This window comes from Panthera uncia, chromosome D1 (assembly GCF_023721935.1).
Source record: "Panthera uncia isolate 11264 chromosome D1, Puncia_PCG_1.0, whole genome shotgun sequence".
NCBI lineage: Eukaryota > Metazoa > Chordata > Mammalia > Carnivora > Felidae > Panthera > Panthera uncia.
Window position 1 is genome coordinate 84,828,395 of NC_064808.1, and position 72,089 is coordinate 84,900,483.

The 72,089-nt window shown below is 41.6% G+C and overlaps 2 long non-coding RNA genes and 1 other non-coding gene across 3 annotated transcripts; 1 reads left to right on the forward strand and 2 right to left on the reverse strand.

Moving 5' to 3' along the window:
* Positions 1 to 14,446: 14,446 nt before the first annotated feature.
* LOC125938853 (uncharacterized) lies at positions 14,447 to 43,421 on the reverse strand. Its single transcript, XR_007462837.1, has 3 exons — positions 43,242 to 43,421; positions 15,955 to 16,058; positions 14,447 to 15,866 (listed from the first exon to the last, which is right to left on the reverse strand). It is a non-coding gene; the product is annotated as an uncharacterized LOC125938853 (long non-coding RNA).
* LOC125917268 (U6 spliceosomal RNA) lies at positions 20,977 to 21,082 on the reverse strand. The gene has a single exon (XR_007456131.1). It is a non-coding gene; the product is annotated as a U6 spliceosomal RNA (small nuclear RNA).
* LOC125938859 (uncharacterized) lies at positions 36,137 to 39,830 on the forward strand. The gene is made up of 3 exons (XR_007462841.1): positions 36,137 to 36,380; positions 38,322 to 38,419; positions 39,518 to 39,830. It is a non-coding gene; the product is annotated as an uncharacterized LOC125938859 (long non-coding RNA).
* Positions 43,422 to 72,089: the final 28,668 nt, after the last annotated feature.

Consider the following 72,089-nt stretch of genomic DNA (forward strand, 5'->3'; position numbering starts at 1 on the left):
TAGTTTCTATTATGGTTTTGAGATTTAGAAATATAGTAAAACTTGGTTGCAAGTAACCTGTTCTATAAGTGTTCCACAAGACAGGCAAACATTTGTAATAAATGTTAACTTAATAAACAAGCAATTTTTTGCAATACAAGTAGTACCTGACATCAATACCACATTATCACATCGCAACTGAGCCAATTGTTGTCCTCTCTCTCTCTTTCTCTCTCTCGCTTTCTCTCTCTCGCTTTCTCTCTCTCTCTCTCTCACCCTGCAGGATTGTGGTAATCTCCTATGCTCAGATGCTCAGATGCTCAGTCTCACACCATGGTGTTGGCAGAAATTAGCGATTTTTCAGAACATTGGAAGGTGCCCACAACTGGCACTAGTGTATTTGTCACTTTAAAGCACCTAAGGAGAGTCCTTTGCTTTTCCACACAAGAGTAAGCTTAGGAATGCTTTGCTTCATTTTAGGTCAGGCTTCCTGTAGATATAGACCCTTTCCTCTGCTGCCTTATTGCCAGTTACTTTATATGCAGTATGCGACGAGAGTTTATTAATACTGTGCTGTAGTCAATATCCATTGGTGATAGTGAAAGTCATACTACACAATAACCCTCCTCTCTTGTCTCCCTTATACCAGCTACAAAGGTTTTCAAAGGTAAGTACAGGTTAATTTGTTTCTTTTTCCTTACATTTTGTATTTTCTTTGTTATTTTGTGTTATATTACAGTATTGTAATCATTTTTATGTGAATATTTTTGGGTTGTGGAATGAATCATCTGAGTTTCCATTATTTCTTAGGAGGAAATCCACTTTGATATACAAAGTGCTTTGAATTACAAGAATGTTCACAAAATGAATTATGCTCTGAAACCAAGGTTTTACTGTACTTAATTTATAAGTGCTTTTTTTTTTTTAAGCCTGTTAAGTGGGTCTGTTTACAAATTAATTTCGGCAACACCATCTGGAGGTAGAAAAATACCATATCTATAACATACATACAAAAGATATACATAAACATACTTATAAACATGGAAATCTTATAGCTTTCATTTAAAATTTTCAGCCATGAATCACGTATAAAAATATAAAACTTACTAGTTCAGAAATACTAGTTGAAGTAAGTTAAGTTTATCCACTCAGATGGCTAAAACTTTTTACTACAAATGGAGAATGATAAGGGAGCATAAGGCAAGCTGAGGACAAAGCACAGCTAACAAACCTATCCCACCCCTGGTGGGTATGTGTGATATTCCTCAGGTACTCCTTGCTGCCCAAGAACAAAGGAAAGGGGAAAACAAATGGTTAACCTAGAGATCACAGGACCTGAGTCTCCACCAGTTTACAAATATCTTAGTAAATTATAAGAAAAAAGCAATCTTATCAATAGCCTAATCTCCAGGAACTCCCTACTGTTCTTAATGATAATGCTTTGCTAGAGGGAAAAACAACCTTAGTTTGATAATATCTAGGCCTCCAGTAATCTGTGAGTCTTCTTTAGCATATGGAAATCCCTTTAAGAAACTTCCTCTTTATCTCCCCAAGCTCTATAGTATATAACCAGTCACTCTTCACAATCCCACTGTAGCTCTTTCTGCCCACAGGTCACTTTTTTACACAAAAAATGTCTCAAGAATTCTTTCTTGGCCATCTGCTCTGGACCCCCATCTATCCAAAATCCCATCAGAGAAGACTTTAAGATTTGTATTTGTTTTTGACAGGTGATCTTAAGGAGACTGTAGTATAGAATCTGGGCAAGAGAGACTTTTTAGCAGTTTGTATTTTTTGAAGGCCTCTTCTTCCCCACCCCCACCCCCAAAACTTTTTTTTTTCAGTCTGGACAGAGTTTTAATTACCTCCTACAGTGTTTACATTTCAAAGACAAGGTAAGATTTACATCTTTAAGAAACAGAAAGAATGCATACCTTGGGCCTAGAGATTAGGTTGGAGTGCTGGGTGTAAATCTTGTAGCAAAAGGGAAGCTAAGACAGGCAGTAGGCTGTGTAAGGAATTTTCTGGGGAAGGTGGAGGAATTTTGGAAGTTAAGGGAATTTGCTGAGGAGATGGAGCCAGACTTTAAGAAGGGGAATTTACATTGGATGTGGACTTCAATTTTGTTCAAGTTTAATTTCTGCTTTTCACCTTGTTAAGGGAGCCCCCAAGGCCAGCCACTATACTTGTTTGTATCCACTCTTTAATTTGGTCTTTCCATAGATACCAATAAAATGATTGTTTAAAATGAAAGCTGTCTAAAAAAAATTTTTTTTTTCAAATATACAAGCTTCCTCAATTCAAAAAGGTCCATTCTCTGGTCATTGGAAAGTGGAGTTTATTAATCTCAATAGCGACTCAAACCAATAAGTTTTTTGCAGCTTGACCAGGATGCAAGAGGTGTCCCCCAAAAGTGCAAGACATGTAGCCCTCATGAGATCCAGCAAGTTCACTCTCAAAGTTAGCCTAAGAGAGTGAAGGCCTTTGTTGTCACCGGTGGTAAGAACTCTGTAGTGAAAACAGTGTCTCTGGTCTCTCACAGGAATGTGAGAGTTCTTTAAAAACCGCTTAAAAGCATAAAGTTGAACAAAAATCAAAATGGCTGCACAAATGCTTCATTCAGCTAAGCTCGATTTAAAAATTTTTTATGTCTATTTATTTTTTAAAGGAGAGAGAGACAGCAAGCCAGGGCGGGACAGAGAGAGAGGGTGAGAGAAATCCATAGCAGGCTCCATGCTGTCAGCTCAGAGACCTCCCCACCCCCACCCCCATGCAGGGCTGGAACTCACCAACCAGGAGATCAGGACTGAACTGAAACTAAGAGTCGGATGCTTAACCAACTGAGCTGTCCAGGGGCCCCTAAGTTCAATTTTAGAGTAACCATTTCCTTCTCTTCCACAAACCTCCTCTCCTCCTTTCTCAGCCCTTTGTTTCAGGAAGTGGCACCACTCTAAAGCCATGACAAAGGAGGTAGGTAGCAAGGACACAATTCCTGTGAAAACTAGCTAGATCCTATATTTCCCTATAAGGTCCCCCAGCCCCTTCCTCTGGGAGGGCTTACAGTTTTTGAAGGCCACAGCCTGCTGCAGCCTCCTTTGCTCAGCAAAGCAATAAAGCTATTCTTCCTCTATCCCAAACTGTCTTCCTATTACATTTTGGCTCCAAAGCATGAAGGTTCATTTTCATCAACACCTTCAGTCACAGACTCACTAATCTGTGACACCAGACAGACACTTTGGGGGTAGGACACTACTAACAAGACAACAAAGGTTGAGACAACAAAGGCCATTATAGACTAAGACCCCTCATGACAAACTCCCCTGAGAGCTGACATGGCTGAACAACAAAAAGTGCTGCTTGTGGCTTCATGTCTCAGAATCCCAGTCTACTCAACTGGCCACAAGATGCCTACAAGTATATGCAGTTCCAGATGGCAGAGACCAGAGAATATTCTCACTGGTCACAAAGCCGATCTCTCAGGACATAGAACAAGACAAAAGGAAATATTCAACTGGTTTTTACACAGGGGACCCACAGCAACATTCATCTAAATAGATGCTGTTCTGGTGAGAACCAAAACTCACCAGTCTGTGAAGCTGGCTCAAACAACAGACTTATAGGACCTATGCCACTTGCGTTCTACCCTGTGATTTTTTCCTCCATATGACACAATAGACTAAGACAAAAGAAAACAATGATCATTTCTGGGAGGAACAGGATGAACGGAAATCAAGAGTATTCATAACAAATCTTTACCAAAGTTGTTATGCCCAAGGAACTAGCTCACAAATATTTTCTGCTAATCTAAATTTAGAAAAAGAAAAAGATTCACACATTTTTTGCTTCCAACAGACCCACAGACAGAGATCTAAGAGACTGATGTGGTAAGAATTCTTACCTTCTGCCAGCTTCTGTGAGAGGTCCCAGGATCTCTTACCTTCAGCAGCCCTGAAGTGAGCAGTGGCCAGCCACTGCACAGCCCGATGTTGGGCACCAAAACTGCAGGGGAGAAAAACTTTTCTTTCTTCCTTTCTAAGTTCTTTGGCTGATCTAATAATTAGCTTGACATAAAACAGATTAAAAGAGAAAAGGAAATTTAATTATGTACCAATGGGAGCCCCACAAAGACGAGAGGCTCTCCCTGACAGCCAAGTAACCAAGGATTACAAGCCATCCTGAGTTTAGGAGAAGGGAATAGGGGTCTGGAGCCAAAAGGGGAAGAAGACAATTCACAGGAAAATGGGAAGAGCAAATGTTTGGTAAACAAATGTTTGCAATGCCATATGGAGAAGTCTTTCATATGTAAAAAAATGTATATATAGTTATCTTTGGTAATAGCTCCCTTCCTATTTAAATTAATTTAGACAATTAAAGGGGAGGTAGGAGCGCCTGGGTGGCGCAGTCGGTTAAGCATCCGACTTCAGCCAGGTCACGATCTCGCGGTCCGTGAGTTCGAGCCCCGCGTCAGGCTCTGGGCTGATGGCTCGGAGCCTGGAGCCTGTTTCCGATTCTGTGTCTCCCTCTCTCTCTGCCCCTCCCCCGTTCATGCTCTGTCTCTCTCTGTCCCAAAAATAAATAAAAAACGTTGAAAAAATAAATAAAATAAAGGGGAGGTAAAAAAGCTCCTGAGTCTGCTGGGCTTTGGTTGTCTTCAGCTCAAAATAATCTGCATGCCAAAGTGACACATTCTGGGGCCACCTGCCCTGAACTCCATCAACTTCAGCTGAGGTCAGGGTTTGAATTGTGCAAACCCCTCAGGATCTTGGAACATTGGCCCAAGGCTGTGGCTGTAACATATCTTACAGCTTGTCCTTGATTTGCTGCTGTCATGAAATTCCTTGGAAATCTTAAATCTTAATCTTAATCTTGGTGGCTTAAGGAATATGAGGGGAAAGGGAACAGATATGGCTTTTGAGCCTTGCGGTTGTCTGGAAAGACTAGGTTTACACTAGAAAGTTTGGTCATCAAGGTACAGACATGAGGAAACTGGTCCATTGTTCAGAGAGCCAAGTAATAAAACCTTCAAAACCCTGGAAAGTAGCATACTGGAAGGATCCTGAACTTTGCAAACAGTACTAAAAATCTAGTCCTAGCTCTACCATTTATTAGCCATTTGGCCTTGAGAAATTTCAAACACCTTGAACTCAGCTTCCTCATTTGAATATAAGGATAAAAATAAACACTTGAAGGGGTGTTGGAGGACAAATGAAATAATGTATGTAAAGTGCTTGGCTCATAGCAGGTGCTCCCAAAATATTTGTTCTTTCTTCTAAACCTTAGGATTCCAGCAGTGTTATGTTTTAAAACATCCTTTTAAACAATGGAACCCTTTGTAAAATTGTCAAGCATTCTGCCTTAGAAGCTGTGAGATTTACAGGATGTAATCGGATATCGTTTTAATAACTATATGAATTGTGTGGTCCTACTGGTCAGGAAGAATATGGAAAAAAGATAGAATTACATCAATGTCAAAAGTCATTGGAGCTAGATGGAAAAGAAATTAATATATCCTAGACAAAGGAAAGCAAAATCAAGTCATGTAGCAGCCTGAGTTGGTTGCAGGCTTCCATGACTAGTCTCGTTGGAGAAGTGAATAAAATGCTGCACCAAAGATGGCCAATGGGGCTAAAACAAGCTCTGGTCTCTAGCTTAGAGACCCCTCCTCCGGGTTCTTCTTCCTTTGTCTGCTGTGCATGCAAAACCCCCCACAGATATGGAAGCTGGTGACTATAAATCACCCTCCCCACTTGCATTTGATGCTCAGATCTTTGGAGAAACGGTCTCCTCTGAGCCTGCCAGTGTTAAATAAATCTCTGATCCACCAAGATCTCCAAGTGCCACTTGGTTTTTCTGCCAGCATTCCAGCCTGGTTCTGTAACAAATTTGGTTCCCTGACCAAGAAACCCAACTGCACTGGCTCATTGTTGCCACCAGTTTGGGAGAATGGCAAGACAGTGACAGAATGAGGGATCGCAAGGTAAGGGGTGCACCCTGCCTGAATTTCGGCAGTCTCCTGCTCAGTTGCCTCAGACCGGCCCCCCTCCGCCATTCCCACTGGACTTGAGGAGACTTGGCAGATGAGGACCTGAACCAGATGTCAGAAGTGGTAAGGCTGGGGCCCAATCTAGTCAGGCCCACTCGCAAGAGTGGAAGGGGGACCTGATCACTCCCCGAGACCTCAGAAGTCTCACAGGTAAGGATTCTGTGGGAGGGAATGTAATAACCAATGGTGTGTAAGTGAGTGTGAATATTCAACTTGGTCTAGCTTGCCTGCTGAGTTCTAGTCTGTGGCTCCATGGGCAGGTGCCCTTGGGGTCCCCAGGGGCCCACGGAGTCTGAGTGGGCCTGTCTGTGATGCCATCATGGATGGCACTGTCTGTGGTGATGTCAGAGTGGTTTCTGATTATGGGTCACAGGGCTAGGACCTCTGGGGATGAGCGTTGCCTGGGTTCCTTTGGGACATGGCCAGGCAGGCATCTGGCTGGTCTCCTCATTGGAGGGGTGCCCTGTCCCTCTGTCTTTGTGACTCTGCCTCACGGGAGCATTGTGGGGTCGGGACAGAGCAAGGAGAGCCAGGCAAAGGTTTTAGCTGCTTTATCTGGAGACTCACCCAGGGAGCCAAAGAAGCGACCCACCACTCCCCTAATGTTCCACCTCTTCATGACTCATTAGGCTCCCTCCCCTCTCCCCTGAGCTTGAAACTCCTCCCCCCATCTGTCTGGCCGCCACCACAGCGCTGCTGCCACATCCGCCCATTTCTCCTCCCTTTCTGGGGAAGAGAACCCTCCCCCACAAGGACCTGCAGCCAGATTTTGCCCTCGGCCAGGTGCAGGCACCCTCCAGATGCCAGCATCCACCAGTACCAAGAGGCTTTCCTCCAGGGGGATCAGAGCAGAGGGCTGAGAAGGGCATAAATATGCACAACAGCAAGTGGGGAGACCCAGAACCTCCTTAGCAAGGGGTCAATGAACCTACTGCAAGGGGAAAGGACATTAAAAAGAGTAAATGTCCCAACCAGGGAAAATCCCAAAAACCCAGCTGAAATCAGGAGGAACCTCAAGAAGGGGACCTTATTGGTCTAGCCAAGATAGAACCCGACTGAAAAGGGACACTGACTCTCTCTCCCTGTTCCTCTGCTTAATAGATGTGAGGGATTTCCCCTCATTCCCAGGTTAATGGCTATAATTGGACACAACTGTGGTTAGTCTACCTCGGGACAGGGACTTTAAGGAATATTCCCAAGCAGTTGCTGCTTCTGCCTTCCCCTCCCCCTCAGGTTTCTGCTCCAACTTGGGTGTGGCCCTATAGCATCCTCAGTGTCTCAGGCACCATTGGTTCCTCCTCCCACCCTCCAAGTCAAAGGTGCAAAGTGCACCCCCCTTGGACCACCCATTTCAGATATCTCCACTGGTGCCCAAATGAAAATTGACAATGGGGAAAAACTGATTGACTTTTAGGTGGATGCAGGTGAAACATATTCAATGTTTAAACTAACTTAAGTTTATTGGCCCTGTCTTTAAAGTTATCAGCAAAGGTCAAATAAGCTCATGTTATCTCTGTTGCAATTTGTTAATGATAATTAATTTTGTCTGTCTCAAAGTTTTCATGGGTAATTGTTAAGGTAACTTTCAAGGTCCTTGGTAACCTGAAACTTTCCAAATAGGCTGGAATGCTTAAGCTTTGATTATTGAACATAGGTTTGTGTTTTTAACTTATTATTGCTGAGAAATTAAGGCTATTCAGACCTATTGGAAAACATGCTTTGTACTTAATTGGTTCATGAATTTACCATCTAAAAAAATTCTGATGTAAACACCTCTCAACTAGTTACTAAGTCCTCAGTTGGAGACTAATGTTTCCTAAGAGTTAAAATTCTGCTAAATGTACTTAAGACTGATGAGAATAAAGAAAGCAACCCTGTATGTAGGAAAGTAGGAGGTATATAAGAAAGATATAAGGAGTGGAAATACAGTTTTGTTGAGGGTAGAAGTAATTTCATCCTAAATGAGGCTGGTTATTTGGAAAGAAATGGCTTTGGGACAAAATTTAAAGGCAAAAGAAAATTGTAGGAGGTTGAGATGAATGGAATTTTAAAAGTACACTGGTATAAGGTTGAAATTCTGCTTTTCTCTCTGCTCAAATGACAGTTTTCTTGAACTGTTGATCTGCTCTTGATAAGACAATGCAAACAAAGGTTTATCCTCCAGGAAAATCAAAGTTTTAGGTTTCATCTTTAGTAGGTCTTTGACTACTTACTTAAAACTTCTCAATGTTAAAGAAGCTAGGTTTTGATAACAACTGTATAATGCTATACATTCACCTTTGGGACCTTTTATTGCCACTTTGGTTGAATAAATAAAATTGTAAGATTTATAAGGATCTGTAATCCTATTTAGGATGCACTTATGCCTTCTGGGGTTTTAACAAACTTCTCAGGATTTACATGGTAAATGAAGTCTTCTTGACCAATTAGGCCCTTTTATTTGGGATGCTAAATTACTTGGAAAAGCACTGTCATACAATGGTAAACCTTGGGTTGTATTGCACAGGTAAATGCTGTAACTGCCAAAATATATGCAATTCCTAAAATTTTAATGTTTTGATATAAGGTCATCTCTTAATATTCTGATTACCTGAAATGTTATGTGTCACAGAAATAACAGAAATTCCTTGTCAATCGCATCATAATGAACTCTCATCAGATCTTTAACGATGTCTGTTTCTGAGATGTTGTCATTTATAATCGTTCTTATTCTCTCACAAAACATGTTTCTTCAAGGAGATTTATAAAAAGGACTTTGGGGACAATACAAGTATTCGACATCTTTAAGATTAATATTAAAATGGGTAAGAATTTCCAGAACTAAAAAGCTTCATTCAAATTGAACAAGAATTAGGAACATGGGATTAAATGAACTGAGGAAGGTTATAGATTTGTGATTCTTGTTGAAAATCTTGCTGGTTCTCTAATGTTTCCTCTTCCAGATTAAGGAAAATTTCTCTTAAGATATCTATGATATACAAAAAATGTCATAAAGTATGCATTTGTAAACTGAAGCATTTATCTTTTCTCTCTACATAATTCCCCTGAAATTCAAAACCCTCAATGAGTATTCTTTCTTTCATGGAAATTACAATTGTTTGCATAAGTTCAATAAGAATCTGTTCATCTTGTAACAGGTCACCATTGGAAATACTGGTTATTTTACCAAGGCTTTGACTAGAATGTCATATTTGAGGATGACATTCATAGACTCAGATATGACCAGACAGCTTTAAGGAATTAGAGTTGGCTTTATAAAACATGGAGCCATAAAGTCCCTTGGAAATGTTGGCCTGGTGCCTTAAGGTCACTTCCTGGCAGGTACAGGAACCTCAGGATATCTTGGGGACCTCATGAAGAGGAATTCGCCCAATTCTACAGGTATTGCAAGCCTGTCTATGGCAAGTATTTGGCTTGGCTTCTGGTCTAGAGAGGCTACTAAAATTTCAACACTGAGATTCCTTATAAAAGATTCCAGCAAAGCAAACTTTAAAAGATCCTCATGATCAATAGCTATTCTTGCTGAGCTTATGTAAATAATTAGGCCAGATTTGTTAAGACTGGATTTGTTCTACAAATGCATTGGTCTCAATTTGGCTATCTCTGGAAAGGGGGGGGGGTAGAGAGAACAACTATGTTTCAACAACGCACCGTTATGGATGTTAAATTCTAGTTATGATTGCCTTTAAATGTTTGTTGTTTGCCTAAACTAGACAACCTGAGGTAAACTTCAGAAAATTGTCACAGTATTTCATGTATAGGCAATCTTTTGTTCTTGTTATTCTATGGGGATAATAATAAGACCCCATGGGCATATGATTATTTAAACAACTGGAAAACAGGATGGATCTCTAAATATGCAAACCATATCTTCCCTAAATCTGATCTGACAGTTACCAGAAACCCACCCCTTTCAAAGACTTGGAGGTGGACTTTACAGATATACAACCAAATAGAGGATTCAGTTTCAGTTATCACCCCATGGGTCCATGACTCCAGAGCTAAGAAGACCAACTCAGAGGAACCCTCAACCTGGTGAAGTGATCCAGATCCAGTCAACCCGCTTAAATGGACCCTTAAAAAGACACTGGCCTCTGAGATCTTCAGCCCTGCTCCAGCCACATGCAAGAAGCTGGCTGGCCTGTGCACAGCAGAAGCTTGAGGAATCAATATGTGGACTGAGCCCAGGGGTTAAGATGCACCTCTGCCAGCCCTTGCCCCTTACTGGTGTCATAGTCCTGATCTTACTGCTTACTGTTGGCCTGATAGAGACTGCTCCAACAAGCCAGACATGGTACAAAAGATGCATGCTGGGTCTCACATACCTCCTCTGGATGGGAGGATCATTCAGTATTGCCTGTATATTACGATAACCTCTCTCACCCTCACAACTGCCACTTAGCCACTTTGCCCCCAGGATTGTTATATGACAATAAGGGGGGTCAAGGGTGTTCAGTGCCTTCACCTCCCTCCACAAAGATTGCTACAAGGGAAAAACACCCACTCTCTGTCAGTCATCTGTACCCCAAGGACTAAGTATTAGACCATAGAGATAACCCAAAATGTCAGGAACCCATGTCACAATAAGGGCCTCCAGAGAGGGAAGCGAATTTGCTATACTTACATTCCTCAATGGGGGATCTCAGACCGGGGAGGGATGCAAGACAGGGCCCTTCAAAAGGTTATAAAGGACACTGGGAGAGGGTAATATAAGCCATAAAGGTGACCACTCCCCTGGCAGCCTACCAAGGTTTGAAACTTTCAGCCCTCAATCAGATGCTTACCAATTCCCCACTCCAGCATTGGGCCAACACTACACTACAACTCCTCCATAAAATAGATAAGCACACCCAAACCTGCTAGATGTGCTTGCCCCTCAGCTGGAGGGCTTACTTAGCCACTCCTATCCCTTTGACCTGGAAAGCTCCTGAAAATCTCAAAACCAACATCTCTGTCTTAATTGGACCCCTGGCCCCTGGGATCCATCTCACAAATGCCAACAATCTGTACATTCCCTGAAGGTATGAACAGTACCTCTCTATATGGAAGAAATAGAACCTTAAAGAGGAATATAACCCTATGTTCAACCCCTGGTGTGTTCTGTTTTCTAATTTGGCCTACCGATGCTTAAAGGTCAACTGGACTCAGACATGTTATTCCGCCTTCCTAACCCCAGAGATATCTGTGTACACTGAAGATCAGTTCCTAACAGCTTTTAGCCCCAAGTTTGGGCTAAACAGGCAATCCTGCTACCCGTTCTGATAGGAGCAGGAATTGTGACAGGAATAGGAACCAGAATAGGGGGCATAGGTTCATCTGTAGGACTAGACCATAGACTATCTCAAGAGCTAAATGAAGACATGGAATGGGTGGCAGATCCTCTGGTAACCTTACAAAGCCAAATAAATTCTCTGGTGGCAGAAAAAGGAGGGACTTGCATCTTCCTGGGGAGGAATGTTGCTATTTCATAAACCAGTCAGGAATAGTTACAACTAAGTTTAAGGAACTTAAGGAACAAATTCAACATAGACAACAGGAAAGTATCAATCAATAGTAAGGGTGGGATCTCACAGATTGGGCATCCTGGCTTCCTGCCCTCTCCATAATTTTACTTGTATCCATCGGCCCCTGTATACTGAATGCCATGGTATGTTTTATTAAAAACACTGTTGCTCGCCAAACTACTGCATGTATCTTAGCCTTCCGAGGGTACCAACCTGTAAAACTAAAAGGTGATGCCTACTAAAATTTTTTTTAAAGGCATCAAAGGTGGGGGCAGAATGTTGGAGTAGTGAATACAGTACTGCACCAAAGATGGCCAATGGGGCTAAAATAAGCTCTGGTCTCTAGCTTAGAGACCCCTCCTCTGGGTTCTTCCTTTGTTTGCTGTGCACACAAAAACCCCCACAGATATGGAAGCTGACGACCATAAATTACCCTCCCCACTTGTATTCGGTGCTCAGATCTTTGGAGAAACGGTCTCTTCTGAGCCCACCGGTGTTAAATAAATCTCTGATCCACCAAGATCTCTGCGTGCCACTTGGTTTTTCTGCCAGCATTCCAGCCTGGTTCCATAACAGTCTGGGACAGGGCTTAGAGAAATAAAATGAGTGTAAGCAAGAGTGATACCCTAGTAAGTACCCATGTGGTCATACCAGCTTGTGCAGCCCTGTATACAAGCTCAACCACTTATAACATGATGAAGTCCTGGTGTGGGCTACAAATAGGGCAGGCAAGAATCCAGGCTACGCTCCTAGCTAAAATCTCTGAATTTTCCCTAAACTGCTTGGGATGGCATTATTATTTCCTTAGTGGATATTATTTTTCAACTCTGGGAAAACTGAGAATTAAGAATAGAAATGTTTAAAAGAATCAGACTCAGAACATTAATATTTATGCATTAAGAGTAAACTTGTGCCTATTTGGTAGTATAAGTATTTGTAATATTCAAGAGAAGTTGTTTGGCCTATTATAAAATATACCTACATTGGGGCACCTGAGTGGCTCAGTTGGTTAAGCATCCATCTCCTGATTTTGGCTCAGGTCATGATCTCATGGTTCATGGAATAGAGCCCCAAGTCACTATCAGGGCAGAACCTGTTTGGGATTCTCTCTCTCCCTCTCTCTCTGCCCCTCCCCTGCTTCCGTGTGAGTGCACAGACACATGCATTCTGTCCCTCCCTCTCAAAATAAATAAACATAAAAAATTAATAAAAAAAACAAAGATACCTCTGAATAATAATTTCTGTACATGAAATACTTTCTGTTCCTGAGGGCAAAAAAAAAAAAAATCTCCCATTTGGGGAAAAAAATGAAATCTTAAGAAAGAAATCAGAATAAATAAAGCACATACTGAACTGAAAGAGAAGAGGGCCTGAATCCAGCTTGCTGATCTACCTCTTGGCTGCTCTCAATGTCAAGCTGATGCACATCCCAACACCACTGCCACCCTCTCCCCACTTATATTTGGCTTACATCTACCCAATGGGGAGAGAAGGTGTGTATCACAGGGCAGGTCAAGGGGGGGGAGGGGGGAGGAACACACCAAGAAATGTAACAATAATCAATTTTGAATTCATATAGAAGTCTGAGGTTGTATAATAATCTCTGAGAACTTAGAAAAAGTACATAAGTTCTCTGAGGTAGTTTCTTCTTTTCTAAAGTGGAATTTTTTAAATGCCTATGCCAAGGGTTATTAAGAAAAGTATATCCTGGGGTGCCTGGGTGGCTCAGTCAGTTGAGCATCTGACTTCAGCTCAGGTCATGATCTCAGAGTTTGTGGGATCAAGCCCCGCATCAGGCTTTGTGCTTACAGCTCAGAGCCTGGAGCCTGCTTCACGTTCTATGTCTCCCTTCCTCTCTTCCCATTCCCTACTCATGCTGTCTCTCTCTCCAAAATAAATAAACATTTAAAAACATTAAGAAAACTATATCCTGTATTTTCTTAACTTCCACCACTAGCCACTGGGAGTATGGTTGTGAACAAGACACAAATAGATAAAATGATGATTGTGCTTATGATTAGTGCTCAGTCAATGGCTGCTACACCTGCAGCTCATCATCACATGGAGAAAATCAACACTGCCATTGAAGTCAGAAAGATCTAGGTTACAGCTCAGCAATGCTACTTATTAGTCATGGAACTGTGGCCTCTGAGCCTCAGTTTCCTCTTCTGCAAATAAGGACAATTGACTGCAATACAAAGTAGTTGAGGGAATCAAACGAGATGGTGTGTTTGTAATAACATCTGGCACAGTGCCCAATGTATATAGGAAATTCTCGCTGTATTGTATATCATACAGGTGTGTGGCAGGTGGCAAGTTTCTCCTACCCCACTGTATTGAACAAAAACCCCAAGTACAGGGTGAACCTCAGGTCAATGTCTTGTTGACCTCCAGGGATAGAGAGAATTTTGGAATTGATATTGTCCAGGAAGCCTGGCATTCTCTCCTGTACCCATGGCCCCAAATGAACCTGAAGAGCCAAGTCATTAGGCTGGAACAGTTAGACAAACATCTGGTTCCAGTCAAAGTTTCTCTTCATTTCACCTCTTTACAAGTTCGTATAAAACAGTACATCTTGGGGCGCCTGGGTGGCTCAGTCGGTTAAGTGTCCGACTTCGGCTCAGGTCATGATCTCACGGTCCGTGAGTTCGAGCCCCGTGTCGGGCTCTGTGCTAACAGCTCAGAGCCTGGAGCCTGTTTCAGATTCTGTGTCTCCCTCTCTCTCTCTGACCCTCCCCCGTTCATGCTCTGTCTCTCTCTGTCTCAAAAATAAATAAACATTTTTTTAAAAAATTTAAAAAAAAAACGCTATATCTTACCTGCCCACTGCTAACCCCAGCTTTTTTTCTTCCAAAATTTCCTGGTGGAGATACTGTCTGTGACCTCACATTGCACTCATTTTTCTAGGCACCTATGTAATTTCACACACCAAATTCAAGAGCCTTCTAGTGGCCTAATAGTGATGGGTCTTTAAGAGTGGTGTCTTAAAAAAAAAGAGTGGCTGGTCAGTCTAGAATTCACACCAAACCCCTAGCAAGATGCTCCTAATATCAACAAGATACTCCCCAGTAAAGATACTTCTTTTTAGAGCTTCCACAAGCTCTCAACTTGTAAAAGCACAAGCTTCTCACCCAAGTAGCTAAAGTTTGAGCCCTGGGATTCTTAGAGCAACATTCTCAACAGTCCTTTGTGCCAGAAACATATTGCTGTGTTCCCCTGGTGGGAGGTATAGGGGAGGAAAGCTTTCCCTTTCTTCCCTTGTAGGTTCTTTGGCTGGTCTAATAATTAAATTAGCATAACACAGATTAATAGGAGAAAAACAAATTTAATTTTCTACATCCAGAAACCCTGAAGCTATGAGGCTCAAAGAAAGTGAAGCAACTGAGGTTTATATGCCATCCTAAGCTAAGGAGAAGGGGGAAGGAATCTTGAGCTTCAAAGGGAAAGAAGACAATTCACAGGAAGGTGGGAAGAGCAAATGTTTGGTGGGAAAAAAAAGTTTATTGTGCCATGCACAGACAATAGAACACAGAGAGGAATCTGACCAAACAGACCCCTTCCCCCTACCCCAGTCTACCACACCTAGCCCAACCTTGAGGTTATCTCTGGTGATAGCCTTCTTTGGGACCAGATCCCCTAACTAAATTCTTTTAGGCAGTTAAGGGAGAGGTATAAAGCTCTTCCTGAGTCCTTTGGGCCTTGATTGTCATAAGCTTGAAATAATCCACATGCCAAAGTGGCACATTCTCAGGTGGCTTGCCTTGAACCCCCTGTCAAAAGCAAACCCCAGAGGTGCCTGGGTGGATCAGTCAAGAAAGCATCCAACTTTGGCTCAGATCACCATCTCATGATTTGTAAGTTTGAGCTCCACATCAGGCTCTGTGCTGACAGCTCAGAGCCTGGAATGTGCTTTGAATTCTGTGTCTCCCTCTCTCCTGCCTCTCTCTCTCTCTCTCTTAAAAATAAATAAACATTTTTTAACTGTTTAATTATCTTTTAAAGATATCTTTTAAAAATCTTAAAAAGAAAAAATCAAGCCCTCAAATCATGGAATATTTAGACTGTGGCTACCCTATCAGGTTTCTATTCTTTTCCTCTCCTATTTTCCCCCCTTATACACAAAAGGAGTGATCCAATCATATATCCAGAAAGGCTGTCCTGACACCTGAACCCTCTGAGCCAGGAAACTATTTCTTCTGCCCAGAGAGAGGGAGAACTTATGATGGATGTTTGTTTTGCTGTCTGCTTCCAATCACCCTTCCAGTAATGATACCTGGAATTTCCTCTGAGGAAACCCCTTTCCTTTCTCAGTCCAGATGCTTGGATCTGTCATGTTCAGCCTGGAGAAGAAAAGCCTTAGTCAGTGTGGGGTTCCATAACAAAATGCCATAGATTGGGGGGCTTAAGCAACAAGAAATTATTTCTTACCATCTAGAGGCTGGGAAGCCCAAGATGAAGGTGCTAACCAACTTGGTTCCCCGTGAGGCCTCTCTTCTTGGCTTGTAGATAGATGGCTGCCTTCTGACTACATCCTTATTTGACAGAAAGAGAAAGCTCTCTTATAAAGGCATTAATCTCATCACAAGAACCCTATCCTCATACATCACACTGGAGGGTGGAGTGTCAACATATGCATTGATGGTGAGGAGAAACAACTGAGTCCCCAGCAGAGAGCTTCACACTTCCCAGCCCTGGACCCTGGCCCAGGGACAAACAGAGAACATAAACAGAAGCAGTGAGGCCAAGGCCTTGCTTCTTTCTGGATGACTGAAACCTCAGACAAGGAGGCCTGAGCTGTAGGTGGGCAACTTGACATCACGTAGAAGACAGAAAAGCTGACAGAAAAAAAGAACAGGTCCTAAAGACACCTGGCCTGAAGCCAGACATACCTTACCCTTCTGTATGCTTTAAATTTTGTAAGGCAATGGGGCACCTGGGTGGCTCAGTCGGTTGAGCTTCCGACTTCAGCTCAGGTCAAGATCTCATGGTCTGTGAGTTCGAGCCCCGCGTCTGGCTCTGTGCTGACAGCTCAGAGCCTGGAGCCTGTTGCAGATTCTGTGTCTCCCTCTCTCTCTGACCCTCCCCCACTCATGCTCTGTCTCTCTCTGTCTCAAAAATAAATGAACATTTAAAAAATTAAAAATAAATTTTGTAAGGCAAAATAATTCCTCTCAGCTTAGGCAATTTATTTGGTAAACTGTTATTACTTGCAACCAAAAAAGTCCTAACTTCTGCAGACCTATACCAATTCATCCAGTGGTGTGCTCAAGAGAACTCACGAGAACCAGTTGTTACAGTTTTAGGAATCATGCAGACCGGGTGTCAAGCACGGCCATTATTAATCATTAAATCATGCAAACTTACGAACAAATCAGTAATATTGTTAAAAGGTAATAAATATTCAAAAACTATCACTTCCTAATAGGTTTACATTTACTTGTGCTTGGAGGTTATTTCCATCTATGTGTGTGTGTGGTGGAAAACCTGTAGAGGGGTGTGCTGCTGCGCCCCTCTTCCCAACTCTGTATTCAATGGTGTCACTCTGGAAGCTCGAAATCAACAAGGCAGAAGTATTTTCACCACAAAAATTGACAAACACTGCAAATCATGGCCTGATTTATTGGTTTGTTGATTGCCTGGACTTAAGAAAATAGTGGAGAGCGTGTCAATAATGTAGATTAGATTGAAAGTCGTTAAATTGTAGCCAGAACAAAAACTTGGGGAACATTATTCCAGTATTTTAAAATTATTATTTGATTGAGCAAAGAATATTTGCAGCCACTAACATGACCTGGCACCACTGTGCTAGTCCTCGGAGGTCAAAATGAGCAGGACACAGACAGCCCTGTGCTCAGGGAGTTCAGAGCTCAGGGTGATTTGTTCGAAGCCAAGTATCACAGAAGAGACAGCAGTAAAAGACATTGCATCTGTCATCAAGAAGTGTATAATTTAATTGTAAAGACAAGCCCAGCACACAGAAAATACACAAGAGTCTCTAAGTCAGGGATGACAAATATCTATTATGCATGCTGCCACCTCCCTGTCTACACCTATGTGAATAAGTGCTGGCACTCTGCCTTGAGCCAGGATGTGGCTCCAGCATCCTGCCCAAGAGAGCACTCCAGGCAGCCACTGCTGGGCTCACCATGGGTGCCATTCCACAGGAGTACAAACCATGGGACATCCCAGTTTACACATTTAGAGTAGAGACCAGCTGGAACTATAGTACCTAAGAAAGGCTTCATGAAAAAGAAATTTGAAAAGGGTCTTGAACATGAATAGACACTTCTCTAAAGAAGACATCCAGATGGCCAACAGGCACATGAAAAGATGCTCAATGTCACTCCTCATCAGGGAAATACAAATCAAAAACCACACTGAGATATCACCTCACGCCAGTCAGGGTGGCTAAAATGAACAAATCAGGAGACTATAGAGGCTGGAGAGGATGTGGAGAAAGAGGAACCCTCTTGTACTGTTGGTGGGAATGCAAATGGGTGCAGCCACTCTGGAAAACAGTGTGGAGGTTCCTCAAAAAATTAAAAATAGATCTACCCTATGACCCAGCAATAGCACTGCTAGGAATTTACCTAAGGGATACAGGAGTGCTGATGCATAAGGACACTTGTACCCCAATGTTTATAGCAGCACTTTCAACAATAGCCAAATTGTGGAAAGAGTCTAAATGTCCATCAACTGATGAATGGATAAAGAAATTGTGGTTTATATATACAATGGAATACTACTTGGCAATGAGAAAGAATGAAATCATGCCATTTGCAGCATCGTAGATGGAACTGGAGAGTGTTATGCTAAGTGAAATAAGTCACACAGAGAAAGACACATACCATACGTTTTCACTCTTATGTGGATCCTGAGAAACTTAACAGAAGACCATGGGGGAGGGGAAGGGGAAAAAAAAGTTAGAAAGGGAGGGAGGCAAACCATAAGAGACTCTTTTTTTTTTTAACGTTTATTTATTTTTGAGACAGAGAGAGACAGAGCATGAACGGGGGAGGAGCAGAGAGAGAGGGAGACACAGAATCGGAAGCAGGCTCCAGGCTCTGAGCCATCAGTCCAGAGCCCGACGTGGGGCTCAAACTCACTGACCGCGAGATCGTGACCTGAGCTGAAGTCGGACGCTTAACCGACTGAGCCACCCAGGCGCCCCTAAGAGACTCTTAAAAACTGAGAATAAACTGAGGGTTGATGGGGGATGGCAGAGAGGAGAAAATGGGTGATGGGCATTGAGGAGGGCACCTGTTGGGATGAGCACTGGGTGTTGTATGGAAACCAATTTGACAATAAATTTCATATTAAAAAAAAAGAAAATAAAGGGGTCTTGAAGAACGTGTTGTACGGAAACCAATTTGACAATAAATTTCATATTAAAAAAAAAAAAGAAGAAAAGAAAAGAAAGGGGTCTTGAAGAACAGGTCCCACCCCAGGTCGACTGAATTAGAAACTCTGAAAGTGGCCCCAGGATTCTCATTTTGACAAGCCTCCAGGTGGTTCTTACTGACGTGTGAGAACCACTGAACTATGCCCTGTTTCTTCTCCAGCTGCTTTCTCTCACGTGTCACTCAGGTGGATCCTTACAACTTCACCATGCAGTAAGTAGGCAAGCCAGAACATTTACCCTCTTTATACAGGTGAGAAGCAGTTCAAAGACATTACGGGACTTACCCAGGACCACACTGCTGATGTGCAGCAGAGCCTGGGCTTCAGCCAGATCTCCCCAGCTGCCCGAGCAGTGTTATTTCCATCAGCCCTAGGGTAAGAGCATAGTGATAGCATGATTCCCTCCAGCCCCCAGCCTCCTAATTTCCTCTCTCACCTTCCCAAGGAGTTGGCCAGCTTCCTGACAACAGGCTGTGAAGAAAAGCCCTATGGGGTGATGACAGCTGCCTGACAGAACAAGGTGATAGGGCTTGGTGCAGGGGGGGGGGGGCACCATGCTCATACCTGCAAGGATCGAAAGTGAACTTCAAAGCCAGCACCACCCAGCCAGGCCCAGGCATCCAAAAGCTTCAATTCATCAGATGCCACAGTTCAGAGCTGGCTGCTAATGGCAAGAATGTGGAAACTCAGCCTCCAATGAACACCAGGAACAGAGCCATGAGAGTTGGTCCAGGATTCAGCTCTTTGTGCCAAGCACTCTTAGGCAGAAATGATCAGGTTTAAAGAACTATCTCCAGTCCAAGGCCAAGCTGGCAGGTCAGCCTGGGGGAGTGGAAAGGGCATCATCTCTGAAGTCCCACATGCCTGGGTTTAAAATCAGTTCCACTGTTTACAAGGTGTGCAGAGAAGACCCCCTTACTTTCTCCAAGGCAATCTCTTCCTATGCAAAATGGGGATGCTAATACCCACAGTTTGTGTGAAGGAAGTGAAATAACATGCAAAAGTGCTGGCAGAAGTCTTGGTCATTTCCTTCCCTCCTTCTTCCCTTTGGGAGTCTTCTTCCTCCATCTCCACGGATCCTGAGAAGGGGATGCCAAGCTGCTAATGAACCAGGCTAAAGGGGAACAACTCTGCCTAAAGCAGAAGACAACCTCTAAAAGTACCTTCTAGCATTAGATCATAAATCTGTCTTGTGTTGAAACTGTATTCATGGGCTGTTAGCTCTGTTAGGAGTGTATCTTACTGGCTTTATCCAGCATTCAGCACTCAGTATGCACAATAAAGAGCTGCTTTGTAACTTATGCAATATTGGACATGAAGAAATTAATCAGGACTTCTCCAGAATTCTCCAATCATCTGAAATGAATCTGTAATTCTCAGCAATTAGTAATTCTCTGGCAAACTACATCCATATGCCAAATCCAGCCACCTGCCTATTTTTATAAAGTTTTATTGGAACACAGCCATGCTCATTTATCCACATGTTATCTATGGTGGCTTTCACACTACAAAGGCAGGGTTGGAATGCAAGGACTGAAATATTTACCATCTAGCCATTTATGGAAAACTACCAACCCCTGCTCCAAAAGAAGCATAGATAAATTGAACTGTTGCAGTTCAAGCTCTCCAAGAAGTAGACTGTGAGAAAGAGTTCAGGGTTCAGGATGTTAAGTAGGGGATGCCTCTGGGATCCACACATCTGGAGCAGAGAGAAAGGTAGCAGAAGTGGGCACAGAGAGAAATCCAACTGCAATATGGGTCCAGCAGCCTCAGCTGACTCCAGAAGGAACACAGGAGCAAATAACCCTTCAGAGTTGGCCTGAATGGGCCCAAGTAGCTGCACTTTTACCCTCTGCCTTAATTGGTCATTGGAAGTGGGCTATCCCCAGGAATGATGTGCCTTTGGGTGAGGCAGCTGTCAAAGGGGCTGACTGCTCAAGGTTGTCTACTGACATCAATCCTAGAACCAAGGGTAACAAATCCTCCCCCCAAGGAAACCTTAGGGGCATATCTTCATGCCCAGCACAGCCACCCAAGCTTTTTTTTTTTTTTAATATGGAACACTTCACAAATTTACATCTCATCCTTGTGCAAGGCCATGCTAATATTCTCTGTATTGTTCCAATGTTAGTAAATGTGCTGTTGAAGCGAGAACCACCCAAGTTTTTTTTAAGTTTTCCTCCCATTTACAATTGTACCAAAAACTGTAAGATACCCAGGAATAACCCTAACCAAAGAGGTAAAAGATATGTGTGTTTAAAACTATAGAAAAGTTATGAAAGAAACTGATGAGGACACAAAGAAATGGAAAAACATTCCTTGCTCATGGATTGGAAGAACAAATATTGTTAAAACGTCGATACTACCCAAAAGCAATCTACAAATTCAAAGCAATCCATATCAAAATAACATCACCTGTCTTCACAGAGCTAGAATAAACCATTCTAAAATTTGTATGGAACCAGAAAAGACCCCAAATAGCCAAAGTAATGTTGAAAAGGAAAACCAAAGCTGGAGGCATCACAATTCCAGACTCTAAGCTGTATTACAAAGCTGTAATCATCAAGAGAGTGTGTGTGCACAAACACACACACACATAGATCAATGGAATAGAATAGAGAACCCAGAAATGGACCCACAAATGTATGGCCAGCTAATCTTCAACAAAGCAGGAAAGAACATCGAATGGAAAAAAAAAAAACCATCTCTTCAGCAAATGGTGCTGGGAAAACTGAACAGCTACATGCAGAAGAATTAGACTAGACCATTTTCTTACACCGTACACAAATATAAATTTAAAATGGATGAAGAACCTGAATGTGAAGCAGGAAACCATTAAAATCCAACAGGAAAAAAGAGACAGAAGTCTTTTTGACCTCAGCCACAGCAACTTCTTACTAGACATGTCTCTGCAGGCATGGGAAACAAAAGCAAAAATGAACTATTGCAACTTCATCAAGATGAAAAGCTTCTACACAGCAAACAATCAGCAAAACTAGAAGGCAACTGACAGAATGGAAGAGGATATTTGCAAATGACATATCAGAAAAAGAGTTAGTACCCAAAATCTATAAAGAACTTATCAAACTCAATACCCCAAAACAAACAATACAGTGAAGAACCATCTATGGATATGGGGGTGTCATCAGTGAGATACAAAGTCAAAGTGATCACAGGATTTCCAGAATAATAACTAAAATATCACCTTAAATTTGTCCCTAATAATGTTCTTGAAAAACTTTATGTCCAAAAGTTTTATTGGAAATCATAAATAGAGAAACAGTCTATAAATATCTAAATGCCATTCTCGGGAGAAATGGTCTTTCTATTTCTATCAGAATAGCACCCAGAGTTGCTGACAGAATGGTAAGATCTAAGATAAATAACATATATAAGATATAAAATGTTTTATATAAAAGAGATACAATGAGAGATAAGGTGCAAAATGTTACTACTTATTAGTGCAATAGCACAAGAACAAGAGATTTTGAGTCTACAAACCTAGGCTCAGTTCCCCACCTGCCACTCACTATGCGCAAACCCCTTTACCCTTCTGACATGTTTGCTCATCTATAAGATTGGACTGTGATACTCTACCCACCTCACAGTGTTGTCACAGAATCAGAAGAAATGCTATATGTGAAACAGTGATGAAATCTGAAACGTGATCAAAAAATACTTTTTCCTCTGTCTTCTGTAACACCTCCTTCAATGCTATCTTGAAGTTCTATTCAAAGATTTAATTGATTTAGTTCTTCTTTTTGTCTGGTCTTACCAAGCATATCATCGATATTTTGTCATATGCATAATAGGTATTTACAAATATTTTTTTTTTATTTTTTCTTGATCTACCTACATACACATGCATAAATAAATATACATTCACACACACATATATATACATACAAATACCAGCCTCATATGATATTTCCTTCCCAAGACAAATATCCTAGAGAATAGATAGGCATTGATAGTCGAAACTTTTGACAAAGAATGTTGGAGAAAATATCCGTGAACATTCAAAGTCCCACCTCTTCACAGTCCTGGCCCCACTGACATCACATGAGGTGATGGGAGCCCACTGAATGGCCCAGAACACTGAGGTTTTGTCCCACGATTTCTACTGAGCTATAAATGGCCATGTATACTACAATAAGATCCAGGGATTACCTTCATTCTTTCTTGTGTCTCTGTTGGCACACCTGTTCTGTCAATGAGTCATTATCTTTTCTGCATTTCTTCTTTCTTTCTTTCTTTCTTTCTTTCAAACTACCTCTTCACTCCATGAATACACATAATAATGTATATCGTAATAATATATATCACTTGTTTCTTGGGCTGCATTAGCAAAGGGGAAAAGAGCACCATAGTAATAGGATAACTAGCATTACTCAGGTTCTGCCCACTTCTATTTAATCTGTCAAAAATCTCCATTTTTCATGAAAAGTTCCACACAACTGGTTATGAGAGTTCTTAGAAAGCACTTGTACAGTACCATATTTCCCAGCCCTCTCAATTTCTGTGGGGCACCTTCATTTTCTTTCTCTCCTGCTCTAGGTTTGTAAAACTCCATGAACGTGCCTTGGTCTGCCTGTAGATGTCCAGCAAAGTCCTTCTGGCCCGATGTCATCAATAGGAGGTATATGTCAGTGACACTGAATTCCAACCTGAGGAGAATCCCTCTTCCAAACCTGTTACCAAAGCAGGACTGTCTGCTCCTCCTCAGTTTTTCAAGACTTTCTTCCCAGCCCTCTTTCCATTTCATTTTCTTCATTTTCTCTTTCATTTGCAGTCCCCTCTCCCCTCTCTCCTCTCCTTAGCACTCAGGGGCATGTCCTACAATCGAAGGGACTGGCCCTAGACAGCTGTCTGAGTTTTAAACTCCATTCAATTCAAAGAAGAAACCTCTTCACAGACACCTGTGTCACTGTCAGTGGGCCAGGTGTGTTCACCTGGTCTCCAGCTTCCTGCACAGGAACCTGGGTCCCTGCTGCCACACATACTCACCCAATCAACAAACATTTGTTGAGCAACTATACCGGTGGGCCCAGTGTCAGACAGTGAGCATCTGAATCCCTGAGGGGGCATGTCTTTGCCTTAGAGGTCATGTCTTTATACTCTGAGGCCTCTTCCTTTACCTAGGCATTCAATCATTCAATGAGTATATTTGGCAGCTACTAGGAAGGAGACATTAAGCCCTCTGTGGTAAAAGATGAATAGAATACAGCAGCTGTTGCCTTCACAGGGCTCATAATCTAGAGCAGATATAGGAAGTTCACAAATAACCATAATACAAAGTAAAATACAGTAAGTGCTACAAGAGAGATACAAAGTATTTCTGGTATTCAGAAAAAGAAGAGTGTGTTTATTAAGCACTTTCTCTTGCCCAGGCATGATCTCTACATCCCAGAGAGAGGGGGGCAGAGAAGAGTGTGTTTATTGTTGTTGTTGTCGTGTATGTGTGTGTGTGTGTGTGTAAGGGTATTTATAATATCCATATTATAAATACATAATAGTGTATATATTTTTTCCATTTGAAATTTATTACCCCCCCCCCCAATTTTATAGGTGAGCATCTCCATCTCAAAATGACTCAGTAACTTGTTTGGAAAGGGATCTTTGTCAACGGGAACATCTGGAAAGGTTTTTTTTTTTTAATTTTTTAAATGTTTATTTTGAGAGAGAGAGAACATGAGTGAGGGAGGAGCAGAGAGAGAGAGGGAGACACAGAATCCAAACCAGGCTCCAGGCTCTGAGCTGTCAGCACAGAGCCCGACACAGGGTTTGAACCCATGAACCGTGAGATCATGACCTGAGCAGAAGTCAGACACTTAACTGACTGAGCCATCCAGGTGCCTCGGAAGCACCTGGAAAGTTTTAATGAAAGAAGTCTCATCTCAGCTGGTTATTAAAGGTTTGGTAGAGTTTTAATTCATATTTATCATTTTTGGTACAAAAGTAGTACATTTTCATCATGGAGATTTAAAAAATATAGAAAAGCACAAACATGCAAGTTGGGGGTGGGGAGAGGCCATAAATCCCACCACCTCAATGTAAAAGTACTAACAACCTTTTGGTGCATGTCCTTATAAACATTTTTCTACTAATCGTCGCTTCTAAAAGAACAATCTGGACTACACTGTTTAGTCCCTGCATTCTTATGACATTTCACTTGATCTTCACAATAGCCCTGCAAAGTGAGAAGTGTTACAATCCCATTTTTTAAGAATAGCTTGAAAGACAGGGACTTTAAGCTTGTCCAAGTCATGTGACATAGCCCAAAGGCACATCCCGAATGTCTTTCTCCAGAGTCCACTCTCAGCTTCCTCCAGCCATCTCCCAGCCCAGAGCTGCACCATAGAGATGGCTTGGCATGGAAGAGAAAGGAAGGAATCACTGGGAGGGATTTATCTTAATGCAGGACTTAGTGACTGCTTCCATATAGGGCATAAAGGAAGGGGAGGAATTTTTAAATGGCACTAATTTTTGCAGCCTGGGTAGCTGGAAGAAGGCTGATCACATAAATTATACCAATTTCATAACCTGCTCAATAATACATGTAACCTCTACTAGGCAGAAATATTTCCTCGATTCAGACTCACCCCTAACTCAGACAGAGCTCTAGGCACCATGTACCAGTGAGGTCTCATCAACTCTGTAATCCAGGTCCCTAAGGAGAATTGGCTCTGGCTGAAAATCTTGTGGGAGGCAGCATGTGGGCCAGAGCACCTCATTTGTGCATGCCCAGGCCTACCCACACTGTGTTTTCCCACGGTGGCTTCTCTGCAACCAACAGAGCATCTGGAACAGACTCCAAGCTAAAGTGCAATTAAGCAGAATGGTCCCCTCCCCGCTCCACATCAAGTGGACTTCAATTCTGTCCTAGCAGGAATGGGAACAACAAGTTTTTGCCAAAAGAAAAGAAGAAATCAAAACATAAGATGTACTTCTTCCTTGGGCTGCATGTTCCTGGCTTGACTTATATCACTTATGTAACAGTGATATAATTTTTTAGAACAGTACATAAAGTTTCAGAAAAGGCCAGAAATACCAGCCCAGGATTTGGTCCCCTAGAGTTCTGGAACCAAAAGAAAGGGAAGGAATATGGCTGCATGTGAGTCAGGAATGTTTCTTCTGATTCCAGCCTCCAGACCCGAGCCACACCCTACCCCACAGACAAGGAATGCAACATGGCAGACAACAGTGGAAGAGGGACAAAGAAGGAAGAGCGGGCACATTTCTTCTTGGGACCACTGAGATCCTTGAGCCCTTTGCAGGTCTAGCTGACAGTTCATCTTTGATGGAGAAAACAGTGATTCACTGGACAAAGCATTCTTGTTCAACTGTTGGCTGAATACACAGCATCCAACTCTACCATCCACATCCCCCAAGCCCAAGATAACTTGTTTTGTTTATTTTCTCTATCAGGTTTTCTAAACCTTGCCACTTTCCAGAAATTCACCCTCAGGAAGCTAATTTTTACATAATCGTTAGTTTCTATTTCTTTCTTTTTATTTCCTTCTTTCTTTCTCTTTCTTTCTTTCCTTTTTTCTTTTTAATCAAAGCTGCTCTCCATTTGGATGACATGTGATGACCCACATCAGTAGAAAACATTAGCTTTGCCCTCTTTGACTCTGAAAACTTGGCAACAGAGTCAAATTCTCTCCAGGTCTCTCTAGTGTGAAACTTCCTGTAATCCTTTTCCCTAACACATACCACAAATCACTCACACAGATGCTTTGGAGAGAAGGCCAGGCCCTTACAAATATCCTACTGAGAGCCTTATTCAAGCCTGTTTCTTCCTCTAAATTTCTTCAGTATCTGATCCCTCTTTGCTCTTTCCTCTACATTTTATCACATGGTATCCAACCAGTGTGTCCTCTACTATGTATTGGAACAGATAATGCCTGATAAACACTGATAGATGGAGTCACTGAATGAAGAATCCCTTCCCATCTTTTCCTATTTCATTCTTTTTCTCTGTTTGTCTTTATCACTGACTCCAGAGTCTATGAGCTTCCAATAGAGACCTATACCTGTTCCCTGAGACTTAGCAACTTGCCACTTACCTGTCCCAGGGTCTATCACCTCTTTTATTTCTTAACAAGACAAACTTCATTGAACTCATACCAATGAAAGCTCATTTTCCTCTTATCATTCAATAGTGAATAATTACTGACTACTCACCCTGGTCCAGGCATCATTCTAACAAAACAGATGAAATCCCAAATCCAAAGGAGCTTCCATTCTAGTAGCAGGAGACCAATGATAAGCAAATCGATAAACCAATAAATAATATGTTCAGAAGAAAAATAAAGGAGAGTCAAGAAACAGCATAATGGAGGTTGGCTAGGTCTTTTCCAAGCCTCAGTAAAAATAGTCACTTGTCCTCATATTTATCAAATGTCTAAGCCTCTCACCCCTTTGGCAACAGGCACGGATGTACTGAGATAGCTGATCCACAACATCTGTTTCTGTCAACCAACCCTCAAATAGGAACAGTAATAATGTCCACTTTATAAGGATTGAACAAAGTAGGTAATCCTTGTAAAGTGCTTAATGTAGTGTCTGATACACAAAGCATACTAAATAGAGGGCAGCCAGAAAAAAAAATGGGAAGGAGCAGAGCCACCTTTGGCAAAGACTATCTCATTTGTGCTAATTTTAGCTTATTCTCCATATTATTTGTGCTTTCTTCAGGCAGCCCATAGCTTTCTGAGCAATTGGCCCTTGAAGTGAGAAGCTGCTTCAGATAAAGACCTTAGCTGAATGTGACATGATAAATAAATGGCACGGTTTAGAGGGGAATGCAGGCTGAACTTTACAGTAGCTGGTGTGCCTCATTTTTCTTCCTGGGGCTTCTCTTCACCCACGAGAACTGACTAGTCATCTGACATATGGGCAAACCTGGAAGTGAGAGAGCTAATACCCCATAGGGCAACTTTGATCAATGGGAACAGGAACCAATAGCTAAACTACCCTGCTTCTGGAATTAAGACAAAAGAGTCTGAAACTTATTCTATAGTTTCTCAGGGGCTTCCCCAGAAGGACGAAGCCTCAGTCACCCAAAGCAGTGACCAGCTCAATGATATCTGTCTTTCCCTCTTTCCCTGTCCAGTCTCATGGTCCCAACCCAACTCCTGTTCATTGAAATCACTTCCCAAAATAATTATCTTTACAAGGCCTTCATACCAGGAAGAACACAGACTAAGACAGTCATACTATCGATGCAGTGGTTTTTCCTTTCAGATTTTACTTCTAATATTATACATATTAGATATAAATTGTGTGATATGAAATTACCTATGATCTCTTCTCTTCATAGCTTCTTCAAGATAGGAAGTCTCCATTGTCAGATTAATGCACAGTTTATCTCCCAAGGATTTCTTAAATTGCTTTTTCAGTGTATTTTTGGCTCCAGCCTGGCCAAGCTGATCATTACTGTTTCATATATGTAAGAAAAATCCCATAATCACATCACTTGTTACAGAAATACTCTTTGGTGCAAAATGTTTACATTGCATCCACTATAGAAGACAAGATCTTAAGTTTTTTCAAGTTGGAAAACTTATTTGGAGGGTTGCAACTGTATTTTACAGTGTAGACTATTCCTTAATTCTGGAAGCAACATTTTGATGAACCAAAGATGAATCTTGTATAATGCTAATGCCAAGGGATCTGATATATGTGTGTGTGTGTGTGTGTGTGTGTGTGTGTGTACACACACACACACACATATCTGCAAATGCTTCAGACTGAGATATAAAAAATTCTGTCTATGCATATAAATTGAGTACATCTAGCAAAATTATTGACCCACAGCATTAGATTTTTTTCTTAAATCTAGATTTAAACTGTCTTATAAGTAAACTTTTATATTTGCCCTTGGGAAGACACAAAAAGACAACAGCCTAAAGAACCAACAGGATGGCAGGAAGTGACAAGCAGAAGTGGAGTGCTGTCCCAGAGCCAGAGACTATCAAATTGCCTGGCTGGGATGGGAGGGTTTGGGGAATAGCTTCCTTAAGTTTCCAAAAAAAATTGCTTGAGGAGAAAACCCTAATAAAATACTGAACTTATTGATGGCAGTAGAATAGAGATTTAGATTCTTATTATTTTGGCATTAATACCTTCTAAATGTGTGAAGAGAGAAACATCTTGATTACCCATGATCCCCAGCACTCCTGCACCCTTTTTTTTTCTTAACGTTTATTTATTTTTGAGACAGAGAGAGACAGAGCATGAACGGGGGAGGGGCAGAGAGAGAGGGAGACACAGAATCGGAAGCAGGCTCCAGGCTCTGAGCCATCAGCCCAGGGCCCGACGCGGGGCTCGAACTCACGGACCGTGAGATCGTGACCTGAGCTGAAGTCGGACGCTTAACCGACTGAGCCACCCAGGCGCCCCTCCTGCACCCTTTTCTTTTACCTTCCTCATGAGGACAAGAGAAATCAAGGATCTAGTAACATAAAGCATGTTTTATCATGTCTTCAGATCTACAGGTACTTGGTAAATATTTATTGAGTGAATGGATGAAATAGACCAACCTCTATCAACAAATACAAAATTATCTGAATACTGAGCAAGAAGGCATAAAAAAGAGAAAGAAGGAGTTTTTTTTTTTTCAACTACTACTCCATTTCCTTTCTATATTTCTAAGTGGGCTCTGATAACTATTAGTTCCTTGGTATGTAAATAAATGGTAGGGTGTGAAGGGAGAACATATGTGTTAAATATGTTTGGGAATACTGGTTAAATAAAGTAAAAAAGACTTTGTTATTGATAGGGCTTTTTTAAGTATAGGAATTCTCAGCTTTTAAAACACTAATTATACTACAATAGTATATATTATGCTCTGTTTCTATATGTACTGTTCACCCTTGAACAACATGGGTTTAAATGGCATGGGTCCACTTACTCGCAGATTTTTTCAATACATACAGTACAGTACTATAAATATATTTTCTCTTCCTTGTGATTTTCTTGATAACTTTTTTCTTTTCTCTAGCCTACTTCATTATAAGAATACAGTATATAATATATATAACATATAAAATACATGTTAATCGAGGGGCGCCTGGGTGGTTCAGTTGGTTAAGTGTCCACCTCTTTTTCTTTTTAATATGAAATTTATTGTCAAATTGATTTCCATACAACACCCAGGGCTCATCCCAACAGGTGCCCTCCTCAATACCCATCACCCACCCTACCCTCCTTCCCACCCCTCATCAACCCTCAGTTTATTCTCAGTTTTCAAGAGTCTCTTATGGTTTGCCTCCCTCCCTCTCTAGCCCTTTTTTTTCCTTCCCCTCCCCCATGGTCCTATGTTAAGTTTCTAAGGACCCACACATAAGAGTTTAAACATATGGTATGTGTCTTTCTCTGTATGACTTATTTCCCTTAGCATAACACTCTCCAGTTCCATCCACATTGCTACAAAAGGCCAGATGTCTTTCTTTCTCATTGCCATGTAGTATTTCATTGTGTATATAAACCACAATTTCTTTATCCATTCATCATTTGATGGACATTTAGGCTCTTCCCATGATTTGGCTATTGTTGAAAGTGCTGCTATAAACATGGGGGTACAATTGTCCTTATGCACCAGCACTCCTGTATCCCTTGGGTAAATTCCTAGCAGTGCTATTGCTGGGTCATAAGGTAGATCTATTTTTAATTTTTTGAGGAACCTCCATACTGTTTTCCAGAGTGGTTGCACCAGTTTGTATTCCCACCAACAGTGCAAGAGGGTTCCCGTTTCTCCACATCCTCTCCAGCCTCCATAATCTCCTGATTTGTTCATTTTAGCCACTCTGACTGGCATGAGGTAAGTGTCTACCTCTTGATTGGGCTCAGGTCATGATCTCATGACTGTGAGATTGAGCCCCACATCAAGCTCCACACTGGGCATGAAGACTGCTTAAGATTTTCTCTCTCTTTTCTACTGCTCATGCTCTCTCACCCTCTGTCTCAAAAATAAAATTAAATAGAAGAAAATATGTGTTAATCGACTCTTTATTTTATCAGTAAGGCTTCCAGTCAACAGTAGGGTATTGGTAGTTAGGTTTTTAGGGAGTCAAAAGTTATACTTAGATTTTTGACCACACAGGCCAGCACCTCTAACCCTGCATTGTTCAGGAGTTGACTAAATTTAATCATGACCTTATTTTGAAGAAGGATTTTGCAAGATAGTATTTCTTGTATATATGGTTCCCTGGAACACACTTTGGGAAATACTGTTTCAGTATCATTCTGATTTCTTTTTGGCTTTTGATTCATACTGCTTTTTCCTGGCTATCACATAGACCTCACACAGAGATCATTATGTACTCATTCTCTTTACAAAGCTTCTTATGTAAGTGTAAATCACTGAGTATTCCCAAATACCCTCCTTACTTCTGTACCCCAACTTTGAAGTTTAATTTCAGCCTAAATCTCCAAGAGGAAGGTCTTCTCAGACATCTTAATTACTTTCTAAGAGTCTTACCAAGCCCCTTAATTTTTAAACCATAACCTATGAAACAAGTTGTTGTCTACCATCCATGCATCAAAGAATGGCTAATAAGAACTTCTTATGCACAAAACACTTTATATGACACATATGCTATCTTAAGGAGTGTGTAGTTTGATAACAACTTAACTTTAAACTGAAAGGCTTGGGAATGAAAGAACCCTGATTTTGTGGTCTTGGGTAAGTTACTTAACATTTCTATCAGTACCACACTTGTGAAATAGGGATATTTTTGTCATGTTGGTCAAATACCATGATGTATAAAAATATCTAGCAGAGTGTACATTCTTGCACTAGAAGTTGTAATAGCATTAATAGTAAGAAACTCTCTTAGCATCTACACAGCAGCCTTACCCAGAAACAGGCCTTGTCCTCAATTGTATCACTGAAACCTCCAGAAGCTGCCCAAATCACTGAACTATGAGCATACACTGAGGAAATGCCACCACCTGTACCACTATACACCCTCCACCTCCTTGCATTGTTTGCTAGCTGAGGCAATAGTGAACTAAAGAGGAAGTTGCCTTTGCCAAGACTGCCTGGTTGGTCTCTGCACTCCTCTAGCCTGGCCCAGGCTTTGTGGTCTGGCCTGGTTCTCACAGTTATTTTCAACAAATTTTCACAGTATTAGTAGGGCATTTTTTGTCATTATCTACTTTTGACAAACTAGTAATCTCAGGCTCTGAAAAAATAAATGCCTTGGCCAAGGTCGCCCTGTTAATAAGTGACAAAGCTAAAATGACTCTATTTCAGGAGGTCAATAGCACATGAATAACAAGAGAAAAGGTAGAAGGTTAAGGGGCTATTGCATTAATCCACGCAAAGGGTAGATAGGGCCATTGCTAGAATGGAATGGAGAAGAAAGGAAATAATGAAAAAGTTAAAGTTGACATTTTTGACACAGTGGAAAAGCCTGAGAATCTTACAGCATCTGTTAATTCCCAGCCTTTCTCCAAGTATCTTCTCCCTCGTCCCCAAAAGAAAAGCACATCCTGGCTAACAAATGTGTGCACAGAGACATCCATCTTTGATTGAGTCTTCCACTGCCAAGTAAAACATTAGTTACATTGATTTTCACGAAATCCCTGCCTTCAAAGAGTTAAAAATTGGAAGGGGAGGTGAGAGAGACCACAAAAAAGGACATAAAGCCAAAGGTTTTCTCACACACTATCTGGTTACCTGGATTCCAAGGTTAGTTCTGCCATTAAATAGTTATGTGACCCTGGATAAATCACAGAACTTCATTGGATCACATTGTCTTCACTCATCACTCATTCATTCATATATCCAATAAATATTTCTTGGTTGCTCACCAGGTGCCAATAGTAGGCACTAGGAATACAGATGTACCTGAACCCAAGGAAGTTAGAGGCAAATATCCAGACAATTCCAATTCTACAACAGATTCCTCTTCCTCACCCCCACGACAAGTCAGTCACCAACTGCAATCTATTTTACCTCCAGAGAATATCCTGAAAATATTCATGTCTCAGCCCCTCTTTACTAACATCCTGGTTGAAGCCACAGCTCATGAACTCAGGTTTGACTGACTCCATCACCCAAGCAGAAACCTTGTGAGTCAGCGGAGGGCTCAGCTGTGGTTAGCCACCCCTCCTCGGAGCCCTGCCGCCTGGAGGAATGAGACCAAGTCTCCTGGGCAACCGCACCTTGTTTGCAAAGGCAAGGAGGTCCAGAGCCTTAAGAAGGACATCTTTCAATGCTTGAACATGATATTTGCATTCCAAAGAAACCGCAGATTATTAAAAATCACATTATGCACATAATTGTTTCAAAGGAGAAGCCAGAGATTTAAGTATCACAATAACAAAGTTATGTTTCCTGTAGGAATTTTAATAATAAAAGTGTTTTTAATAGCTTTAAGTGTTTAGCCATAAAACCAGTACATCATTAAGTAAATCCAAGTCTTTGATGATTCTGGCTTTTCTTGCTCAAGAGGAATAGCTGTTCTTTTTTCTATCATATCATAGCCTTTTATCATTTTTTTGTTCAGAAAACAAAACACAAACCTCTCAAACAAAGCATATCAGCTCCCCCCATACAAACCCAGTTCCCCAGCAGAAAAGAAAAACTTGCCTCAGTTTCCTGGTCTGTAAAGTGAGGACCATTAATAGGACCCTCTTCAAAGAGTTATAAACAGTGTTGCATCAGTTAATATTTGTAATGTGCTCAGAACAGTGTCCAGCACAGTGTATACTCTATACGTGGTGTTAAATTAAATTAATTACTAGATAGATAAATCATACTCTATCTAATTTTTGTTATGAAAATACTTGATGGAGAGAACTATGTCAAAAGCAAAAAAAGTAAATAAAATGAAAAGGAAAGGGTAGGAAATGAATCTATCACAGCACAGCACATAAGCTGTATAAAAAGGTCAGAATGAGATTCCCTCTAGAGATAAAGTATATTAGACCAAATATGCATATTCCTGAATAAGTGTGTTGTGTGCATATGTACATATACCTACATACATCTACATGCATCCATATAGAGCTAACTGTCCTACTTAAAAACCAGAGTCTGAATCAGAGGCAAAAATGAGAAATTCATTAATTGTGCCCTACTTCTCTCTATAATAACACACAAGAGGTTACAAACCTCAAATTGGGTCCAGTCCCAGAATTTGGTCAGTAAATTGAAAACAATAAGAACATAAAATGACTGAGATTCTCCATCTGCAGAAATAAACCACTCAGGAGTTGGTTGTAAATGTGCTGTTGATGGGAGTAGGGCTTCTCCCCATTTTCCGTCAAGGAGAACAGGATGCCTCACAAATTTAATTAAGGATACCAGTCTCCCCCAAGTCCAATCAGAGTGACCCCAGGGTGCCTCCCCAGGAAAACACATTAGAATATGGTTTATGGTAACCTATTCAGTTGAATTACAATGAATCTGAGGTAATGTTGTGTTGTCATAATAGAGGGTGGGGGTCCAAAGGAGTCAAGAAACTGAAAGCCAAGTGGTGAAATTCTGAGTGTCTTCACCACTGCCCAGGGCTGTTTCTAGATCATCAGTCCTATAGGATTGAAGCAACCCTCAAAGACAACCAGTTACCTGTGGACCAATTAAGATCTCCAAAGAAAATGGAAACTAACCCTCAGTGTCCTCAGTGGTCGGCCTATAAAGATAAGTGCCCTCTCTTGGCTCCCTAACCAGAACCTCACCTGCTGTAAATTTAAAAAATTAATTGGCAAAAGAGCCAATTCTGCAGACAGGCTTCCTGGGTTTGAATCCTAGGTCTACCCTTTAATGGTTGGAAGACATTTAGCATTTCTTTCTGACAACACTACCTAACTCATGAGCTGTTAGGAGAGATCAAAATAGAATAATCCAGAAAACATGTTTTCTATTTTGTGCCCAATAAATGCTAGCAATTTTTATTATTGGTTATTGTATTGTTGGTCTTATTAAATCCTGACTCATCATCATTATGGTTGAACACCTCTAGGTAAACCAATGAAATCAAATATTTTTCTTTTTTCTTTATTTTTTTAAATTTAAATTCCACTTAGGTAGTATTAGTTTCAGGTGTACAATATAGTGATCCAACATTTCCATACATCACCCAGTGCCCAACATGACAAGTGCACTCCTTAATCTCCATCCATCCTCCCACCTACCTCCCCTCTGATGACCATCAGTTTGTTCTCTATAGTTAAGAGTCTGTATCTTGGTTTGCCTCTCTCTTTTTTTCCTCCTTTATTCATTTGTCTTGTTTCTTAAATTCCACAGATGAGTGAAATCATATGGTATTTGTCTTTCTCTGACTTAGTTCACTTAGAATAATTCTAAGAATTTCATTGTTTTTTATCACTGAGTAATATTCTATTGATCTTCCTTACCCATTCATCAGGCAATGGACACTTGGGCTGCTTCCATAATTTGTCTATTGTAGATAATGTTGCTATAAATATTAGGATGCATGTAACCCTTTGAATTAGTATTTTTTTTTCCTTTGAGTAAATACCTAGTAGTGCAATTGCTGGATTGTAGGGTAGTTGTATTTTTAACTTTTTGGGGAAGCTCCATACTGTTTTCCAGAGTGGCTGCACCAGTTTGCATTCCCACCTACAGTGTAAGGAGGTTCCCCTTTCTCCACATCTTCACCAACACCTGTTGTTTCTTATGTTGTTGATTTTAGCCATTCTGACAGGTATGAGATGATATATCATTGTAGTTTTTATTTGTATTTCCCTGATGATGAGTGATGTTGAGTGTCTTTTCATGTGTCTATTAGCCATCTGTATGTCTTCTTTGGAAATATATCTATTTATGTCTTCTGTCCATTTTTTTAAATTGGATTATTCATCTTGGGGGTATCGAGTTTCATAAGTTCCTTATATATTTTGGATACCAACTCTTTACCAGATATATCATTTGCAAATATCTTCTCCCATTCTGTAGGTTGACTATTAGTTTGTTGGTTATTTCCCTCACTATGCAAAAGCTTTTTATGAAATCACATTTTCAATCTGAAAACTTACTGAAGCTCCTGAATCCTGAGTGCCCTTAAGAAGATACCTCTTTATAACTGTTAGCAACAATGCTAACATTGCTAACATTAATGTCTTATATACACAGGAATAAGTGATACTTTTTAAAATAAATAAATTACTGTATAAAATATTTAATGTTATAGAACTATCCTCAATTGCCTCCCAGAGACCTAGACCCAGTCAATGTTTTCCCAAATTAGAAATGGTTGGGACCTGAGAGGTAAACCCTCTAACTCTCTTATTTTACAGTTGAGAAAATGGAGACGAGAGAAAATAGGCTTTCTTCTCTTTTCTGGTTCATGCCAAATGCTCATTGCCCTGTGCCCTCCAAGTTCACAAATCATTGACAACACAGCAGAACTGTGAAGAAAACTGCTGAGCCATGGACATGAATTCAGAACACTCAAGCTTGAACCCACTTCTATGTGAGTGACTATGGGCAGGCCATTAACCTCTCTCTCAGGGCCCATTTCCATTCCTGCAGGTAGGAAACAGGGTAATGCTGGCTGTTTCTGCTGCTCAAGGTTATTGGGAAGATGGGATGAAATGAAATGTGAAGGTGCTTTGTGAAGCCTGGGTGCCATGTAAGCAGAGTGGGTGGTTTGGATGTGGACTTCAGAGCAACATTTTACTAGTTCTACTAATTCCTGAGAGGTACTAGAAGTGAACAGTGTTACATTATTAGTACAAAGGGGGAGAGTGATACGAGGGGACAGATACCACAAGGCCAGAGGTCTAAGAAAACTTTCTGAAGGAAAAACAGTGCATTTACACATTTGTCTACTCTTCTTACCTTCTGTGCCCCCAACCATTCTTAACACATTCAAGAAAGAGGAACTGAGAACGAGGGCTCAAGCTTTGCTTAGAAAAACAGGTGATAAATCATAAGGCAATCGACTCGTAGCAAGGAATGGGAAACACATGGCAGGTCATTCTAATTATTCAATATGTTGCACGGCGTCGGGGTGTTGTTTCCAATGTTTTACGTTTGACTTGTCCCAGGCCACTCTCTCACCATAGCAACTCAAGTTTACCGGAAAGTGGAAAAGTCTGCAGTTGAGAGAGTTAAAGGAGTTTGATACAGTTCAGCTAACCACAATTAATTTTTAAAAAGAAGAAGCAGCCACCAAATATTTCCCTCTCTGCAAACATCCTTTGGGAGATATTCTCTCCCTTTCTCCTTCTTATATGCCTCATTCTCTCTCTCCTCTGCTTCCCCTCCCTCTCTCCCCACCTCTCTGAGAATGCCTTTTCTGTGTTTCTGTTTCTCACCAACTGAAAAGTGAGAGAAAGAGCAAGAAAATTAAGTCCGCATATGTTCTCCACAAATATCTGGTTCTATAAACACCATGAGGACTTATTGGCTGTGTTCTTCGTTATACCCCAATGGCAGCTCTATAAAGTTTTTTGAATGAAGGGTTACTGAGGCTCCTCCCTCCTTTTGCTATAGACTGTGGATTTAAATATGATATCCCTATTTCAGAAAGGCAGTGGGAGATAGTACAGCAGATCATAAAACTACTGGCAATCAATGATACCCTTTCTAAATAAAGGCATTACTGTGTAAAATATCAAACTATCTGCAACAGCCTCTCAGGGACCCAGCTTCAGTCAATATTTTCCTATAGTGAAACCATTTAGCACAGAATATTAGAAATGGCTGGGACTTAAGACGTCAACTTTCTTTCTGACTCTCTGACATCACAGTTAAGAAAACTAAGAGAGAACATTGGCTTTCTTCTCTTTTCTGATTCTTTTCTGAGACTCTGAAGGCCAGGGGTCTGATTCAACCTTGCTCCTTCTGTTCTGCATTGGCCTTGAGTTAATCATATCTCCTCTCTGTGCTTTATTTTCTTCCCCTAAAAACAAGGACTTCAAGCAAGAAATTTTTTAAAGTCTCTCCATAGTTCTAACCTTCTAACCTGCAGAGAAATAACCATCCCTTTGTGGATGAATAGGCTAGGCCCACAATATTTGTCTTTTCTGACTACAGATATGGGCCACACTAGAAGAGAAGGCAAAAAGTATCCTGTCTGTCCATCTGTATCTCTTACTCATGTTCATACTAACTAGGCCAGGAAGGTGAAACTGAAAACAGAGCCAACTCTGAATAATTTGAGGACCAGATCACAGCCTGATTGCCCCCATCTGGGCTGGCTGCCCCAACTCAATTCCTGTCACATTTAAATGACATTCTGCTCAGTTAGCTCTTACAGGCAAAATTGTGATCTCTCAGAGACAAGAGATTCAAGAGGTCCCCCAATCCTTTTTCCACCTCCATGAAGGGTGTTGCCTAAACTACCCCTGAGAAATGATTAGATTCTGTGCTTAACCATCATCAAAGAACATTTCATAAATTTCTCCAGGCATTCCACCATCTTTGGGCCAGGCACGACTTCATACCATCTTCAGAAATTGAAGTTTAACAGGAATTCTCCATGAAACACATCAGGAAGCTGCTCAGGTGAGAAAGCCTGGGCTATACCCACAGTGCTCTGAAAGCTCCCTGGTTTGCAGACATCTTAGGCTTTGGGCTCTGCTCTTGGGGCACGGCAGCTTCTCAGATGGAGCAATGGGACGTGAACTTGACAATTTGGTTGATTTCAAGCCCCTTCTTTGGCATCTCTTCCACTGCCATGAGTAGCTGAGCTATTTGAGAAGTCAATGTAGCCAGGTCACAGGTGCCCACAATGGGCATCAACCTAGATTCATGCCCTCTTGGGGTACTGATTGGGTGGAGAGGACTTTTCCTATATCTGACCTAAGTCCATGAACTCCAAATTTTGGAGTGATTGCTTTAGACTAGCCAAGTTAATGTTTAAAGAGCTCATAAATAAATACATAGGTACTCTCCAGAGGAAAACTGCCAAAAGCCACTCAGACCTTCCTGCTTTCTAAAAGCCCTTTCAAAGTGGGCATCAGCTGGCAGGCCATTAAGGAAAGTGAAATGTGCTCATTCTGCAAAGCTCCCCTTTCCCTCAATGCTCCTTTGTACCTACAGGCTTCAACATACTCCATTTGACATTCTCAATTCCTTTGATAAGAAGTTCTTAGAGGTTTATGGAAACTCAGATCTCCCTATTTTGGAAGCAGGTCTATTGAAATCCTAGTAATTATTTGAACAACCTTGAACAAGTGGCTTCATTTCTCTGTGTCTCAGTTTTCTTGTTTGAAAGTGATTTCTTACCTGTAGGACCTCCTTAATAATGCATGACTCTGCCAGAGGCAGTGGGGTCACATGGAAAGAAAATAGCTTTGGAATCACGCAGGACTGGGTTGGGATTCTGACCCCCCACTCAGTGCTCACTTTGGGTCAGTTGCTTCACTTCTCTATGGCTCCCTTCCCACATTTATATGGGAATAAATGAAATAATGTGTGCAACTCATCTATATAAACTGAAGGTAGAAAAGATATCTTGCTTTATGGGTTTTTTGGCAAGTTGTTCAAGCCTAGTATCTCTCTCACACACAGTTATTTTGTCCACGAGTTTTCCAGAAACTCCCAAGTTTCACTCAATCCAAAGTGCTCTGTCCTCAACCAAATGACCCATCTCTTTCCCAGGGTATTGCTCTGAAAAGGCTGTGCTTGTCCGTAGAGCCAGGATGGATTTCTCAATAGCATTACCTGGGGAACACCACACAGACACCAATGCTATAGATCTTCAGTCACACTCCATCCTCAGCTGTTGCTCTCCTATTGGTGATCCTGAGGCAGGAGTACGAAGTACAAGGGGCACATACCATATAAAAAACAGTCCTTGCCCACAAACCTGAGCCTTTGTCTTGAGTTTGGGTGACTGGTCTTGAGTTTGGGCCCTTCCTTTTCAAGAAATCCCTGGGATTAGATCTTTTCCCAAAGTGATCCACTTTCTTCATATCCTTGCCCTGTCTCCCTGTATTCCCTCTCCCTACTGGGCAAATTCATATATCAAGAGGTAAGACAGCATTTATAAAGCCATTTTTCAAAAACTGCAGTCAACTATATGCTAACTAATTTGGATATAAATTTTTAAAAATAAAAAATTAAATTAAAAAAATAAAAAAAAATTTAAATAAATAAAAATAAGAAGTAATTATAAAGGAAAAAACTGTAGTCACATCCTTATCTCATTATAATACATGCTTACGTAAGTGCCTTATATTTGTATAACTGGGAGTGTGTTCCCTGAGCTTCCAAGTTCTGCTCTGCTCCTCCCCTAGCTAAACAAAGGAGGAGTTGAAATAGTTTTAAGTACCCCCTTAATGGGCCACCCAATGTGGTCCCTTCCTTATCGATAACCTTAATATGTTTGTGCAAATATAACACACCTGATAGCACCTGACACCAAGTAGGAGTTGAAAAAATGATAGTGCATCAATTCCAATAAGAAGCACACTGAAAGCAAATGTCCCCTTGCCTGTAGGGAGAGTGACTCATTGTAGAAGTCTTGCAGATCTCATTACTTCTTCACCAGCTGTAACATCCTTTTTATTTATTCCCTACTAAACCAGAGGTAGGCAAACATTTTCTGTAAAGGGCAAGAAAATATTTTAGGCTTTACACGCCACTTACAACTTTGTCCTATCTTCTTTTTGCTTTTTTTAAATAATGCTTTAAAAATGTAAAAAACATTCTTAGCTCTGGGCTGTTAAACAGGGTTGCTGCAAGTTGGGTTTGACCCAGGTGCTATAGTTTGCCTACTGCTTGTGTAAACCAATGACTACATAAATCTAAACATTAATCAGCCTCACCTGGGTATTGGGGTGTGGGACTCTGTTTGCGTCCTAACCCAAACCCACTCCGTCAGAATCTTTGAGGTAAATTCTTAAGCTCTCTGGTGATTATGATGGAACCAGTCTGGAAGACCTTCTCTGACACACATTTGTTCCTCTCTATCCTCTGTTCCTTCTCCATTTTCCATGGATGTTTCTTTTACCTGCTTTAATGTTATTGTTGAGCAACATCCATCACGCTCTATCCTCCATCTCTCCTATTCCTATCTGCTCATAAATTAATCATGTGCACCTTACTGTTTTAACAATCCTTTCTAATAATACTTCACAATGTTATTTATAGCCCTTTCTCTAAGAAACTTGCTGGCAGGACAGTGTTCTTCCAAAGTGCTGCCTTCACCCCAACTTGGCTGATGCCATAATTCCTCCCCAACCCAATCTTTTCAGCTAAGCATGGACCAGCTTCTGCCCCAGCCATGGCCACCTTTGGGCTGAATGGTAAAGCAGTTATCAGATCTCTAAACCAGACTTAAACTTTGCTTTAGGAGGATGAATATCTAGTTCTTCAGAAGTTTTCCATGATTACACTTCTCGGTTTCTGGTTCCTTGGGTTCATGGTGCATAACAGGCAACTTAACTACAAGAGCCAAAGTTCAACCTGTGGAATCCTAGAAAAGGGTTTGTGCACAGCATGTGGCAAAAGAAAAGCCAAAAATAAAGGCAACCAGGAATGAAAGCCAAATTTGGGGGGTGTGGGGAGGTTATGAAGTCAGCACAGGATTTTGAAACAATTGGCAATCAGTACTAGATACAAACTGGATCAAAATGATTCTGAGATCACCTGGGCACAACCCAAATCTTAGTATAGGTGCAAGTGGATTGGGGATTTTTGTGGAACTACTGCTGTCAGTATTAGAATTTTTCACTGGAACATAATATACCAGTCAACTCAATAGTCTTTATTCCCAGAACTTTGTCAACAGAAAGAAGCCTTCATCAAAAGAGTCCAAAAGCCAATTCTATCTTAATCTATTCTTGACTCAGACAGAATGGGAAAGAAGCCAAGGGTAAAATATTGGGTGGGGGTTTGTGGAAGACAGGCATGGACAGCGGGCACATATAAAATAGCCAAGCACATTTGAGAGAAGATATGCATCTCTGAATAAAATAATCTAGAAAATAAGGACTGGGCTGTTGATCTGGGTCTCCCAGGATCTTCCAGAAGACTTAAATAGAAGTTAAATAATCTCCCTTTACCTCTTTTGTGTATAAGAATTTCAGTCTGGGGGCACCTGGATGGCTCAGTCAGTTAAGCGTCCAACTTGAGCTCAGGTCTCACAGTTCCTGAGTTCGAGCCCCATGTCAGGCTCTGTGCTAACAACAGCTCAGAGCCTGGAGTCCCCTTCAGATTCTGTATCTCCCTCTCTCTTTCCCCCTCCCCTGCTCATGCTCTGTCTCTCTGTCTCTCAAAAATAAATAAATGTTAAAAACAATTTTTAATAAAAAAAGAATGTCAGTGTGTTGGGAGTTGTGATATAATCTGTTTTTTACTTGAGTGAGAGGGTATTAAAGAAGAGGTAAAGAGGTGGGGAATATTGGGGAAAATGAGTGGAAAGTTTCAGAAGCAATATAAAGTTTTTAAAGCACTGAACAAATGCAAAACAACAACACTCCCAGAAGATAACATAGGAAAATATCTAGGGAGCTTGGATTTAGAATTTTAGATACAGCATCAAAGGCATAATCAATGAAAAAATAATTGATAAGTTGAACGTCATTACAATTAAAAACTTCTCCTTATGAAAGACACTGTCAAGAGAATGAGAAAACAAGGCACAGACTAGGAGAAAATCTTTGCAAAAGACATGTCTGATAAACGGCTGTTATCCAAAATATAAAATGAACTCTTAAAATTTAACAGTAAGAAAATGAACAACCTGATTTAAAAATGGGCAAAAGACCTGAACAGACACCTAATCAAGGAAGATATGCAAATGGAAAATAAGTATAGCATTAGGGAACCAAAATTTACAACAATGAGACACCACTACATATCCATTAAAATGACCAAAATCCAAAATACAGACAATACCCAATGCTGGAAAGGATGTGGAACAACAGGAACTCTCACTCATTGCTGGTGAGAATGCAAAATGGTACAGCTGCTTTGGAAGATAGTTTGGCAATTTCTTCTTTTTTTTCTTTCAGTTATACTGAGATATAATTGGCTTATACAACACTGTATAAGATTAGATGTACAGCATAACATGACTTACATATATTGTAAAATGATCACCACAATAAAGGTAGTTAACATTAATCATCACATACAGATACATCCTTATGATGAGAATCTACTCTCTTAGCAACTTTCAAATACACGATATAGCAATGTTAACTATAATTTTATGCTGTGTATTACATTCCCAGTATTTGCTTATCTTATAACTGGATGTTTGTATATTTTGCCAACTTCATCTAATTTTCCCACTCCCACCCCTGGCAGTTTCTTACAAAACTAAACATACTCTTAATATACCTATGGTCCAGCAATTATGTTTTTTGGTACTTACCTAAAGGAGTTGAAAACTTATGTCCACACAAAACATGCACACTGATATTTATAGACAACTTATTCATAATTGCCAAAACTTGGAAGCAATTGAAATGTCCTTCAGTAGGTGAGTGGGTAAATAAACCACGGTACGTCCAAACAAAGGAATATTATTCAGCACTAAAAAGAAATGAAGCATAAAGCCATGAAAACACACGAATGAAACAAATTCATATTACTAAGCAAAAAGAAAGCCAATCTGAAAAGGCTACATATTATGATTCCAACTATCTGGCATTCTGGAAAAAGGCAAAATTACAGAGACAATAAAAAGATCAGTGGCTTCTAGGGGGTAGGAGAGTATGAGGGAGGGAAGGAGGGATGAAATCATTCAGAGGATTTTTAAGGTAATGAAACTATTCTGTATGGTAGTATGATGGTGAATCCACATCATTTGTCAAAATTCATAGAATGTACAACACCAAGAATAAACCCTAATGTAAACTATGGATTTTGGATGATAATGATGTGTCAGTATAAGCTCATTGATTGTAACACATGCACCACTCTGATGCAAGATATTGATAATAGTGGAGGCTGTGTGCAGGTAGGACCAAGGGGTATATAGGGAAATCTCTGTACATTCTTTTCAATTGTGCTGTGAACCTCACACCGCTCTGAAAAATAAAGTCTGTTTACAGGGCATAGACAAGCTTACAATAACACTGAAGTAAAACTGGATTGGATTTTTTTGAATTCAGAATGAGTTGAGGTCCCAACACAATGATAGATTCAGGCTGGATAACATAAAATACCAGCTAAAGCCATGCCATAATAGATACTCTGTAACTATTTGTAGACTGAATGAGTAACTTATCCTGAACCTCACTTATGTCACCCTTATCTGGACCTAAGGCATGGTTGGCAACCATCATTCAGCATTCAAGATGAGACACTGAGGAAACTGAGGCCCAGGCTCATTTTCAGGCTTCCATTGTTCAACAACTTGTCCAGAGCCACTCAACTCAAGCTATGCACACATCTGACAAGGGCTAAAACCTTGAGTGATCTTTACTCCTTCTATTTCTGTCATTACCCACATCAAACCCATTAGCAAATGTTGTCAACTCCATCTTCCAAAAGATCCAGAATCCAATCATTTCTCTTATGTCAGCCACTACCACCCTGATCCCAGCCACCACCATTCCTACCTCAACTATTGCAATAGCCCCTATGGCCTTGCAACTTCCACCCTTGCCACTCAGTCTACTCTCCACACAAGAGCTCTCCATCTTGCCCAGAATAGAAGCCAACATGTATACTTACTCTGGATGTAGGATCCTATTTTGGCCAGGCTCTGGTTTCCTCTCTGACCCCATCTGCCCCTCCAGAGTCTACTCCAACCCTCCAGCCTCCTTGCTATCCCACACACACGTACACTAGACAACTTTCTCCTCAGGACCTTACTGTTCCCTATACCTGGAACACTCCTCCCCCAGAGATCCCTGCCATTGAGCATACCTCTGCTCTAATGTCTCATACTAAGGGCCTAGAATAGGGCATGTCACATAGTAAGTTTTTGATAAATATTAGAAGGAAGGAAGAGAGGGAGAGAGAAAGGGAAGGAGGAGGGAAAGAATGAATGAACAAAGGAATGAAAGACCTAGCATTTGCTCACCACTCTACAAGGCTATGAATAATATAAAAGAAAAATAAAGCACTCTCCTTGTTCCTAAGAATCTCACAGTCTTGTGAGAAATGACAAAATATACTAAAACAAACTGAGTGAATAATAGAAGCACTTCGCTGTGCTGAATAGAATCAAAAGCTAAATATATTTGAACACAGACAAGTGTTATGGGAACCAGAAAAGAAAGAGAACTACATGGAAACTAGATATAGCTGTAAAGACCCAGCTGTGTGTATTTCTCTAGTCCTACAGAGAATGTCCCTCCATAAAGAGTCAAGACACACTATATCATGTTCTCTGAATTGGCTCTGCGGAAATTTGCCCAAATCTTTCTGAAACGCACATTACCCATAGTTTCAGGGGTGTCCAATGACCTAAAAATCCCTGAGCTCCTTGTCATTATTTCCATTTCTTCCATTGACCTATAAATCCAATCTCCCCAGTTTCCCTTCCCCCAACCCTCTCTCTTTCTAGAGCAGGGAGAGGAAGGGCACAAAGTCACTCATGTGTTTCTTTGACTCCATTACTGATATTTTACTTGTCTTTTTGAACTGTCTCTCCCACTCAATCTCAACAACCCTTCTTTACTCATCTATTCACTTAGTTTTAATCTTTTCTTTATCTCCACCAGTGTCCACTCCATCTTATTTTCCCTTCCTTACTTCTGGATTTTCCTACACAGAGTCTTGCATTTATAGCTCACCTCATTGCCCCATTTTTAATAACTGGGAAGCGTCCCCGCCAAAAGCTCTTTGTTACAAGAAAAAAAAAAAGGTACATTCCATCATCTGCCTGCATCATCCACACAAGGTGAAGGAAGCACCTACTAAATCATTCTTCCACATTCTCATGTGGCCAAACGAATAGAGGTGGCCAGCTCAACACTATCTGCTGTCTTGCTCTCTGCCCCACTGCATTTCCTGTTCTCCAAGCCCTCCTACTCATCAGCCTATAAACTGAAGTGAGATTTTTAATTTGGTGCTACTTTTCTGGGGAAAAGGTGACTGGAGATGCCTAATGGAATGGCACATGTGAAGGGAATGTTCTCCTGACACCCAAAAATTGTATGGACCTGGAGCTGGAGTTACATGCAGCAGGCAGACAATGCATCTCACCCATACTCAAACTGAATGGGGGGGGATCTACCTCCTCAGGAGGGAATCGACCATTTCTGCCCCCATGAGTCAGTGATGGGGAGGTCTCACATCTGTCCTCAACAAACTAAATGTGCCAATGGGTGCCACTAGTACAGAAGGAGTCAGAAAAGAAGGCATCAATCAATCCACCATATAGGACAGAAGATAAAGGGTAAAATGCAAGCTGATTAAATCAGGAAAAGTCAAAACACACGAAACCCCCATAGCTTTAGCTTGTCTATGAGGCTCTCTTTGGTAAAAGTAATGCACTTGTTGGAGAAGCAGCTGGTTTTCATTACAGCCAAAGGAGTTTAAAAATAAATACATCCCCCCCGTCTTATGCCCACCCCCAATTCACTACACATTCAATTCTAACAGAATGGACACCCGGACTTAAAAGTCAAACTGTTTGAAACCCATACCATGGAGAATTGTTGCTGTCCTTATTGCTCAGATGGTTTATTCCTTTGGAGGTCACTAACCAAAACAATGACAGCTTTCATGTCAAATTCCAGGAAATAAAAGATAGACAATTATGAGAGATTTTTTTCCCCAAATACAAACAAACGAATTAGTGCTGAGGGGCTGAAGGGAAGCGGAACAAATAAGACCAGAGGACTTCCACCAGCTTGCCTACCCCACCGCACAGCCCTTGGGAGTATTCTCCAATCTGAGTTCAGGAGTAGTCTGGGTTTGGGGACAGACTTGTAACAAAGAAGCAGGCCCACCCAGGAGATACGGGAGCCTGCCATTAGCATTATATACTGGCACAGGGCCAAGAACTGTCTCCCTCCTCCCAACTATGGAAAAGAAGGGAAATGGCCAACCCACCATTGCCAACGAGTCTCCCCACAGCCAAGAATGGTTTTTGTGCAGGAATAATGCCTGGCACTGTGCCTCCAGAACCTTAGACTGGTAACTACATTTTTAAATCATTAATTTTTCAAACCTGCTCACCATTACCATATTAGATCATCTCAGAGCATTGCCTGATATGTTCAATGCACAGTAAATATTTGTCATTAGAATTAATTAAGCTGAAGAGGCCCTGGGCCAGAATCATTATACCACCAGTCTTTTAGCTTCCTACAGAGAAAAAGTTTATTCTTAAATCACAGTCTTTACCCCCACTGCCAACCAAACACTGAATAAGTCATATATAAGTTGTTAGATGGCTATGCCAAAAAGCAGATGATTCAGGGCAAAAGACCCAACCACCCAAACATGGAGATGGGGTTTGAAACAGCATCTTCTGAAAGTTAGCACATTTCCAGTAGCCTCTTGTACAGGTGTGACTCCTGACAACCTGAGGTGTTCAAAGACTCCCCTAGAGCAAAAATCAACAATTAGATTAGCCATAAAGTCTCTTTAGGTGGTTTTCATTAAGAAAATCTTATAGTTGGATTTAAAAACTTTTAATTTCATTACTCGTCCCCACCCGGAACTAAATGCTTTCTTCAACCTCTGCCTTATATAATCTTACCATTTTCTTGTGACTTTCCGCCCCATGCCTTATCCCAGGTCATTCAGCAAATCCCAATTTCCACATACAAATAGGACAAAGGAGGCCAGCTAACCTGGGTGGCCCCAGCAATTCACGGGGTGGAATGATGCCATTGCCTACCTGCAATGTAGGTAGTGTACTGTGTTGGGGTCATTGGAGGAGCCAGAGCAGGAGTCAGTACTAAGACAGCAGATCACTGGACCCCTTGTTAGAAAATGAACTTGGACAGCATGGTTACCTGAAGTCTTTCCATGTTATGTATAAACCAAGACAAGTTTCCTTGGGATTTGTTGGAGCTACCACTAGTTGGGTACCTGGAGTTACGTTCAGCTTGGCTTCTTTGTCTTTCATTTGGGGCTCTCACTCCTTTCACAATGAGCTTCATCATGGACCATCCCCAGCCATCTGATAATCATAATTGGCCTGGCCTACCTGCCACCTGTGCTTGTCAAGGGGCTAAAGTTATGCTGCTTCATTAGAGATGTAACTTTGCAGTCTCTCCAACATACTTGATGTATGTGGTCTCCTTACAGTTGTTCTGCCTTAGCTAAATGCATAGAAGATACCTGTGGGCAAATGAGATGTTATCTCATCTGCAAAGATTCCACTTACACATAACTTTTAGGTGCATATCTGTTGTCTAGGGTAGTAGTTTCCATTCTGTGCCCCTGAAATCCTAAACTTGCATGAAAATATCTTGGAAGACCAAGAAGGCCAAGCTGGTAGGGCTGGGCCCTCCACTTATTCTTCAATACGATTCTTTCTGGTTTTATCTATTTTGTCTATTTTATTTCTATAACATATATTTTATAATATATAACATAAATATTGTAAATGATAATATATACATCTGTATGTATAATCAGAAGATTTTATGTAGAAAAATCCATCGCTGAATAAAAAGCTTGAAAAGCATGATTTAAGCAAAATAAAATCTCCTTTATCAGTGACTACAGTTTCTAAAGCTCTATCAGCCTTTTTTGATGTGAATAGCCAAACACATAGGAGATTCTCTGATTGAAGCAGGCCAAAGACTCCCACTTAGAATCATACCCCCCACTCCTTATTCAATTCTCATTCTCTCTCTCTCTCTTTTCTTTTTCCTTGGAGAATAGTTTTGAAATTATTGAACTAGATGATCTGTGTGACTCCTCCACATTCAATGATCAAAAGATTCCTATATTCCAATAAATTTAGGTGGAATGGATGAAAAGAATGATGGTTTTGTGTCTGAGGATCTAGAGTCTAAAAGATTCTTGATTATATTTCAAACCATCACCCAAGAAAGGAATATTTAGGCAAGCGAGATATTAGGATACCTTAAAATCAGATTTAATTGCATAATTGCATAGATGAGCTCTAAGTTGGGTTTTCTGACTTTCTGGTTTTGTTTTCCTTGTGGCCACCCAGCTCCTCAGAGGTCAAGCAAGATCTTTCAGTTTAGGATTGCAACATGCCAGCTATTGTAGCAGAGGAGTAATGATGATGAAAATAGACCACCACAGTTATCTTTAAGCTCTTCCTTCACCAGTTTGTCATTCCAAACTCTGTTACTTTCAATACCCAAAGAAAATCACTTGTCCCCAACCAAGAAGAAATTTTATCAGCAGCTTTAGCATTGTTATTCAACATTTGAACCTTTTCTCTTGACACTATGTCACCACCATCTACATTTTTAAGATATAAAAATAAAGATTATCCAGGGGCACCTGGGTGGCTGACTGTTAAGCTTGATTTCAGCTCAGGTCATGATCACACGGTTCATGAGTTCTAGCCCTGGGTCCGGCTCTGCACTGACAGTGCAGAGCCTCCTTGGGATTCTCTCTCTCTCCGCCCCCCTCACACTCTGTCTCACAATAAATAACCTTTTTTAAAAAATGAAGATGGTTCCATGCCATGGTCATTTACAGTGACAACACTATTCTCCCACCCTGCCAAAAAAAAAAAAAGCACTTTTAATAAATACTTCACATGGTTCCCTCCCCCACCAAGGATTATGTAAAGCATTTCCACTTGTCTTGATAAATATTCAAATATTTGGGCTTTGTTTTGCATGTGTGTGTGTGTGTTTTAATTGAAGTAATGGGCACATTGCAAGTAAGTAGAGCTCTTCATTGAAGACATTTTCTTCCTTTTTTCTTTATTGTCTGGCTCATTTTATTCATTTCTTAAGTAGAGGAAGGTTGGTGCACCTGGATGGCTCAGTCGGTTGAGCGTCCGACTTTGGCTCAGATCATGATCTCGTGATTCCTGAGTTCGAGCCCTGCATCTGGCTCTGTGCTGACAGCTCAGAGCCTGGAGCCTGCTTCAGATTCTGTGTCTCCCTCTCTCTCTGCCCCTCCCCCGCTTGCACTCTGTCTCTCTCCCCCTCTTAAAAATAAATAAACATAGAAAAAATAAAAATTAAAAATAGAGGAAGGTACATGGAATATATCCAAGGAGTTTCCAATTTGCCAAAGCTCAAGATACAAAATCAGTAGGCATGGAACTGTTCTAAATGAAACAGACTGGGTAAAAGGGGCTTCCCAGAGCACTATTTGAGGACCTCACCCAATGTCAATGTTCTTTAAGGATTCCTTCAATTATAGAACTCTATGATCCAACTCAGGATTTAAAAACTGGGTAAGAGGGGCGCCTGGGTGGCTCAGTCAGTTGAGCATCTGGCTTCAGCTCAGGTCAGGATCTTGTGGTTCATGAGTTCAAGCCCCAGGTCAGGCTCTGTGCTGACAGCTAAGAGCCTGGAGCCTGCTTTGGATTCTGTGTCTCCCTCTCTCTGCCCCTCCCTGATTCATGTTCTCTGCCTCTCACTCTCTCTCTCAAAAATAAACATTAAAAAAAATTGGGGGATGGGAGCACCTAGGTGGCTCAGTGGTTGAGTGTCCGACTTCAGCTCAGGTCATGATCTCACGGTCCGTGGGTTCGAGCCCCACATCGGGCTCTGTGCTGACAGCTCGGAGCCTGGAGCCTGCTTCAGATTCTGCATCTCCCTCTTTCTCTGCCCCTCCCCTGATCAAGTTCTGTCTCTCTCTGTCTCAAAAATAAATAAACATTAAAAAAAAATTTTTTTAATGGGTAAGAAAAAGAAGTGTTCAAAGAATCAAACAAGGAATCAAAAAGCCATACTCATCACTTTAACTCATTTGTTAAAGCAACCATGCAATTTATTTTTTCTCCCCATATATCAGTATTCTGTATCTGCAAAATGGAGAAAGTGAGGATCCAAATGGCTAATGATGTTGGCGAAATGTGTTCCTTTCTCTTAATGGTTTTGTTACACCTCTCACAAAGTTACCACCCCCACCCCTAATACCAAAACATATGGGCAGAGTTAGACACACCATAAGAGGAGGGTAAAGCAGACATCAGTAGAGGCAGGGTGAGTTGGGGTCAAAAGACAGGATGGGACAGGAAGCAGAAATCACAGAATTTGATAGGCAGGAGTAATGGGATGGCTCCAACTGGTTTTCCCAAGCCTCATCTGTGCCAATTTGATTGGACACAGTTAAAAGGGGGGAAAGAAAATGAAAAAAAAAAAAAGATAAAGATAAAGAACAGCTTTTCCAAATGGGTGGGCAAGTATCTGGTCCCCTGGCAGGGGAGGAGGACAACAGCCCAAAGGCATGTTTTCTAACCAGCTGAGCCCCCTCTCCTCCTGTGGCAGCTCCTTCCCACGGAGCTCAATTGTGCTTTCTTCACCTTGAACCCATTTGAGGAATTTTTTTTTGAGGGGGGGTTGGCAAATTATTACATAAAAAGAGCCAAAGAAGAGAAAAAAAAATAAAATCATCTCTTTAGCATAAAAAATTATCCCTTTAATTTAGCCAGACAAAGAATTTTCAAACTCTATCCAGCCATAAAATCAATTCTCATGCCACCCACATTTCACATGCCTCCCCAATTCTTGTTACAGCTATTCCACTCCCTTAGCTTATCTCACCCACCCTCCCTCTCCCTTTCCTCCACCCCTGCATTCACCATCCCCCAGCCTCAAACCCAGGCATCTGTCTGAAGCAAATGTGAGGACCCAACAAACACTGCCTCTCACACATATTCACATGTGTATATACCCACAAATACAGCTACCTCTATCCCTCACTAAGTCTCAAACAAAGATATCAGCCATGATACTCAGCTTGCCCCCCATCCTTCTCCAGTGAAAATACTCAAGGCACAGCTCCCATTTAGAGGGTAGCTGCAGCAGATAGTTACTGTGCCTGGTAAAGAACCAAATTAGAGCTAATTAGACCCAAAGTAGGTAATCAAAGAGCTATGACAAATGACCCTGAGTGTGTAGGTAAAAGGTAAACTGCACATATTCATTTATCTCTTACAAATCCTCTAAGGGGTTTAGGTGACATCCATTTCATTCTCTCTTAACCCTGGAATGAGCTGTGAGTCTGCATATAATGCTCCATTCACATACACTTCTATAGTCTCCTTTATCCTCCTGCCTAAGCCTTTTTCTCTGGAAGAGCAAGTGCCAGAAGATAAGCTTCTGAAACAAGTCAGATTCTGAAAGCAGCATTCCCACCAGCCCTGGAGAGCTTTCACACAGATCAGTGTCCTGGAAGGGGCCTGTTCAGTCTACAGAAGGAAATGTGATAATGAAGGAATGTGGCTTTGAGTCACTGTCCCCCCGGGAAGGGGAGAGAGGAAGAGAAAGGAGGAAAAGCAGAGTTAAAGGTCATGAAGAATTACTAGTTGATAATGCCATCTGCCTGTGACATTGAAGTTACAAAGTTACACATGGTAATAGGGCTTTAAGCTCTGGGCACTGTGTAACCTACCAAGTCTTGGGCTGAAACTTAAATTATAGTTCTGGTCTTCAAGTGACCAGAAAATTCTCCCATAATGCCAATACCCTAGTGATTCAACAACCATAGCCTCCCCAAATTCTACTCCTCCCGTTGGAATCACCTTGAGAGTGTGATCGTTAAAATGGGAAGGAGGGTGTTACCCTTCCTCTCTTAATCCCTATCAGGCAAGTTTGATTCCATAAAGTCCTGGAAGTAAGAGTCTTAACTCTGACTTCTGGAGAAATTTGGGACACTCAATAAATTATTTCCTTGCATTTGGAACAGCCATAGTTTCTGCTGCTGAAAAGTCCACTGGGTTTTCTTAAGACCTCCATGGTCATGCAGACTTCAGCAAGGTGCCTAGACCTAATGAAGAGATAACATGAACAGGAAGAATATTTGGTGGGCAGCAGAAAGACATGGGTAATAAACTATGTGTTGGCTTCATTCTAACATACCACATCTTTAGCCATCCACATGAAAACTTTTTCTGGAGAGCTCATAAGATGTAACTCCTTAGGGAAAGAGTTATACACCTCTTTTTCCTTCTTCTTTCATTCTCCAGTGTCAGGACTAGGAAGTAACAAACAAAGTCAGGGAGCAAGAAAGAGAAGGAAGCAAAGCAAAAGTTCTGTACTGACCCCTCCCTGTATCATCCTAGTACTCTAACAAATCACAAGCTGGCCCTTTCAAACAAGATGAACTTTCCCAGCCCATATTATGGCTAGAGCCAAATTTTCTCATTATAGTAAATCTGGACAAATGTCATTGGAATTTCAAAGAGGCTCAAAACTCACATCTCCATGCAGATTCCTCAACCATCCCCTCTGATTCTAGTGGGTAAATCCATAGACAGATAGGTTCCAAGAAAACCCAAATTAGATAATCAGGGAGAAGAAAGAAAGAAAGAAAGAAAGAAAGAAAGAAAGAAAGAAAGAAGAAAGAAAGAAGAAAGAAAGAAAGAAAGAAAGAAAGAAAGAAAGAGGAAGGAAGGAAGGAAGGAAGGAAGGAGAGAGGGAGGAGAAAGGGAGAACAGAAGGAGAGGAGGAAGAAGAAAAAATAAGGAAAGAAGAAAAAGGGTAAAAGAGAGGAGGGAGGGAGGGAGAAAAGGAGGGAAGAAAGGGGGGAAAAGGAAGAAACAATGGCTCTTAGTTTTTTAACTTGGGTCTAACCAATGAGAGTATGATTTGTGCCACTTATCAAAGGAGAAAAAAGCTGAAAAAATCAGAGAGACTAAGTGGTCCTGTACCTCTTGCTCACCTCTGATGAGCTCACTATAAGACAAGAAGAGGTTGTTGGCAGAAATCCCTCAGAAGAAGAAGGAATCCTATTTATTGTTAAGCAATTGCATCCCTTTTCAAAAACTCAAAGAAAAATGATATCTGATTTTTCAGGGAAGGAATTGGGAGAGACCAATCAAGAATTCAACAGATGATGCCTCCAAGTATGACCAAGAAATCTCCTTAGTTCCTCAGGGCTCAGAATTACTGTGAAGCCAGAGGAGAACAGCCTTGGAGAGCAAATGCTTTTGAGAACCAGACCTGGAAGGCTAAAGAACATGGTAGATACTTGTTTTGTGGGGCCACTCAGAATCCAAACACTCCCAAACTAGGGGAAGAAATGCTGAGTTAGGTGGAAGATAGGCCTCCTTTTTATGGTAGCCAAAGGGAATACATAGTTCCTCTTCCCCCTTCCCTGGCAGCTAGAGAAAGGGTATGTGATCTAAGTGTAGGCAATCAGAAGCTTCCACACAGAATTTAACTCTGAGTTAAAAGCCAAGAATCAGTTAGAGATTACTGGGAGGCCATTCTCATGATGGCAAGTTTCTAGGAGCAGTAGTGTCCAAAAGTATGACATCAGAAGCAGCCACCTAAGCCCATTGCTCCCATGGGAGTTGGCAGAGTCTTGCCTTTCTTGATATGTGCCCCAAACTGGTTCACTAGTTTTCCCAAAGATTTCAAGAGCTACCATATTACTTAGCCATAAAGAAGGATGAGATATTGCCATTGGCAACAACATGGGTGGACCTAGAGGGCGCTATGCTAAATGAAATAAGTCAGAAAGGGAAAGACAAATACTATATGATTTCACTTATATGTGGAATCTAAAAAAAAACAAAACAAAACAAATGAATGAACAAACAAACAAAAAGCAGAATCAGACCTATAAATACAGAGAACAAGCTGGTGGTCACCAGGAGGGAGGGGTGTGGGAAGATGGACAAAATGGGTGATAAAGGGGAGTGGGAGATAGAAACTTTCAGTTATAGAATGAATAAGTCATAGGAATTAAAGACACAGCATTAGGAATATAGTCAATGGTGACAGATGGTAACTATACTTGTAGTGAGCACAACATAACACATAGACTTGAATCGCTATGTTGGACACCTGAAACTAATGTCACATCGTGTGTCATATACTCAAACTAAAAAAAAAAAAAATAGCTACCAAATATACTTAAAATAAATTTATTTTATGCCTAAGTTAATCAAATTGACTTCTTTTATTTACAACCAAGAACCCTCACTAATACTGAATTATAACAGAAAATGTATCAGAAACTACTCTCCTATTGGTTTTGAAGTGTCAAGTGTCCTTTTCTCTGGTGATGTACACCATCTCCTCTCTGGGCAGTGAGCAGGTAACTGAGAAAACTGTTGCATTTGTATTGGTCTCACACACAACGTGGGACTCTGCTCCTAACACACAACTCAACATTCTGCCCTCTGGGAGAGGACATGCTGACACTCAGCCCATGCTCACTGCATACTCATGGGTAATCTTGTTTCATGTAGTGTTCTCCTTTCTTACTCCCTTTATTCCAATGCTGTTTCCAACAAATATATACCTGGGAGATGTAAGTGTTCTATAACCCACAGGGAAGTATCTGAGAAAGGGAGTAGGTCTCAAAGACTTCCTACCAGTTTCCACCATGGTCATCTGGCCAAGGCCTCTCCACTCCAATCCATTTTCTGTGCCCCATGCATAAATCTGTTGCTTCTGCCCTCAAGGCCCTGTTCAAGAGAGAAATTTCACTCTGCCAATAGAATTTTCTCTTTTTCTCTAAAGTCCTGTTCAAGATCTCCCTCCTCCATGGGATATGGTTCCAGAAATCAACACCTGTTGATTCTCTCAATGCATAGTTCTCTGAATGCATCATGGTGCATTCTTACTCTCCTTCACCAGGAATTCCTAACATGCTCTCCATGGCCCCATACCCAAAAATCTCCACTATCCTGATTAGTTTCTACTTCTTTAAAATTTAGCTCAGGTACCACCAACTCCAAGAAGTACTTGCTGACCCCTGCAGTGTCTATTAGAGGCTTTTCTTCACTCTCCAAATACCCCATGCATACTTCCATTATTGCACTTTTACTGCATGTGTTGTACCCTATTTATGTGTGTCTACCCAGGCAGATCATGAGCTCTTTGGCAGCTGGCACTTTGTCTTACTTATCTCCTTATACCAATACTTGCTATAGTACTTGGCACATAGTAAGTGTTCAATAAATGTTTGTTGAACAAGTGAGTGAGTGAGTGAGTGAGTGAATACTGGGATCCAGCCCCAGATCTGAACTTACTCTGCCCCTGATGGCTCATCTGTCAAAAGAGGAAATGGAGAATGTTCACAAAGTTCACTTCCAGCCCTAAGCTCTTGGGAGCCATTTAAGTTGTCCCTCATGAATCCCATGGAACAACAGTAATAGTCATAGCTAATATTTACTGCATAGGTCAGCAAGGCAGCCACCCTTCCCAGCACTACATAGGGTTATCTCATTCAAACCTAGCCAATGCTTCTTGGCATGTTTGGGAGGGGGGAGCTGTACAGTAATGAAGTGCCCAGCATCGTAGGTGACTAAGTGAGGTCTGGATTCACATATGGATCAAGTTGAAAAGGAGACAGCCAAGTAAAGGGAAAAGACTGGGGCCAAGCAACTGGATGTGGTTTTCCTGCCAGAAGAGACTTAGACAATAAGCCAGGAGAGAAATGGGAAGGGAGGTCACAGTTGTTGAATGCTCCCCTGTGAATCCTCATGAAACCCCATGAGTAAGACATTGTTACTCTCCACTGAGAGGAAAACTAAGGCCCAGAGAAGTGAAAGAATCCATCAGGGTCCTGTAAAACACAAGCAGAGTCCAAAACCCAAGTCTGTTTGATTGCCAAGCCGGGCTCATTCTCTGTCCCAGGATGGTAAAATTCTGACTGTAGGGAATGGTCCCCAGAGCAAACCCTCAAAGCTCTGTTCTAGAGGTTCCTTTCAGAATATTCTCCTAAAGGAAGCAATTAAAATCACACAACCAGTCACAGCACAGCTGGCAGTTTCCAAGGGGACTTCTAATGTTATCTAGGCTAAAGTACCAAGGTAGATTATCATACAAAGAAAAAAACTTACATTTAGAATCTAAGAATGTGGATGCCAAGTTCCCATGAACTCTTTGCTGGCTGGTGATGTGGGGACTTTTGATACTGTAAAGCATTAAACAAATATTAGATACGGTCATTATGGATGCCCTGAGAATCTTGGCCTTAATGTACAATCAGATACAATTGGAGCCTGGATGCCGGTCCCTTCAAACACACAAACAGCCTTCAAAAAGGGCAGCACATCTCAGCTAAGCCTGACACAACCTCTCCAAGACTTCCTACTCTGTTTATTTGTCCTAAGCATCTGTTTGGTTAGAGAAACACAGCAAAAACCAGGAGATTGACATCCCTCTGCCTGCAAACCTCTCCTTTAGTTGGACAGATGGGCCAGAGAGCAGGGCTCACAGGAGTGGGGATGCTAAACAAGACACAGATGGCCAGCTGACCCAGGCAGGCAGCTCCACGTGCCGGGGGTTGAGCAATGTCATAGACAGCTCCTTCAACGCCCCCTCACCATCACTGTGCTGACCCCTTTGGCAAAGAGCTGATGGCTGGGATGGGCATGACAGCTGGGAAATAAACCACTTCCAATCTCCCCCCCACCCTCCCCTTCTCACACTGGCTAGATTCAGCATTGTTGTCATCAGAAGTGCCTGGAGCCTAGACTACAGTCAGCCGATAGGAACCCTGCATGTGTTTGGGGGGCCATGACACTGCCATCTATCATGTGGAGTAAGAGGGCTTGGGCTAGGTAGTTGGGCTAGATGTGCTCTGGCCTCCTGTACCTGGCCTGGATGGGCCTGAAATGAGGTGCCTTGCTCTCACTTACTTCAACACCCTGGGAAGTTTGGATTCCTCACTTGGAATACCTTCCACTCTGCACTCTCCACCCCCAACACAGACGCAGCACAATCTCAGAACAGTACTCTTGCCAAGACAACTTGTTCTCTGGGAAGTCTCTCTGACTCCCTGGGGCAGAGTTAAATATTCTCATTTCTATTCTCCTGTTGCACCCTATATGGACCTGTACTGAAAAGCTGAATGGTGGGGTAATTAAGAGATAGACCTTAGGGGAAGACTGCCTGGGTTCAAGTCCAGCTATGTCACTGACAACATGGAGTTGTTGCAGGGATTACTGAGTTAGTAGGGGTGAAGGGCAAAGGCAAAGTACCTGTATGTGTATCTATACTATGTACATCTATATCCAAATACACTATATCAATAGTGTATATATATACTACATGGTATACTATACAATATGTATGGATATATATACGCACATAATAGCATGTATGTTATTAGTACTATATTATACATCAATACATATACAATATACTATTTATATTTTTCCAGATAAATAATAGCATCATCTGTTTATCTGTCTGAATCCTTCACTAGACTGTGCTCTCTTTAAGAGCAGGGATCATGACTTCTATTTTACCCATCCCTTAAGCCAGGGTTTGGAACAGAGTAGGTACTCAAAACCAACTGATGAATGAACAAAAAAAAATACTCTGTCACCCATCCCAACATACATACTATCAGCTGAGGCAGAAAAGTCCAACTCACCACCCACCCCTCCAGCATCTTTTTAATTTCCCAGCAGAGTCTCAAGTGGAACGTTCCAGTGGAGGCCTGGCTTTAATTTTAAGAGATAAAGAGAGCCAAGTGCTGGAGAAATGTGTTATCCCAGTTTTCAAGCCCTTCTTTCCTTAATCCCCCAAGACTCCCACTCCTGCCTGCCCTCCTCAACCCCTCCCAGGCTACACCCTGTGCTGTCCTGTCCTCCACCCCTGGGCGGCCCTCCTTTCTCACACAGTCTGTGACACCACTGCCCGCCCCCAGGGATACAGAGGAAACCAGCTACCTCAGAGGCTAGGCAGGCTGGTACCATTCCCGCAGCCATCATCCATAGCCTTCAACACCAACCATCTCTGCTGGAAGCAACCCAAATGCCTCCAACACTGAGAGTGACATCCAAACCAGAGTCTCCCATGGCCTGAGAAGCTAGAAAGACCACACACAGCAAGACATGCACACCCCCACCATGGAGCCTCACTCCCCACCCAGGCCTCACACAGACACCCACCTCACACACTGTGCTACACACAAAAGCCCCTCCCGGGGGTATCCTGCAGCCTCCACCCCTAGATGAAAACAACACTATTGAATACACAGCTCACTTAACACTGTCACTTCCTGAGTCTTCAGAACCTTCTGTCTATCTGACATCATGATCAAATGCCTTGTGGTAGGGCAGAAAAGGGAGCAGAACTTTAAGCAAAACTATCACCTTCTTCTGTTGCATAACCTCATAGAAAGGCATGAAACTTAAATGGACACTGAATGTCACATCCTACCCATGTTAGGCATGTGCTAGGAGTGAAAAAGACACTAGTGTCCCTTGTTTTTTCGGTAAGAAGAATGAGGCTCACGATACCAGTAATTTGACAGTGTACTCGGTGAAGCTTCTGTGGTCTCTCCTCCCACCCTTGGGTTCCCCCAGAGCAGCTCCACCTTGGTTTGTTTTATATACGAACTTCTAAGTGAACTTTTAGTTTGAAGACAGAATGTTATAGCAAAAAAACTTACGTTTCTGCAATTCCCATATCTCTACTTCTGTTGCATATCCAAATGTAGGGGTTCAACCTAGATGAAGTGTTAGCCACACCTCTTCCCCTCCTCTTCAGCCTTCTCTGTGCACACACACACACACACACACACACAAAATGCCACCCCTCCCAAGCCAATGCTTATTTGTTTTTGGCTAAGAAAGAACTACTTGTAGATACGAGGCTTAAATGGCAAAGGTCAGGGTGGCCATGAATCTTTGCTCTGGGACCAATACTTCCTCTGGGAAGCATGCTTATATTTCCAGCATCAGACTCCTAACTCAGCTGCAATGCAGCCTTCTGCAGCCTCCTCCCACCCTGAGGTCACTTCTTTTTTTGAATTTCTGCAAGCCTAGAGCTCCAGGTTGGGAAATGAGGTTGGAGGGTAGAACAGATGCAATCTTGAGGATATTGTTGGGAAATAGAAGAATCTGTGAAGTAAACACTCCACTCTTCTCAAGTTTGTGTTCCCACAAAAGCTCAGTGCTAGGGAGGAGGATGCATCTGACTTTCTGTAAGTTGTCATCAGATACCACTGTATGCATGACCCAGCATTTGTACTAGGAGGGGATAAAAAAGAAAGACTTCTGTCTACAAGGACCCAACCATCTCACTAGAGGCATAAGACCATGTCTGCACTTAGGAAGGCAAACATCACCCCAAAGCTGTGTGTAATCAATGCCAAGGGGAAGAAGGAACTCAAGAGGATAGGCAGAGAACTCAGGAAGTCTCCATAGAGAGATGGGACCCCATTAGGGTCTTAAGCACTCTGGTCAGGGAAAAGGGTGGATGGAAAGCTTTTCAGAGGATAAAGAGTAACCTAGGGAACACCAGAGTGGAAATGAGCAGGAAGCGCTTAGTGGATGCTGAGTAGAACAGCAGAGCTACATTTGGAGCAAGCTGAGAAGAAATGCCAGCGTCAAGAGTGGCTACTGTGTGATTATTTATGTCAGGTATATGGCTGAATGATTTATATAAATAATGTCTCACTATTCCTAATCATCCTGGGAGGTAAGTAGTGTGGTCCCAGTTTTCTAAAGAAGGAGGGTGAGCTCAGAGAACTTAAGTCACTTGCCCAAGGCCCCATCCCCTCCTCCTTCCCTCAAACAAAGCCTGAGCTTTCTCTTCTTGAATCAACATGTTATTTGGGCCCAATCTTCATAGTTTCTACAACAGCTAGAGGAATGTCTTCTACTTGATATGGAAAGCTTATGAGGTTTGATGCTAAAGTTCATCTTAATTGTTTCCCCATGGCACCTATCACCTTTAACAAAGCTAGTGATTTCTTCATTCATTCCATTCACTGTAGTGAATATGGTAAGCTGGTGACCTGAAGGAAATAGATGTTGAAAGTCTTGAATTTCAATTAACAGCTGACTTAATCAAGCCACAGCTCTCCAAGAAAGTGTCAGGTAGAGCTATGTCTGACTCAATACAGCTCTGTGAGCTGAAACTGAATTAAGTAAATGGCCTTGAGCTGCAAGGAGGAGATGGTAAACAATCATATATGAGGCACTCTGCAGGGCCTTCCTTTAACTAACCTGAATGCCAACTGACAGGGTAGTTAGGTAGTTCACTATGTGAAGAAGAGCCCCTCCCCTGGCTCAGAGAGGTTAAATAATTGATATTAAATCACATAGCTAGGATGGAGCTCTGACACAAACCTGGGATTTTGTGTGGTTATACTTTGCATAAGGCCTATGTGCCTGAGCTGCCAAAGTGGAGTGAGGGGTGGAGGGGGAGGTACTGTCCAGAGAGAGAAGCCACTTTCAGCTCATTCCCCTTCAGAGAAGCCACTGGCCATACTCTGCCTCCGTGGGGCAACCTTCCCAAAACATCTGTGCTCCAAGGGCTTAGGCACCACAGACAGCCAGGGAAAATGTGACCCCTCCTGGAAAAAGCCTCATCCCCTGCAGTTCAGAGGAGCTCTTGAGACACCTCAAGTATCCACAGTACCCACCCACCTTGGCATTTCCCTCACCCACAGCGACATGCTAAAAAAATGGCCAGGGATGGAAGTACAGCTTCAGACCTTGGGCAGACAGTCGGTAAGCATAGGAAAAGCTGAAGTTGCTGGCAGGCACTAAGCCACATGGGCTTTGGCCATGTTTCCTTCAGCTGATCAAACCCCAGACCTGGGTGTGGGGGCCTGGGGAGGCACAGGAAGGACAGGAACACATGGCAGGTATTTTCCTGAAATTCCTGGGAAGCACTGGAAACAGGGAAATTTAGTCTGTTTTTCTCCCCAGTTCTGGCTACAGGGCTTGTGATGTGGCAGCCCAGTCATATGACCCTCCAAGGCAGCCTTGGCAGGACTGGGAGGCAAGGGCAGGAGGTGAGGGACTAAAGGGACCCTCAGAGATCAAACTTCCTCTGCCCTCAGCTCACCACCTCCTCATCTGCAACCACAAACTCAGGGTTGAGCTAAAGGCCAAGGAACTGTGTAAAATTTGTCATTCAGACCAACTTACTCTTTAGAACACAAGGAGGCATCATTAATAATTATGCTGGGACAACAGATGTAAATTGGAACAGGTGCAAACTGGGGCATTTCTTCCCCCTGGTTATACGGCTCAGGGCAAAGTCCATGCAGGCCCAGCCACTGGGACTTTGCCTTTTAAGGCAAACCACTTCATTTCAGTTACAGAGAACTTCTCCCAAAGATTATTCTAGAGCCCTTAAGGGTTTCATTTCCTTCTCCTCTTTCGTGTAAGGCTCTGTAGTCAGTGAAAACAGGTGGGAGGGAATGAAAGACACTGACTATAAACTAAAAAATAGATGGTGGCAATGGTCCTATTACTGACAACTTGGTTACACTGGAGCCATTACTCAGAATCCCCTTCCCTACATGGTTCTGAGTTAGAGTTGGCCAAAGGTAGAAATTGCAATAATTTAGTTTAGAGGCAGACGTGGAACAGAGGCCACCACTCATCAGGGTTGTCTCAGAGGTGTCCTGGGATCCCAGCTCCTCCTCCACTCCTCATCAGTTGTTTCCCTGAATGCTGGCCCTGCCATCACCAGATGCTTGACTTCCAATGGACTTTCCGACCAGCTCCAGATTCGTGGGGCCATTAGGCAACTCAGCTTCTCAATTGATTGAGAACACCCCCCACTCTGCCCAGCACCTCCCACATCATATGAAGACTCATTCCTTTAAGAAATCTCTTCTCCCAGCAAACCAAGACACAGACTCTTAACTACAGAGAACAAATTGATGGTTATTGAAGGGGAGGTGGGCCGGGGTGGGGTGGGGAGTGAGTTAAATGGGTAATGGGGATTAAGGAGGGCACTTGTGATGAGCACATAGTATGACATGTTTGTGATGAATCACTAAATTCTACACCTGAAACTAATATTACACTGTATATTAGCTGACTGAAATTGTTTTAAAAATTGGAGAAAAAAGAAAAAGAAATCTCTTCTCTCCTAACTTATAGTGGATCTGCTTCCCTGATTAAACCCTACCTGATACATATATAGAGAGAAATGTCTTTAAATATCTGGCAGGTGCAGGCAAATAATATGCAAAGGCATCCTGGTCTCCTCTTATCCCCACACACACTGGTGACTCCAGGGAAAGTCTCAGAGGACAGGTCTGATGAGGAGAACCAAGAGATAGAGCAAATGGAGTCCAGGCTTGGGGACCATGGGCTCCTGGAATCAAACTCCAGTTCTTCCAACGAATAGCTACTTTGGACAAGTGGCTCACTCCTACATCTCTATTTTCTCCTCTGTAGTTTCTCTTGCTTTGCTACACCAAAAGGTAGACACACAGAACTGGACATTACTGCCCCCCTTCTACCCACACACCACCCCCATGACTCTTCACGCTGGTTATAAACCCCACATCCAAGGGGCAACAGCAGGAAAGGAAGAATTAGCAAAGCCAAACTAGACTGGGTAGGGAGAGGAAACAGTGGGAAGAACAGGCAAGGAGGAGGCAGAGGGAGTATCTGTGAAGGGAGAGGTGTCCTCACGTGGCCTTCCCCTAAGCTGCCTGGCTGGGAAGATTTCAAGGGATGGATTTCAGAGCAGAGTGTCACTTTTCAAGATGTCCATCTCATACAGGGCCAGCGTCTGTGTGCCATTGTGGTTTCGGTGAGCTGACTCACCGTCCGTCCCCCTCACCCTCACTGGCCCCTGCTCCTCCAGCACTGCTGAAAGATGAGTGGCCAGGCTGCCCAGATGTCATCTCTTCCCCTCCACACGAGCACTGGCACTTCAGATCACTGCCTCTTTTTTCAGATCTCAGCCTGAACTTCCCCCTGCATGTTGCTAAACAGGAACACAGACAACGTGGGCCTCCTAAGAGCTGATCTGAACATTCACACATGCAGCAGAGCCTCTGCACCTTCATCAAGCCCTGAGGCCTGTTCAGGAGCTTGGCAGGTGGGATCCTGAGCAGGTGTTCTGGTGTGGCAATGAAGAAGCAGTGCCTCCATTCATTCTGGATGTGAGTGGGTAGGAGATAGGGAGAAGGTGTCCAAAGGTAAAGTCCTCAATGAGAGTTGTGAAGTCAGTGCTGGGGTCCCTTGGCCTCCCAAGAAGACAGTCCTTTCATCAGATGGTTCAACCTATGCAATGCAAGACTCTTCCCACAACACTTACTGGGCAGACCACACTCATCAACAGATGCCCACAGAGCAATAGTAGTTGTGGCCACACATGTGTCCACAAACCATGCTCAACAGGCTCTCTACCAGATTCTGGCATTTGAGTTCTGAGACTGATCTGGGGATAACTAAAACAACAAGAGATTTTACCTCAAGCCCTCTTTGAACTTTGAGAGATCTACACTTCATGACAACTTGATATTTGGCAATCTGAGTCCCTGCAATCTGCTTAGAACTCAGCATCTCAAAGTTTTCTCATCTAGTCATTCATTGGCCCACCCTAAAGCCAATCAACCTTCCACTTCAATCCTGGTATCCCTCTAACCTTCCCAGAAAGGTGCCCCATTCCAGGACTGGTTAAGACTAGTGGTTCTCAAAGTGAGGATCCCAAATCAACAGCATCAGCATCACCTGGGAACCTGTTAGAAATTCAAGTTATTGGCCCCCACTCCTGACCTACTTACTCAGAAAATCTGGCAGCAAGCCCAGCAATCTGTGTTTTCAAAGCCTTCCAGGTTTAAGAACCACTGGTCTAGACTCATGATCTTTCCCTTTGTCAGTGCCAGAATAGAAGAGAAAGTTCTAGAGGCAAGAGAGCCAGGCAGAGCCCCAGGACCCTGCCACAATTGGGAACAATGGCTGGAAGTAAGGAGAAGGTCCATTTCCTCTCTGATGAGCTAATAGGGAGCCTGGCCCTCCCTAGGCAGCAGAAGTCCAGGACTCTGTCCCTCTGTAAGCCTAATCTGTCCCCATTAGATTCTGACCATATGTCACTGCAAACATCACAGCTTGCTCTACCACAGAACAGATGTTTCTAAGAGCTTAGCTGTTTGAATAGAGTTAATAGGCAGCCACAAATCATCAGCTGGAGCCAAGGGGAGGCTGCAGGGGAGATGAGGCCACTTGGCTTGAGCCCCAGCATGAGAACTAGGTGTGTGCTTCATTTGAGCCAATATACAGGGCATCAGCCAAAAGGGAAGGTCAGGCAGGGCTCCTCCCTGTGCCAGCTCAGAGCTCAGACTGCAGCTGACTCTCACTACTGGATAGATCCTGAGCTAGGAGGGAAGGGATCCCAACAGGCCAGGGTCATATCCAACTGCTTCAGTGGGCAGTCTGAAAAAGGCACCATGCCCACTCCTTTTGCCTCCATTCCTTCCTCTTTCCACATGGTCCTCACCAAAGTTCTTCACCAAGAGGGCATGAGCTAAGAAAGAGGTGGGAAAGGAAGGGAGCCTAGACAAAAAAAAAAAAAATGAGCCTGAAAATTTCCAGTATGCTGAGGGAAGCCAAGGGAGCCAGCAGCCTGGAGGGTAGCCTTCTCTAACATTACCATTCGGTCTTCCCAATTGTAATCTCCCCCTCAGTTCTGAACTGAGCCTGATACCGGACACTTCACTGTCCTGTGTGCTGAGGCTCTCCCAAGGCAGAGACACCAGTGCTGAGCCCTGGTCATTATCTACCAATCATGCTGAAGGGTATGAGCCACTCCAACACACCAGACCTCACACTCTCTCCATGTCCATATCCTTCCTTCCATTCCCACTCATGTCCATGGTGGATGGCCACTTAGATCTGAGTCTCCATCTGTGAGAAGCCCCTACTGAATCTGGAGTTCAATGGTGGGGACCAGTACTACTCATTTTGGACCAGTTATCTAAAATTGGGAAGGAACAATGTAAACTTCCAAGAGGAGTATGTGGGGCAATGATACCCAGCTACTTGTCAAAAGACAAAGAGGGAAGAAATCAGCTAGGATTTGGCAGGGAGGGAAGTATAACTAATTAAAAGGATTGGGGTGGGGGGGCCTGGGTGGCACAGTTGCTCTTGAGTTCAGCTCAAGTCATGATTTCATGGTTTGTGAGGTTGAGCCCCACATCAGTGTTCATGCTCACAGCACAGAACCTGCTTGGTTCTCTCTCTGTGTGTCTGTCTCTGTCTCTTTCTCTCTAAAATAAATAAATAAATGTTAAAAGAATTAAAAGTAAAAGAATTTAAATTCTGGGCCTATTTAATGTATAAAGAATGCTAAAATTAAAGTTTTGGCAAAAGAATCCATATAATAAAGAGTAATATCACCATGAATGTTAGACCAATCCTGATGAGTGGACTTCATACAGTTAATGTTCCAGAACAAATTGCACCACCCTGGGACCCTTGGGCAGATGAATGCTATAAGAAGGGAGCAGAGAATTGTGAGAAAAGGTGCAGGAATAAAGTTCTATGCAGAGAGCTGAGTCTGAGCTGTGAGTCCCACACCTCTCCCACTTGGGCTTACCTTCCAACTCCAAGGATAATGAGATGGGATTTCTAGGGGATTCCTCAGAAAATGTTCAGTGTTTCCTGATATTAGAATAAAATAGAGACCTGGTGTGTGAGTCATTCCTAAGAAAGTAAAGATGCATGTGGCTCAGGTAGATGTACCTACATGATCTATCCTGCAGAATGTTCCATGTGTGCTTGAGAAGAATGTGTGTTCTGCTGCTTTGGATGGAATGTTCTGTATGTTAGGTCCATCTGCTCTAACATGTAGTTTTAAATCAGTTTTTCTTAACATTTATTATTATTGAGAGACAGAGAGACAGAGTGTGAGCAGGGGAGGGACAGAGAAAGAGGGAGACACAGAATATGAAGCAGGCTCCAGGCTCCGAGCTGTCAGCACAGAGCCCAACGCAGGTCTCAAACTCACAAACTGTGAGATCATGACCTGAGCTGAAGTTGGACGCTTAACCGACTGAGCCAGCCAGGTGCCCCTGCTCTAACATGTAGTTTAAACTCAATGTTTCCTTGTTGATTTTATGTCTACCCATTAGTTTTAAGTTTTATTAAATTCCAGTTAGTTAACATACAGTGTAATATTAGTTTCAGGTGTACAATATAGTGACTCAACACTTCCATACAACACCCGGTGCTCATCACAAGTGCCCTCTTTAATCCCCATCACCTATTTCATCGCTCCCCCCCACCCCACCCCACCCCCCCATAACCATCGGTTTGTTCTCTATAGTGATGAGTCAGTTTCTTGGTTTACCTCTCTCTTCTTTTCCCCTTTGCTCATTTGTGTGTTACTTTTTTTTAAATTTATTTATTTAAATCTAAGTTAGTTAACATACAGTGTGGTATTGGTTTCAGAAGTAAAACCCAGTGATACATTACTTACATATAACCCAGTGCTCACCACAACAAGTGCTCTCCTTAATGCCCATCACCCATTAAGGCCATCCCCCCACCCACCTCCCCTCCAGCAACCCTCAATTGGTTCTCTGTATTTAAGAGTCTCTCATGGTTTGCCTCCCTCTCTGTTTTTATCTTATTTTTCCTTCCCTTCCCCTGTGTTCATCTGTTTTGTTTATTAAATTCTACATATGAGTGAGATCATATATTTTTTTCTCTAAGTTATTTTGCTTATCATAATACATTCTAGTTCCTTCCACACTGTTACAAATGGCAAGATTTCATTCTTTCTGATCGCTGATTAATATCCCATTGTATATATATACCACATCTTCTTTATCCATTCATCAGTAGATGGACATAATTTGGTTATTGCTGATGGTGCTGCTATAAATCATTTGTTTCATAAATTCCACATATGAGTGAAATCATATGGTATCTGTCTTTCTGTAACTCATTTATTTCACTTAACATAATGCTAACTCCATCTATGTCATTACAAATGGCAAGATTGTATTCTTTTTATGGCTGAATAATATTCTATATATATATATATATATATATATATATATATATATATATATATATACCATGGTATATATATACCATGGTATATATATACCATTTCTTTATCCACTAATAAATCAGTGGACACTTGGACTGCTTCCATAATTTGGCTATTGTAGATAATGCTGCTATGAACATTGGGATGGGTGTTTCCCTTTGAATTAGTATTTTTAGACTCTTTAGGTAAATACCCTAGTAGAACAATTGCTGGATCATAGAGTAGTTCTATTTTCAACCTTTTGAGGAACTTCCATACTGTTCTCCAGAGTAGTTGCACCAGTTTGCATTCCCACCAACAGTGCAAGAAGGTCCCCCTTTTTCCACACCCTCAACAACACCTGTTATTTCTTGTGTTGTTGACTTTAGCCATTTTCACAGATGTGAGGTTATATCTCATTGTAGTTTTGATTTGTATTTCCCTGTGATCAGTAATAGTGAGCATCTTTTCATATATCTGTTGGGTCTCTGTGTGTCTTCTTTGGAAAAATGTCTATTCATATCTTCTACCCATTTTTTAATCAGATTATTCATTTTGGGGTTAAGTTTTATAAGTTCTTTACATGTTTTAGATATTAACCCTTCATCAGATATGCACTTGCAAATATCTTTTCCCATTCCATATGTTGACTTTCAGTCTTGTTGATTGTTCTCTTTGCTGTGCAGAAGCTTTTTATTTTGGTTAACCCTCAATAGTTGATTTTTATTTTTGTTTACCTTGCCACAGGAGACATATCTAGAAAGAAGTTGCTACAGCCAATATCAAAGTGGTTATTACCTGTGTTCTCCTCCTGGATTTTTATGATTTCAGGCCTCACATTTAGATCGTTACTCCATTTTTCATTTATTTTTGTTTATGATGCAATAAAGTGGTCCAGTTTTATTCCTTTACATGCTGCTGTCCAGTTTTCCCAAAACCATTTGTTGAAAATACTGTCTTTTTCCCATTGGATATTCTTTCTTGTTTTGTCAAAGATTAATTGATCATATAGTTGTAGGTTTATTTCTGGGTTTTCTATTTTGTTCTATTGATCTGTGTGTCTATTTTTGTGCCATACTATTTTGATCACTATCGCTTTGTAATATAACTTGAAATCCAGAAATGTGATGTCTCCTGCTTTGCTTTGCTTTTTCAAGGTTGTTTTAGCTATTCGGGTTGTTTTGTGGTCCTATACCAATTTTAGGATTCTTTGTTATAGCTCTGTAAAAAATGTTGTTGCTATTTTGGTAGGGATTTTATCAAATGTGTGGATTGCTTTGGGTAGTATAGACTTTTTAATACTATAAAAGCATGTAATATCTTTCCATTTCTTTGTGTGAATGATCTATTCATTGTTGAAAGTGGGATATTAAAGCCCCTCCTATAATTGTATTGCTATGTTTCTCCTTTCAGATCTATTAATATTTGCTCTGTTTATTTAGGGGCTTCAATGTTGGGTGCATAAATATTTACAATTTTCATATTCACTTGATGAATTGACCCCTCTATCATTATATAATAACTTTATTTGACTCTTTTGACAGTGTTTTATTTAAGGTCTATTTGTATAAGTATAGCTTCCCCAACTTTCTTGTGGTTTCCATTTGCATGGAATACCTTTTTAACATCCCTTCATTTTCAGTCTATATGTGACCTTAAAGCTGAAGTGAGTCTCTTGTAGGCAGAATACAGATTTCCATGTTTGTTTATCCATTCAGCTACTCTATGTCTTTTTATTGGATAATTAATCCATTTACATTTAAAGTAATTATTGACTGGTATGGACTTACTATTGCCATGTTATTCATTGTTTCTAGCTGTTTTGTAGTCTCTTTGTTCCATCGCCCTCTCTTGCCCTCTTCCTTTGTTTAATGATTTTCTGTGATGATGTGCTTTGGTTCCTTTCTCTTTCCCTTTTGTGTATCTACTATAGGTTTTTGTTTTGTAGTTATCATGAGGCTTACATAAAACATCTTACAGATGTTTTACAGTCTATTTTAAACCCATAAAAACTTAACTTTAAATACACACAAAAGCTCTACATTTTTCACTCACCCATTTTATGTTTTTGATGTTATAATTTGTAACTTTTTCTATTGTATGTTCATTAACAAATTATTGTAGCCATATTTGTCTTTAATACTTTTGTCTTCTAACCTATATACTAAAGTTATAAGTGATGTACCTGCCACATTACAAAATTAGGGTATTCTAAATTTACATATTTACCTTAATTCTTAGTTTTTCACATATTTTCATGTTGCTAATTAGCAACCTTTTATTTCAACTTAAAAAACTCCCTTCAACATTTATTGTAAGGTCAATCTAGTGGCAATAAACTCCTTCAGCTTTTGTTTGTCTGGGAAAGTCTTTATCTTTCTTTCAATTCTGAAGGACAACTTTGCCAGGTAAAGTATCCTTGATTGGATTTTTTTTTTCTGTCAGAACTCTAAATATATCATACCACTTCTTTATGGCCTGCAAGGTTTCTACCAAAAAATCTCCTGGTTGTCTTATGCGGATTCCTTTATGTACCAAGTCACTTCTCTCTTGCTTTTAATATTCTCTCCTTGTCTTTAACTTTTAACAATTTAATTATAACGTGTCTTAGTGAGGATCTCTTTAGTTCCTCCACTTTTAGGCTTCCTGGATCTGGACGTATATTTTCCTTCCCCAGCTTAGGGAAGTTTTCAGTCATTATTTCTTTAAATAAGATTTCTGCTTCTTTCCCTCTCTTTCTCTCTTCTCCTACAACATCTTTAATATGTATATTCATTTGCTTGATGGTGTACTTAAGTTTCTTAAGCTATCTTCTCTCTTTTTTGTTCTTTTTTCCTTTTACTCCTATGATTGGATGATATCCTTTGCACCATATTCTAGCTCATTAGTCCTTTCTTCCACTTAATCTAGGGTTCTGTGAACCCTTCTATTGAATTTTTCAGGGCAATTATTGTGTTCTTCATCTCTATTTCTGTTTGGTACATTTCAATGTTTTCTATCTCTGTTGAAATTCTCATGTCGTTAATGCATAACTCTCCTGACTTTGGTGACTGTATTTATTACATTAATTTGAACTTTACATTGAGCAAATCTCTTATCTCCATTTCATTAAGATCAGTTTCTGGAGATTGATCTTGTTCTTTTGTTTGAAACATATTCTCCTGTTTCTTCATTTTCCTTGACTCTCTGTGTTAGTTTTTGTGCATTAGATAAAACAGCCACCTTTTTCAGTCTTGACAGATTAGTCTCCCTTCTAGGAGATGAGCCTCATCAATCAGCCATGTCTGAGCTCCTGGTTGCTTCCCAAATCTTTGTGAGTGTCCAACTCATTATCTTTGTTCTTAGTCCCAGTAGATGCGCATGTCTCAAAGGTGTGGGAAAAGCCCACACGCCTCTTCAGACTTCCAAAGGACTACGAACCACCTGCCCCTTCAGAACCTCAATACAGGCTAATTGGAAGCCCAATATTCAGGCAGCAGCTGGGGGGATAATCAGGATATTAAATATACAGTCTAGCCTCTATCAGGGAGAAATTGGGAGCTGGGTGTTTTTGCCTACACACTCTGTGCTGAACCAGAGAGAATAGTCACTGGGAATGACTATTTACCCAAATAGAACCACCTTTTTGTTTTGCATGGTCCCAGGAGACTTTCTTTAAATGCTAAATCCCATCAGGGCCCCTGGGTGGCTCAGTCAGTTAAGCGTCCGACTTCAGCTCAGGTCACGATCTCACGGTCCGTGAGTTCAAGCCCCGCGTCAGGCTCTGGGCTGATGGTTCAGAGCCTAGAGCCTGCTTCTGATTCTGTGTCTCCCTCTCTCTCTGCCCCTCCCCTGTTCATGCTATGTCTCTCTCTGTCTCAAAAATAAATAAAAGTTAAAAAAAATTTTTTTTAATAAAAAAAAAATGCTAAATCCCATCAATTCTCAGAGCTAGGTGATTTGGGATCCAGTCTTTTGGATGGCAGATATAATAGTTGGGGTGCTAAAGCTCTCTCCAGAGACAATCTGGAGACGTGTTCTTATTGTTGGAATGAGCTGGGGGACTGTGGAGGAAGAGTGCACACATTCAAGCTCCCAGGAGGATCCTAGTCAGCTCTCAGGTGCAGGCTGATTAGAAGCCAGAACCACAGTAAGCAGCTGGGAAAGTATGCAGTCATACTCCTTCCATGGAGAAATATGAGATGGACATTTTTGTCTGCTTCATCTATGCTGAGCCAGGAGATAAGAGGTGGGTAGCTGCAGGAAGTGCTTGCACACCCATTTGAAAATTGCTTTGTTGTTGTTTTTGTTGTTGTTTCTGTTGTTGTTTAATATTCTTTACGGGATTCATGAATGTTGAGCTTCATTGGCTATCACAGGTAGGTGACTAAGGATGAAGGTTCATTCCTCAGGTGACAGCCTTAAACAATGGGGTACTAGATGTGTAGACAAGC